A 72089-nucleotide genomic window follows, 5' to 3' on the forward strand; every position below is an offset into this window, starting at 1 on the left:
AATTGTTCCACACTAACACACCATGTCAGTGTCACTGCAGTGCTGAGAATGATCCACCAGCTAAATAATACCTGCTTTGTTTTTCAATGTGACCATTGACCAGGTGGACTGCAGTCAGTAATTGTAGAACTAAATAGACTACACTGATCATTGTCTCTGTTGGGTCCCTGAGCGAAGCCCTTAACCCCTAATTACTAGAACTGTGATGAGTGTAAGTAAACATTGGAGTAGTAAATTGGTTTCTTTGCCATGTACAGCTTCTGGACACATTTATTTCCTATGTATTGTGTCCACATTCCAGTTCCTAGTTTGTTCCCAAATCTCACAACTCAGATTCCCTCAAAATAAAGAGCAGCATGGAGAGCAATTGTAACTTTAATCTTCTATAAACCTTCCACTCTTATTCTGCCTCTGTCCCAACTTTTTATAGCAATCAGTGAAATAAAGACGAATAAAGACGCCAGAGAATGAGCCAATCAGAGTTTCTTCTTTTTATTACATTTTTACAGAACATTTTTACACATCTGGATCTGGTCCACAAAGTCATCCGGGCGTTGTCTTGATGTAAAGACGGCGTCTTAATGGCAGCACGTCTCTTTGCGATCCCGATACATGTTTCCACATTAGTGGTATCTTTACATGTCGCCCATGTCTTGGGTCCTGATGCACCTGTGAACTGTTAACACAGATTAACAACACGTCAGCCACCAGACCTGCATCCCTAACACTTAAATAAAGGTTCCAATCAAGGTTGGCCTTTAGATGTCATCTGTTTCCAGGCTTTCATGAAACCATCGGAGGCTCCGCAATAAAAGCGTCTCCAGTGCAGCAGCCAGGGCTTCAGGTTCTGCATACAAAGACTCGTCCAGAGTGAAGATTTCATCCAGGAAGCTCAGCATCTCAGTCTGAGAGAAGAGAAACAACATCAGGGGGCTGTTAATAAATAACAGATTACTAGTTCAAAATCATTTGTGGTGAAAAAAAACACACACCTGAAGATGGAATAAATAATGCTCTGTCTCCTGACGTTCAATCCATCTGGGTGTAACGCACGAATAGATGAGAGCAATCAGCCGGTCCAGAAAGAGCCATCGTCTCTGGTACTGCTTCAACTAAACAATGTATAGGTGTGTTTGACTACACTTGTAGTGCAGCACAGATTAAGTCTAGACTCCATAGAGCGTACCGTCCAATAAAACATCTGAGTGTCTCTGTGGCGCAATCGGTTAGAGCGTTCGGCTGTTAACCGAAAGGTTGGTGGTTCGAGCCCACCCAGGGACGAGTGACTTTTATTGCACAAACTGCCTGTTGATCAAACGAATATGAGACACAACAACAACGTGTAGTCCCACAGAATAGTGGAAATAAGTAACTGAAAACATCCAGTAAACAACAGTCCTACAAGCACAAATATCCACCTGATAAGTCACCGGAGACCGACTGTCCAAAGTGGAAAAACGTACTTTCGGTTTCAGTAGATGTTAAATGAAGATAGTCGCCCAACGTGGGGCTCGAACCCACGACCCTGAGATTAAGAGTCTCTACCGCTCTACCGACTGAGCTAGCCGGGCTTAAGCAGCACCTCAGAACAGACAGCTCATCGATCAGACCTTCAGCGAGATGTAGGTTTAATTCACTAACATCACGACCAGATTAAAAACTAATTCACAGTTTACAAACAAACACAATTCAGAATAAGCAACAGAAACAGACACAGACTTACTGTAGCTGTATTATATTGTATTATAGTGTTAAATTGTAGCCTATTTTAATGAGATTATGCTTTAATGCTGTATTTTCTTATTTAATTCAGCACAATGGTTAAACTGCACAACCCAACAAGTTAAAATAACCCATCACGTGTTCTGTCCAATATTTACACAGTCCTGGTTGCCAGATAACACATTTTCACCTACATTCCGCATTTTCTTTCCTGTATGCCAAAAACAGTCGCCATTGCAGGTCTACAACACGTTACAAAAACACTTGGGACACTTTATTTTTGCTTTATCTTGCCGGTGTCACGTTGTATTGAAACTAAAATAAATAAATAAAAACATAAAATTTAAAAGCAAGTGTTTAGGTTCATTCATCATCTTAACACATATTACAAACTAATCAAGCTCATCAAATTTCAGACATTGTTCACGTAAACAAAAATCTCAGTTGGAAGCACAAGATTCATTTATTTATAGACGGTGCTGTTTATGGTTTTACACTTAAAAACATGAACAGTTAAAAACGAACATCCGAACATCTGAGTCTCTTGCTGTCTTTAAAAAACGATTAAAAACCCACCTTTTTACTAAACACTTAGGCTGACTTGTACTTATTTACTAACATTTTGTTCCATTCTTTTCCATTTAAAAAAAAAAAAAAAGGCACTTTGGTTCTAACAGGTTTTAGCAGATTTGTGTTCTTTGACTGTTGTTTTCCTAAACTTGAGAAATGAAATGTTCACTATAGAAGCACTTCTGTAAGTCGCTCTGGATAAGAGCGTCTGCTAAATGCTGAAAATGTAAATGTAAAAAATAACAACAAACACAAAAACAACAATTTAATAATAATGTCACAAATCTGTACCCAAGCAACAAGCTGTAATTTATCTAGCACCACTAGATGGGAACGATCTCTGTACAACATTTCGAACTTCACTTTAAAAGTAAGTTCAGTGTGTTTTACTGTAGTAAGAATAGCTCCACATGTTTTGTATGTAGTGTTTATGGTATTTAAGCTGGATGGATAGATATAAGTTAACATGTAATCTAAGGTGACTTTTAAGTTTATTCGCTGCTGTTGGCTTATAAAGTTTTACTAAATAAACTGGCTCGTATTTTGGCACTGATACCAAGTATCAAAATCACAACAAAACGTTCCACTGTTGGAAAATGGCTCTAAATTCAGGACGCAGTTGGCCGGTAGTTGGCGCTGTAATCAATGACTTGTCACTTTGTGTTCTAATTCGGCATGGAGCAGTCACATGTGAAACACTATTGTCTTCTCAGCATTGATAACAGTGTTTTTACCTAAATAAAGCCAGGTTCCACCGAGACTTGAACTCGGATCACTGGATTCAGAGTCCAGAGTGCTAACCATTACACCATGGAACAACAAAAGAAGAACTGAGCACAAAGGTTAATAATTACACCATTAGCTCCACGTGTTTTTTTTATGTAGTGTTTATGGTATTTAAGCTGGATGAATAGATGGAAGTTAACATGTCAGACATCCCAAGTTGAAAAAAAAGCTAAAACCCTAGGGTGGCCAGATTCATAGTAACAAAAAGGAGGACATAACACCCCAAAAAGCCGGACATTACACCAAAAAGACGGACATCATATTAGGAACAGGGGGACATGCTACTGCAACATACAGAATGAATCCAGAACCCATATAACAGAGTTTTTGACCAATTTAAGCAAGAATTCTACATTCTACATTAAGCAAGTTCCTAATTTTACAAATGACTGTTTAATCACTAAATGTTGTGTCTACTTTTTATATTTAAGTCCGTTCCTCGCTGCCTCAAAAGTTTACTTTTTGGCATTTTCACTGCGTTCCTGATCATGAGAGCTGAGTGGCTGTCTCAGGTAGCGGTGTTTACAGGACAGAGCGGGCGGGACAAATTCAACCACCCAATCACAGACTAGCATTTAGAGGGCGGACCTTCTCCGATTGGCCAGTGGTAGCTCTATACGGAGTCAAATAAGGCTGTTAAACCAATGAAATACAAAGCATTTGTTTTGACATGTACCTGAGCCAATGGCAAATAATATTGATCAAAAATGAAACCAGTTCACTCCAAAAGGAGGATTTTTAAGTGTTCGTCCTAGCGTTGCGTGAATGGAGGACTGGCAGCTGAAAAGCCGGACTGTCCGGCCTAAAACCGGACATCTGGCCACCCTACCTCTCGCACACAGAGCTTTTAGGAGCTGCTAACTGAGCTACTAAACTAACTGTTTGCGTCTCAAACACATTAATGTGTACTACATAGTGCACCAGATAGTGTGCAAGATAATAGATTTATGTTCCCTACTTAGTGCACTAGATTGTATATTAAAAAAGAATGTATGTTTTTTACTTAGTGCACTAGATAATAGACTTATGTTTCTTACATAATGCTTTAGGTAGCGTATTAGTCAATGGATTTAGGTTCCCTATATAGTGCACTAAATTGTATATCAGATCACAGATTTATTTTTCCTACACAGTGCACTAGATAGTGTATTACATAATTAATTATGTTCCCTACATAGTGCAGTAGATAGTATTTTAGATATGAATTTATGTTCCCTACGTAGTGCACTAGATAGTGAATTAGACAATTGGTTTATTTTCCATACACAGTGTACTAGATAGTGTATTACATAATTAATTATGTTCCCTACATAGTGCACTAGACAGTATATTACACAATTGATTTATGTTCCTTATACAGTGCGCTAGATTGTATATCAGATAACGGATTTAATACGCGATCGTATTAAAAAAGTCTGTGTCACGTGTGTGTGTGTGTGTGTGTGTGCGCGCGCTCTTGGCCACTCGTTCTAGATTCCGGGAGATTTTATCTGACTTGTGGGAATCAGGAAGCCGCTATGTATATGCGGGAGACTCCTGGAACTTCCGGGAGACTTGGGATGTCTGTAGTGTAGTCCTCTCTAAAGCTACCTGAGATATACAGGATAGTGGTGGGCGGATCGATCCAAATATCGATAGTATCGATACCAACATTGTTATCGGAATCGGATCGATACTAGTGTGATAGGAATTTTAGTTTTTTCAAGTTTTAAAACGTGTTATTCAGTTTTAATGTTGTACTGTACTTTGTTTTAAGCCAGATAAGAAGTGCAGTGAAAGGAATTAATTTAGTTTTATTATATTGTTGTTTATGAACAAAAAACTTTCTATGAAAAAAAAAAAGATGTTCTTAATTATTTTTCTGTACTTTATGTAACCGGTAGGGACTTTTAATCTGAAGATGACTCCGTTAAGGTAGCCATTACAGGTGTGTGTATATAGTCTCGCGTTAGTTGCTGGAAGTATCGTTTGGTCTCGTTGGTAGTTGCCGGTCGTGTTTGGAGCTCAGCTCGTGAAGTGGCATTAATTTGCCAGTGGTTTGGTTTATGACTTTAGTCTGGAGTAGTCGTTTCGTCTGATTTGCATGCGTTTGGATGAAACATCAAGTAACACCTGTTGTTATCAAGAGCGTGCGGCGCTAGGTGGACATGCAGTGGTAATTTCGAGTGAGCTTCAGAGATCCGGCAGTGGTTTTCATGCGCAGCAGTTATAAGGCAAGTATGAGCGATTGAGTTTTATGTTAATGTTACTGCACCGGCGGTACTTAGTATATTTAAACATCTGAATGCATGTATTATGCAGTGTGAGCCGTATTTATAGTGAGGATTCGGTGGTTCCGGTGATTTTGGGATCCCGTTAACTAACGTACACAGGTATAGGATGTTTTAGTTTAATTTTCTTATGATGATATTACGGTACAGCCATGCAGGTCAAATAATTGCACGTTTGTATTTATTGCAGAGCCTGGAGACCTGTAGTAATAATAGCCACTGTTTTCTTGGTAGTTTTCTCTCATTAAAAGGGATGCTGGTTATACAAAGGTATCATATTTTATAGAATGGTGGAGCTGGGTGCCAAATCTGATTAGCGGTTTGATTAATAACACGTTCAACGAGTTTCAGTATACTGTGACCCTAGGTTATCTCAGGTCATACTAATACTGTGGATCATAGGCCTTGAATAGGCCCCCACTAATCTACATTAGTTTGTGTGGTCCATTTTTGTGGTGTTTTTTGGGTTGCGTGTAAGGTTTGTGTTGCTTTGGTCAGGGTGCTTGAGTGTACTTATTTCTTGGTTTCTTTGTATTTTTTGTGCATTCAATTTATGGTGGGTGGCAAGCTATTGATGCTTTCTAGCTTGTGTTCCATGGTATAGATTTTGTCCTATGAATCCCGGTTGAGCGGGAATAGTTGTCTCCGTGTCCATGACCCCAAGTGGTTTTGAGACACTCTGTTTAGCCATCTTATGAATAATCCTTTTAAGTGTTCTTGTGGACTAAATATCTGATACGTGTTTATTTATTAAAGAAGGAAACGTGTTGTACTCTTACCTTATTATTTTAAAGCAATTGATCATGTTGAATGTATAATGACTTTTTTAAAATCAGCAAAATTCTGTTCTAAAATAAACTTTGTTCTACTGTATCAGCCTTAATCAGTTTCTGTGTGCCTTATTAAGGAATACTTCACGTTCTGGTAAACAGAATTTGTGGTTGTTACATCAGATACTTGATGAGGGTCACATTAAGGTTTGTGTTGCTTTGGTCAGGGTGCTTGAGTGTACTTATTTCTTGGTTTCTTTGTATTTTTTGTGCATTCAATTTATGGTGGGTGGCAAGCTATTGATGCTTTCTAGCTTGTGTTCCATGGTATAGATTTTGTCCTATGAATCCCGGTTGAGCGGGAATAGTTGTCTCTGTGTCCATGACCCCGAGTGGTTTTGAGACACTCTGTTTAGCCATCTTATGAATAATCCTTTTAAGTGTTCTTGTGGACTTAATATCTGATACGTGTTTATTTATTAAAGAAGGAAACGTGTTGTACTCTTACCTTATTATTTTAAAGCAATTGATCATGTTGAATGTATAATGACTTTTTTAAAATCAGCAAAATTCTGTTCTAAAATAAACTTTGTTCTACTGTATCAGCCTTAATCAGTTTCTGTGTGCCTTATTAAGGAATACTTCACGTTCTGGTAAACAGAATTTGTGGTTGTTACATCAGATACTTGATGAGGGTCACATTAAGGTTTGTGTTGCTTTGGTCAGGGTGCTTGAGTGTACTTATTTCTTGGTTTCTTTGTATTTTTTGTGCATTCAATTTATGGTGGGTGGCAAGCTATTGATGCTTTCTAGCTTGTGTTCCATGGTATAGATTTTGTCCTATGAATCCCGGTTGAGCGGGAATAGTTGTCTCTGTGTCCATGACCCCGAGTGGTTTTGAGACACTCTGTTTAGCCATCTTATGAATAATCCTTTTAAGTGTTCTTGTGGACTTAATATCTGATACGTGTTTATTTATTAAAGAAGGAAACGTGTTGTACTCTTACCTTATTATTTTAAAGCAATTGATCATGTTGAATGTATAATGACTTTTTTAAAATCAGCAAAATTCTGTTCTAAAATAAACTTTGTTCTACTGTATCAGCCTTAATCAGTTTCTGTGTGCCTTATTAAGGAATACTTCACGTTCTGGTAAACAGAATTTGTGGTTGTTACATCAGATACTTGATGAGGGTCACATTTATGGCGTTGTCGGCAGGATTGAAGTGCTGATGCAGTGGAGCAGAAGGACCACTTACAGTTCGTTTAGACTGTTGTAGGATTTGGCACCCAGTAGTTAATTAGAAGGAAGGGGAAAAAAAGAAAACAGTGGCTATTGTTTGAAGACCGACTGGGACCAAGGATCGAGCTTTGAGGACGACTACTGTTGTTGGGGGGGGTGATTCAGTTTTGGGGTTAAATTTTGTCTGGTACTGGAATTTTGATTTTGTATTTTTTTTCTTTTGGCTATGTCTCTTGGAGCTCCTGATATGGAGGAACAGCTTAAGGTGTTGGCTGAGCAAGTACAACGGCTTCAGGCTGATAATGATAGACTAAGGGCTACTGCGGGGGCTAGCAGTAGTGCTGGTGTTACCGAAGGTGCTAGGGGTAGTAATGTTACTGAGGTACGTAGTGTATCTGAAAGGTATGTGTATGTACCTAGAGAGAGAAAATGTCCTAGGTTTGCGGGCAAGTCCTCCGATAATGTAACAGTGGAAGATTGGGTTGAGGAGGTCCGTAGGTCCTTGGAAGGCCGCCATATGTCCCCTGCGGAACAAGCCTTGTTTATATTTGATCACTTGGAGGGGGAGGCTAAGAATGAAATAAAGTTTCGCCCTCTAAGTGATAGAAATGACCCAGAGAAAATTTTAACCATTTTAGTGGATATGTATGGATGCTCTCAATCGTATATTGGTTTACAGAAACAGTTTTTCCAGCGTAGACAATTAGAAGGGGAGTCTTTGCGTGAGTATTCGCATTCCTTGTTATCCTTAATGGAGGTTATTAAGCGTAGAAGTCCTCAAGCCATCCCAAACGCAGACCATCTGGTGCGGGATCAATTTATTGAGCATGTCCGAGATAGTATGCTCCGTAGGGAGCTAAAACAATCAGTCAGGCTTAATGCTGAGGTTTCTTTTTTGACTATTCGCAGTGAAGCCATCCGGTGGCTGGAAGAGGGTGAGCATGTGGGTCACCCAAAGACTCGGGCCTATTCCTGTGATACCCAGGTTGAAGTGGTAAGCGAATGTAATATTGAGAGCCAAGCGGTGGTGACGAAATCTAATGAATTGTCAGAATTGAAAGAGTGTCTTCGAAAGCAACAAGCTCAGTTAGATCTCTTACTTAACCATTTTGCGTTGACTAATACCCAATTGCATTCTAGTGGGATAGCTACTACGAAATCAGCTAGGGCCTACCGTTATGATCCAACTGGTAAACCTATTTGTATGCGCTGTAATCAATCAGGGCATATAGCGAGGTTTTGCCGCGCTGGGAGGGGGTCAGGCACAGCTGCTAGGGAGTTCGGGCATCCTTCTAGCCTTGGAGTGAGTTCAGTGGCTAGTGCCCCTGAGCCACAGGGAAACTAGGACCCTCTGATGGGGAGAGCCATACATCAGAAAAGGGTAGTGAAGGCTCAATAGTAACTTCTATGCATGTATCTAAACTTATGAGGGAATGTCCTGTGGTGGAAGTGATAATGGGAGGTGTTCCAGTTCCATGTTTATTGGATACTGGTTCGATGGTAACTACACTTACTGAGGGTTTTTTCAGCAAGTATTTTCAGTCCTTGTCAGATCAGCTTCAGCAGTGTCATTGGGTGCAACTTAGAGCAGCTAATGGATTAGAGGTTCCTTACTTGGGGTATTTAGAGATAGATATCCAAGTTTTAGGTCGAAGGTTACCAGGCATGGGTGTGTTAGTGGTTCGTGACTCTAGTGACCCATACACTAATGCCCAAAAGATTAAGGTTCCGGGTTTATTAGGTATGAACGTAATTAGTCAATGCTATAATGAATTGTTCCAGCAACATGGGTCTGCTTTGTTTCAGGGCCCCCTGTTGCAGTCAGCTGGGGGAGCCTGGAAGCAGGTTTTTACAGAATGTCACCAGATTGACTGTTTGCCACCAACCGGCTGTTTGGGTCAGGTGAGAGTTGCTGGACGGAAAGCGGTACGTATTCCTGCAGGCTCAGTTAAACTGGTCGCAGCAATAGGCAATCAACATGTAGGGCCTTCCCTGCGTTCTGTACTATTAGAGCCAGTCGATAGTAGGCTTCCTCCAGGTGTCTTACTGTCTAGAGCTTTTCTTTCGTTTAATCAAGGACAGGTTTCTGTGCCCGTGGTCAACGTGGAGACTAGAGATGTGTGGATTCCCCCTCAGACTGTTTTGGGAACCTTATTCTGGGTAGAACAACAGACGAGCAGCCAGGGGGTGATATTTGAGGAGGAGACTGATGGTAGGGGGGATATCGCAGTGGTTCGGTCATTAAGCGTAGAGAATAGCCCCTTGGATTTCTCTGGTCTTTCTTGGCCCACTTTGTCTTCTGGACAGCAACAGCAGGGCAAAGCTCTTCTGCAACAATACAGTAAGGTATTTAGTCAGCACGAGGGGGATATTGGGTGTACTGACTTAGTACATCATGAAATTCCCCTAGTGGATGACGCCCCTGTTCGTCAGCGGTACCGCCGCCTCCCACCCTCACAGTATGAACAGATCAAGGCCCATATTCAGGAGTTGTTGGAGAGGGAGGTTGTTCGGGTTAGCTGTAGTCCCTACTCATCTCCGATTGTAGTGGTACAAAAAAAGGATGGTACTATACGGCTGTGTGTAGACTATCGGCAGCTAAATGCAAAAACCAGAAAGGATGCTTATCCATTACCACGGATAGAGGAATCGTTGGATGCATTGGCAGGGGCTAGATTGTTTTCCACCCTCGACCTGACTAGTGGGTATAATCAGGTTCCTATGATGGAGAAGGACAAACAAAAGACTGCCTTTTGTACTCCGTTTGGGTTATTTGAGTTCAATCGGATGCCTTTTGGACTTTGTAACTCTCCTAGCACCTTCCAACGGTTAATGGAGCGCATTTTTGGAGATGAGCGCTTCCACTCTCTGTTGCTGTATTTGGATGACATAGTCATTTTTTCTCCTTCATTTGATACACACTTACAGCGTCTTGAGATGGTGCTGAGGAGACTGCAGCAACATAATTTGAAGTTGAAGCTTGAGAAATGTCATTTTTTTCAGTCGGAAGTGCGCTATTTGGGTCATATTATTTCTCCTTTAGGGGTAGCAACTGACCCTGAGAAGATCCGAGCAGTCTCTGAGTGGAAACGTCCCGGTACAGTTAAAGAGCTTAGATCCTTCCTGGGCTTTGCATCTTATTACCGTCGTTTTGTTGATCAGTTTGCAAGGTACGCGGCACCATTACATAAGTTAGTAGCCACCCTTCAAGGTAATAAGAAAAAGCCAGGGGTAAATACATTGGAAGGGCGATGGGATGAAGCCTGTGAAAGAGCATTTAGTACATTAAAAGATAAGTTGGTGATTGCACCAGTGCTGGCTTATGCTGATTTCACAAAGCCCTTCATCTTAGAGATTGATGCGAGTTATGCCGGGTTGGGGGCTGTGCTCTCTCAGGAGGATGAAGGGAAGAGGAGACCAATTGCGTATGCAAGTAGAGGACTTCATCCAACGGAGAGAAACATGTCTAATTATAGTTCCATGAAGTTGGAGCTCCTCGGGCTGAAATGGGCAGTTACGGAGAAGTTTCGTGAGTACTTGTTGGGAACCAATTTTATTGTGTTTACTGACAACAATCCCCTGAGCTATCTTCAGACTGCGAGACTGGGAGCTGTGGAGCAGCGGTGGGCATCACAGTTAGCACTCTTCAATTTTGAAATTAAGTACCATCCAGGAAGCATGAATCGAAATGCGGATGCACTGTCTCGGCTGGTGGATTGTCCGGCTCCGGCTTCCATTGAGGAAGTAGCCCCTGGGGTTGGAATTCCATTTGCCCGGCATAGTGTATTACCGGCGGGGCAGGCTTCTGGTACGGTTTCTTCAATTGATGCTTTCCCGGTGCGCCAAAAAGCAGATTTGTTGGCGTTACAATCAGTTGATCCTGTTATTGGCGCATTTCTGGTGTACTGGAAGAGTGGGCAACCGCCTTCCGCAGAAGAGCGGGTAACAGAAGCAAAACCAGTTTTAGAATTGCTCAAACAGTGGAAAAGAATTAGAGATTGTGGAGGTGTGTTGTATCGAGTGACCCATATGTCAGGGGAGAGGAAAGAATTGTTACAACTGTTGCTTCCAGAAACATTAAAGTCTGAGGTATTAGTAGCCCTCCATGATGATCATGGACATCAAGGTTGTGAACGGACAACTCATCTGGTGCGGCAGAGATGCTATTGGCCCCAGATGAGAAGAGATATTGATCAGTGGTGCCAGCAGTGTCCCCGATGTGTGTCTGCAAAAGCGGTGCGTCCTAAAGTGAGGACCTTCCCGGGCTGCTTGTTGGCCTCTAAGCCATTAGAGATTGTGGCTATAGATTTTACGGTATTGGAGCGGGCGAGTGACGGCCGGCAGAATGTCCTAGTAGTTACCGATGTTTTTTCAAAATTCACACAGGCGTATCCTGCTCCCGATCAAAAGGCGAGCACAGTGGTGCGTATTTTGACAGAGAGGTGGTTTTACACTTATGGAGTCCCTCAAAGGATACATTCTGACCAAGGCCGAAATTTTGAGGGAGAGTTGCTAAAGGCGTTGTGTAAAATGTATGGGGTTGAGAAGAGTCGTACTACCCCATACCACCCTGAAGGGAACGGGCAGTGTGAAAGGTTTAATCGCACTATGCATGATCTGTTGCGGACCTTACCAGTAGATAAGAAACGAAAGTGGCCTCAGCACCTCCCCCAGTTACTTTTTGCTTATAATACTACAGTGCACCAGTCAACGGGCCATTCCCCTTATGAATTGATGTTTGGTCGTAAGCCACAGCTTCCAATTGACTCGCTCTTGGGACTGGGGGAGGATGGACCAGTGGAGGGGTCAGTGAGTGAATGGGTGAAGGAACAAACCGAGTTTCTTCAGTTTGCCTATGCCAGCGCAAAACGTCAAATGACTGCGGCAGCGGCTCAACGGGTCCAGCGGTGCCAGGTTGGGACAGTTTCAATACTTCCCACGGGTACTATTGTGTATAGACGCAACCATGTCCAAGGTCGAAACAGAATTCAGGATGCCTGGGACAGTACCAGGTACCAGGTGGTGAGGTGTTTGGACGATGGTGGCCGGGTGTACACCATTCGTCCATTGGAAGGCCTAGGGCCTGAAAGAAATCTCCATAGGACGGAACTGCGGGTAGTTCCGGGATGGACTGCCACCCCTCCGGTTGACGCTGCGAGTGATGAGGTGAGGTCCCCAGAAAGTGTGCAGTCATGGCAGTGTCCTAGCGAAGCAGAGGAAGAGGATGGATCTGGGATTTGGTTGCTAAGGGAAGATGTAGCCTCGGAACCTTTAGTGGGGCCGTCAGGTCAAGAGTTGGAATGTTCCGGTCCACCCCAATCGTTGCAAACTGCATCCAGACGAGCAACAGGGATGAGGGTGGAGGAACAGAGGGACGTGGTCCTAGAAGCGGAAGGGGATCTTCCAGGCCAAGAGTTAGGGCAGCCACATTGGTCCCTACAGACAGTGCCCAGACGTTCTATGCGGAAGACGGCAGGTAAACATTTGAATCCCTATAACCTTCCTCGTTCTGTAGTGCTGTCTAATGAGTCAGTGAGAGTGGGGGCTCACTCAGTGCTGCCCACAGTACAGCACCACTTTAGACCGTGGGAAAGCCCTAGTGGTATGTCACCGGGACGGTGACATTTTAAAATGGGGGTGGATGTAACCGGTAGGGACTTTTAATCTGAAGATGACTCCGTTAAGGTAGCCATTACAGGTGTGTGTATATAGTCTCGCGTTAGTTGCTGGAAGTATCGTTTGGTCTCGTTGGTAGTTGCCGGTCGTGTTTGGAGCTCAGCTCGTGAAGTGGCATTAATTTGCCAGTGGTTTGGTTTATGACTTTAGTCTGGAGTAGTCGTTTCGTCTGATTTGCATGCGTTTGGATGAAACATCAAGTAACACCTGTTGTTATCAAGAGCGTGCGGCGCTAGAGTGGACATGCAGTGGTAATTTCGAGTGAGCTTCAGAGATCCGGCAGTGGTTTTCATGCGCAGCAGTTATAAGGGAAGTATGAGCGATTGAGTTTTATGTTAATGTTACTGCACCGGCGGTACTTAGTATATTTAAACATCTGAATGCATGTATTTTGCAGTGTGAGCCGTATTTATAGTGAGGATTCGGTGGTTCCGGTGATTTTGGGATCCCGTTAACTAACGTACACAGGTATAGGATGTTTTAGTTTAATTTTCTTATGATGATATTACGGTACAGCCATGCAGGTCAAATAATTGCACGTTTGTATTTATTGCAGAGCCTGGAGACCTGTAGTAATAATAGCCACTGTTTTCTTGGTAGTTTTCTCTCATTAAAAGGGATGCTGGTTATACAAAGGTATCATATTTTATAGAATGGTGGAGCTGGGTGCCAAATCTGATTAGCGGTTTGATTAATAACACGTTCAACGAGTTTCAGTATACTGTGACCCTAGGTTATCTCAGGTCATACTAATACTGTGGATCATAGGCCTTGAATAGGCCCCCACTAATCTACATTAGTTTGTGTGGTCCATTTTTGTGGTGTTTTTTGGGTTGCGTGTAAGGTTTGTGTTGCTTTGGTCAGGGTGCTTGAGTGTACTTATTTCTTGGTTTCTTTGTATTTTTTGTGCATTCAATTTATGGTGGGTGGCAAGCTATTGATGCTTTCTAGCTTGTGTTCCATAGTATAGATTTTGTCCTATGAATCCCGGTTGAGCGGGAATAGTTGTCTCCGTGTCCATGACCCCGAGTGGTTTTGAGACTCTCTGTTTAGCCATCTTATGAATAATCCTTTTAAGTGTTCTTGTGGACTAAATATCTGATACGTGTTTATTTATTAAAGAAGGAAACGTGTTGTACTCTTACCTTATTATTTTAAAGCAATTGATCATGTTGAATGTATAATGACTTTTTTAAAATCAGCAAAATTCTGTTCTAAAATAAACTTTGTTCTACTGTATCAGCCTTAATCAGTTTCTGTGTGCCTTATTAAGGAATACTTCACGTTCTGGTAAACAGAATTTGTGGTTGTTACATCAGATACTTGATGAGGGTCACATTTATTTTACAAAAAGCCAGAGTGTACAATGAGAGGGGAATTATGTTTCTTATTATATAATTGTTTCTCAACAAAAACCATAGACTTCATTAAAGTTTATTACATTAATAAAATTACTTTTTATTCACCTACAAACCGTAGTGGGTTTTCACATGCACATGATGAACTAATTAACACAAAATCATTTATTAGTCAAAGCAAATTGATGATACATTCACCTCATAAATCATGATACACTGCTCTTCCCTACATGAAAGTAAATACAAAGTATCGGTATCTGATCGATATCGGCGATACTGGCCCTGTATTTACTTGGTATCGGATCGATATAAAATTTTGCAGTATCGCACACCACTAATACAGATGTGCTAATGGAGATGTTTTAATGCTATGCTGCTTTTCAACTCCAGTCCAGTTAGTGACGCTGGTGCGTCTTAAGTTGTTCTGCCAACCGCCATTAAACACCATAAGAAGAACAAGAAGCTGCTGTGTTTGTACTGTAGAGCCTCATCTGTAAGTAAAATATGTATTTTATTCTAACCCTTATATTTAATTATAACTACATTCTAATTAATAATAAAACTAGAGTTCATAATAAAACATCACTGTGAGGATTTGAGGAGCTTTAACTCCAGTTTTATTTAAACACACAAACTATTAGCTGCTCCGCTAACTGTTAGCATCACACATGATTCAGTACTGATGAACCGATTCATTTGAACCGATCCACCTAAATGAATCAATTGAGCGGAACTGGTTGAGTTTCTTCATGATTAAATCTCACATTTTTATATAAACACGTGATATTTTTAAACTTTGTTTATAGTTGAACTTTGTTTATAGTTGAACTTTGTTTACAGCTGAAATTTGTTTACAGCTGAAATTTGTTTATAGTTGAACTTTGTTTACAGTTGAACTTTGTTTATAGTTGAACTTTGTTTATAGTTGAATATTGTTTATAGTTGAACTTTGTTTACAGTTGAACTTTGTTTATTGTTGAACTTTGTTTATAGTTGAACTTTGTTTACAGGTGAACTTTGTTTTTAGTTGAACTTTTTTATATGTGAACTTTGTTTACAGTTGAACTTTGTTTATTGTTGATATTTGTTTATAGTTGAACTTTGTTTACAGGTGAACTTTGTTTATAGTTGAATAGTCTGTCTTTCTGTCTATTAGATCTTTAATAATGCAGTCAGCAGAAGAGGGAGACGTCACCCCCGTGGATCTACAACATGAAGAATTCCAGAAGAAAATAATACAAAAGGAGGATGATGATGATGATGATGATTTCTTCTGTAAGTAAATATACAGTAGAGGATGATGACACTTTTCCACCAGACAGTGAGGTACAGTACAGTGTCTGGATTTAAGTTTGAATCTAACTAGGATTTATTTATGATTAGGAACCAAACCCACAACCTTCAGTTTCCTCCAGTTGTTGAGATTCTTCTTCTCATATTGATGAATTTCAGGTGCAGTCACTTTAATCCCTGCAGAACTTGTGGCTTCTGTGGAACTGCTCTTCTCAGAGGACCAACAGTGTGGAGGTTTCCAGATGAAGCCTGTGAAGAAAGAAGAATCTGAAGATAAAGATGAACTCAGTAAGACTTGAGCAAAATCATTTCTCCTAATTTGGTCGTGTCTGAATATCTTGTAATATTTTAGTATTTTAGTGCATAAGTGAGCAGGTGAGTGAAATGAGGAGACAGAAGATAAAGAAGATTAAACAGATCATGCTGACTGTACCGTGTTTACACTAGTATATAATTACAGAGTAATGCCAGGTGAATACAAGTGGCTGAATGATTGGGTAATGAATGAGAAGAAATAAAGTCGAGTATATAAGCTGATATATTCAATATATACGTGACTGTTTGTGCTGATGGTCCTGGAGAGATGAGTCTGCACCTTCCATCCAGATCTTAACTCTCCTCATTTTTTTAGAAAGTGTTTCAGGCCTGAAATGCAGGAATGGATGTTTATTAATAAATGAAATGAAGTTGAGCAGATAAAAGATGAAACATCTCAGCTTCATCCTGCCTGACATCAAATAAAAGTCAAAGTCTGTGTTTATATTATTATTCACTTTTTCCATACTGTCCCAACTTTTTCTGATTTGTGGTTGTATTGTTATTATTATTATTATTAAATCTGCTGAAACCCTGTTTGAACAAAGGTTTATAGGTTGTGTTTTTGACAGATAGTATAGAAGTACGTGTCTGTTAGTTCTAACTGAAGTGCTTAATAAAGAAGTTGGTCGTTACTACCAACAATAACAAACTTATTTTTCTTCTTTCACAAAACAAAGAAATTTCAGGTGAAGGAACCTCGATCCCTGTGGAACACATCACCTCTGAGGATCACCTCACCCCAGAGTACCAACAGTGTGGAGGTTTCCAGATGAAGCCTGTGAAGAAGGAAGAACCTGAAGATAAAGATGAACTCAGTAAGATATTTTTTATCTTGAGTAAAATAAGATTTGGATTGAATAGAATCAGAGGAACCTGGGATGAAGCATCATACAGTGAAAGCTTGTATTGTGCTCATGCAGATCAGTGTGAGCAGGAAATGATGAATGCAGGATGAATCACATTACAGGACTTTAGCATCAGATCTCAGTTTAACAATTACTAACAGTATTTATTATTAATAATGTAAAAAATGTATTTGATTATTTATAATGTTATAAATGTATATTATTATTTATACTGTTATAAATGTATTTTATTATTTATAATGTTATAAATGTATTTGATTATTTATGTTATGAATGTATTTTATTATTTATAATGTTATAAATGTATTTGATTATTTATGTTATAAATGTATTTATTATTTATAATGTTATAAATGTATTTGATTAGTTATAATGTTATAAATGTATTTGATTATTTATAATGTTATTAATGTATTTGATTATTTATGTTTTAAATGTGTTTGATTATTTATAATGTTATAAATGTATTTGATTATTTATAATGTTATAAATGTGTTTGATTATCTATAATGTTATAAATGTATTTGATTATTTATAATGTTATAAATGTATTTATTATTTATAATGTTATAAATGTACAGGGGTTGGACAAAATAACTGAAACACCTGTCATTTTAGTGTGGGAGGTTTCATGGCTAAATTGGACCAGTCTGGTGGCCAATCTTCATTAATTGCACATTGCACCAGTAAGAGCAGAGTGTGAAAGTTCAATTAGCAGGGTAAGAGCACAGTTTTGCTCAAAATATTGCAATGCACACAACATTATGGGTGACATACCAGAGTTCAAAAGAGGACAAATTGTTGGTGCACGTCTTGCTGGCGCATCTGTGACCAAGACAGCAAGTCTTTGTGATGTATCAAGAGCCACGGTATCCAGGGTAATGTCAGCATACCACCAAGAAGGACAAACCACATCCAACAGGATTAACTGTGGACGCAAGAGGAAGCTGTCTGAAAGGGATGTTCGGGTGCTAACCCGGATTGTATCCAAAAAACATAAAACCACGGCTGCCCAAATCACGGCAGAATTAAATGTGCACCTCAACTCTCCTGTTTCCACCAGAACTGTCCGTCGGGAGCTCCACAGGGTCGATATACACGGCCGGGCTGCTATAGCCAAACCTTTGGTCACTCGTGCCAATGCCAAACGTCGGTTTCAATGGTGCAAGGAGCGCAAATCTTGGGCTGTGGACAATGTGAAACATGTATTGTTCTCTGATGAGTCCACCTTTACTGTTTTTCCCACATCCGGGAGAGTTACGGTGTGGAGAAGCCCCAAAGAAGCGTACCACCCAGACTGTTGCATGCCCAGAGTGAAGCATGGGGGTGGATCAGTGATGGTTTGGGCTGCCATATCATGGCATTCCCTTGGCCCAATACTTGTGCTAGATGGGCGCGTCACTGCCAAGGACTACCGAACCATTCTGGAGGACCATGTGCATCCAATGGCGGTGCCGTGTATCAGGATGACAATGCACCAATACACACAGCAAGACTGGTGAAAGATTGGTTTGATGAACATGAAAGTGAAGTTGAACATCTCCCATGGCCTGCACAGTCACCAGATCTAAATATTATTGAGCCACTTTGGGGTGTTTTGGAGAAGCGAGTCAGGAAACGTTTTCCTCCACCAGCATCACGTAGTGACCTGGCCACTATCCTGCAAGAAGAATGGCTTAAAATCCCTCTGACCACTGTGCAGGACTTGTATATGTCATTTCCAAGACGAATTGACGCTGTATTGGCCGCAAAAGGAGGCCCTACACCATACTAATAAATTATTGTGGTCTAAAACCAGGTGTTTCAGTTATTTTGTCCAACCCCTGTATATTATTATTTATAATGTTATAAATGTATTTGATTATTTATAATGTTATAAATGTATTTATTATTTATAATGTTATACATATATTTGATTATTTATAATGTTATAAATGTATTTGATTATTTATAATGTTATAAATGTATATTATTATTTATAATGTTATAAATGTATTTGATTATTTATAATGTTATAAATGTATTTATTATTTATAAAGATTTAAAAGTATATTTTTATTTATAATGTTATAAATGTATTTGATTATTTATAATGTTATAAATGTATTTGATTATTTATAATGTTATAAATGTATTTGATTATTTATAATGTTATAAATGTATTTATTATTTATAATGTTATAAATGTATTTGATTATTTATAATGTTATAAATGTATTTGATTATTTTTAGTGTTATAAATGTATTTGATTATTTATAGTGTTATAAATGTATTTGATTATGTATAATGTTATAAATGTAATTATTATTTATAATGTTATAAATGAATTTGATTATTTATAATGTTATAAATGTATTTGATTATTTATAATGGTATAAATGTATTTGATTATTTATAATGGTATAAATGTATTTGATTATTTATAATGGTATAAATGTATATGATTATGTATAATGTTATAAATGTATTTATTATTTATAATGTTATAAATTAATTTGATTATTTATAATGTTATAAATGTACAGCGCCATCTACCCAAAGGTTTAGAAACTTTAGCAGTATTAAGATGGTAGCGTTCAGCACATGTGCAAGTACAACAGAGCGCTTGTGGGGTGTAGACCACGATTACTTTTGCTACCAAGCAGATCACCATTCAGGAGGGTATATCAGTGCCAAAATACGAGCCAGTTTGTTCAGTAAAACTTTATAAGCCAACAGCAGCGAATAAACTTAAGAGTCACCTTAGATTACATGTTAACTTATATCTATCCATCCAGCTTAAATACCATAAACACTACGTACAAAACATGTGGAGCTATTCTTACTACAGTAAAACACACTGAACTGACTTTTAAAGTGAAGTTCGAAATGTTGTACAGAGATCGTTCCCATCTAGTGGTGCTAGATAAATTACAGCTTGTTGCTTGGGTACAGATTTGTGACATTATTATTAAATTGTTGATGTTGTGTTTGTTGTTATTTTTTAACTGTTCATGTTTTTAATTGTAAAACCATAAACAGCACCGTCTATAAATAAATGACTTAATAAATAAAATAAAATGAATAAATAAACCTTGTGCTTCCACTTGAGATTTTTGTTTAAGTGAACAATGTCTGAAATTTGATGAGCTTGATTAGTTTGTAATATGTGTTAAGATGATGAATTAACCTAAACACTTGCTTTTTAATTTTAAGTTTTTATTTATTTATTTTAGTTTCAATACATTGTGACACCGACAAGATTAAAAAAAAGTAAAAATAAAGTGTCCCAAGTGTTTTTGTAACGTGTTGTAGACCTGCAATGGTGACTATTTTGGGTATACAGGAAAGAAAACGCAGAATGCAGGTGATAATGTGTTATTTGGCAACCAGCACTGTAAATATTGGACAGAACACATGATGGGTTATTTTAACTTGTTGGGTTGTGCAGTTTAACCATTGTGCTGGATTAAATAAATGTAAGAAAATACAGCATTAAAGCATAATTTCAATAAAATAGGCTACAATTTAACACCATAATATAATACAATACAGTGACAGTAAGTCTGTGTCTGTTTCTGTTACTTATTCTGAATTGTGTTTGTTTGTAAACTGTGAATTAGTTCTTAATCTGGTCATGATGTTAGTGAATTAAACCTACATCGCTCTGATGGTCTGATCGATGAGCTGTCTGTTCTGATGTGTTGCTTAAGCCCGGCTAGCTCAGTCGGTAGAGCATGAGACTCTTAATCTCAGGGTCTTCATTTAACATCTACTGAAACCAAAAGAATGTTCTTCCACTTGTACAGTCAGTCCCCGGTGACTTATCAGGTGGCTGTTTGTGCTTGTAGGACTGTTGTTTACTGGATGTTATCAGTTACTTATTTCCACTATTCTGTGGGGCTACACATTGTTGTTGTGTCTCATATCCGTTTGATCAACAGGCAGGTTGTGCAATAAAAGTCACTCGTCCATGGGTGGGCTCGAACCACCAACCTTTCGGTTAATAGCCAAACGCGCTAACCGATTGCACCACAGATGTTTCATTGGATGGTACAGTTAAGCAGGGCAGTTAAGTTTGGCAAATTGAAATAACGGCATGTTTCTGACCTGAATGAGAGCAGCATTAAAAATAACTCACACTTGTCAGAGACAACGTTTGAAGCTCAGATCAATAGGACCTGCTTGTTAGAAAAGAATTACTTGTTTGTTAGTTTAAGTCCAAAAGTGGGTGTGGCCCGTACGGGGATCTAACCCGCGACCTTGGCATTATTAGCACCACGCTCTAACCAACTGAGCTAACCGGCCTATGTCCAAGGCCAGGGCATATACCCACATACCCGATTCTACACTGACAGCTCTTCAGTTATGGACCTGCCACATGGAAACGATGGAGAGCTTTACTGTTGGTCTCAAGTTCGTCTCGGCTGTAGGAGAGGAGACTTAATGAGTTAATTCAGTTTAAATATTAATAAAAAAAAACTTAATGATTTACCAGGTCGTTTGTTACAGTTTCCTTTCCAGTCGTACCTTCACACAAACCAAAACACTCAATCTGTAAAAGAAAGACACGTGCATGAAAGTGATGAGGTTCTAAAAATTTTCTAATGTTGCGCTCACTATTAAAAGTATGGGGGTGTACCTGTACCAAGGTGTGTCATGGTATGGGGGTGTGTCAGTACCAGTACCAAGGTGTGTCATGGTATGGGGGTGTGTCAGTACCAGTACCAGGGTGTGTCATGGTATGGGGGGGTGTCAGTACCAGGGTGTGTCATGGTATGGGGGTGTGGCAGTACCAGGGTGTGTCATGGTATGGGGGTGTGTCACTACCAGTATCAGGGTGTGTTATGGTATGGGGGTGTGTCAGTACCAGTACCAGGGTGTGTCATGGTATGGGGGTGTGTCAGTACCAGGGTGTGTCATGGTATGGGGGGGTGTCAGTACCAGGGTGTGTCATGGTATTGGGGTGTGTCAGTACCAGTACCAGGGTGTGTCATGGTATGGGGGTGTGTCAGTACCAGTACCAGGGTGTGTCATGGTATGAGGGTGTGTCAGTACCAGGGTGTGTCATGGTATGGGGGTGTGTCAGTACCAGGGTGTGTCATGGTATGGGGTGTGTCAGTACCAGTACCAGGGTGTGTCATGGTATGGGGGTGTGTCAGTACCAGTACCAGGGTGTGTCATGGTATGGGGTGTGTCAGTACCAGTACCAGGGTGTGTCATGGTATGGGGGTGTGTCAGTACTAGGGTGTGTCATGGTATGGGGGTGTGTCAGTACCAGGGTGTGTCACACACAAACTTATACCTAGGGTACCCTGTTACCCTCTGGACATGGAGAGAACATGCAAATTTCACCCGGTAATCAAACCCAGGATCCTCCAGAAGCCGTCCCACAGTGAAAATCAAGTCAGTATATGTGCAGTCACATGAATCCAGTCATGCCCATATATGGTAAAGGTAAATTCACTCTGCTCCCTCGGAACGCTGTGACATCACAATGTGGACCTGTGCTCTTCAGCAGCAGCATTTTGATTTTCTCCTCATTTACGATGGCTGCTTCTCTGAGACAGAGGTTTCTGCGTGTGCTGTGTTGCGGGGCGTCTCCCCGGGCGTCCTCCGGGGGCGACCCGGGTCACAAGGGTGGCACGAGGGCCCAGGAAGCGCTCCTGATGGAGGGGTTTCTGTTTAAGAGGACCAGGAGTGTGTTTAAAACCTGGAACAGGTCTGTACACTGATGCTTAGTGTATATATTAGGATTTATATATATACACTCAATATTATATATATACACTCAATATTACAGTGGGGCCAAAAAGTATTTAGTCAGCCACTGATTGTGCAGGTTCTCCTACTTAGAAAGATGAGAGAGGTCTGTAATTTTCATAGGTACACTTCAACTATGAGAGACAAAATGAGAAAAAAAAATCCAGGAAATCACATTGTAGGATTTTTAAAGAATTTATTTGTAAATTATGGTGGAAAAAAAGTATTTGGTCAATAACAAACAAGCAACGTTTTGGCTCTCACAGACCTGTAACTTCTTCTTTAAGAAGCTCTTCTGTCCTCCACTCGTTACCTGTATTAATGGCACCTGTTTGACATTGTTATCTGTATAAAAGACACCTGTCCACAGCCTCAAACAGTCAGACTCCAAACTCAACCATGGCCAAGACCAAAGAGCTGTCGAAGGACACCAGGAAGAAAATTGTAGACCTGCACCAGGCTGGGAAGAGTGAATCTACAATAGGCAAGCAGGTTGGTGTGAATAAATCAACTGTGGGAGCAATTGTAAGAAAATGGAAGACATACAAGACCATTGATAATCTTCGATCCCGTGGGGTCAAAATGATCATAAGAAAGGTGAGCAAAAATCCCAGAACTACACAGAGGGACCTGATGAATGACCTGCAGAGAGCTGGGACCAAAGTAACAAAGGGACCATCAGTATCACACTACGCTGAGAGGGACTCAAATTCTGCAGTGCCAGGCGTGTCCCCCTGCTTAAGCCAGTACATGTCCAGGCCCATCTGAAGTTTGCCAGAGAGCATATGGATGATCCAGAAGAGGATTGGGAGAATATCATGTGGTCAGATGAAACCAAAATGGAACTTTTTGGTAAAAACTCAACTTGTGTTTGGAGGAAGAAGAAGAACCCAAGAACACCATACCTACTGTGAAGCATGGGGGTGGAAACATCATGCTTTGGGGCTGTTTTTCTGCAAAGGGGACAGGACGACTGATCCATGTTAAGGGAAGAATGAACGGGGCCATGTATCGTGAGATTTTAAGCCAAAACCTCCTTCCATCAGTGAGAGCATTGAAGATGGAACGTGGCTGGGTCTTCCAGCATGACAATGATCCCAAACACACCGCTCGGGCAACGAAGGAGTGGCTCCGTAAAAAGCATTTCAAGGTCCTGGAGTGGCCTAGCCAGTCTCCAGACCTCAACCCCATAGAAAATTTGTGGAGTCTGTGTTGCCCAGCAACAGCCCCAAAACATCACTGCTCTAGAGGATATCTGCATGGAGGAATGGGCCAAAATACCAGCTACAGTGTGTGCAAACCTGGTGAAGACTAAAAATCCTACAATGTGATTTCCTGGATTTTTTTTCTCATTTTGTCTCTCATAGTTGAAGTGTACCTATGATGAAAATTACAGACCTCTCTCATCTTTCTAAGTAGGAGAACTTGCACAATCAGTGGCTGACTAAATACTTTTTGACCGTACTGTATATACAGTATATATACACTTAATATTATATATACACTCAATATTATATATATACACTTAATATTATATATATACACTCAATATTATATATATACACTTAATATTTTATATATTTATATTGATGCAGGCGGTGGTTCATCATACAAAACGATCAACTTCTCTACAAGAAGAGGTTTAAGGTAGGTCACATGACTTTACATGATCTGAATCAGCTCTGTGAAATACCCATAATGCACAGCGGCCGTACGTTCCTCATAATTTGGGCGCATCACAGCAGACTTCTGTGCTAGGCTGTGTCCCAAACCGCCCCCTGTCGTGTTTAAGTCTGGGACGATTTCACCGGTGTTTATATCATCGACTTTATAAATAAAAAGGTTTTATGTTCTATTCCCCCAGCATGACTTCACGGTGCTGGCTGAAGACCTGCAGCGCTGTTCGGTCCAGAGCTGCGAGGACGCCGGGCGACGCTTCTGCTTCCGGGTGGTCACGCCCACAAGGTAAGTCCAGATCTATAATCATCAGAGACAGACATACAGATAATCAATAAACAGACAGATAGATGATCAATAGACAGACAGACAGATGATCAATAGACAGACAAATGATTAATAAACAGACAGGCAATAAATAGATAGACAAGATAATTGATAGACAGACAGACAGACTAATAGAAAGACAGACAGATATATAGATGATCAATAGACAGACAGACAGATAGATGCTAGATAGACATGTAGCGGGTGGCCCTGTCGTTGGGGGCAGTGTTGAGTCCTGGTGAGAGTATAAAGCCAACGAGTAAAAAGTGATGGCGGATACCACGCTCTGCTGAGGGTAGTAGGTGAGACGCCGAGAGTACCAGGTACTTGGATGTGGTGGCCAGTTGTGGTGAACGTTTTCTACAGAGTGTGTGTGCGTGACGCAACTAGCAGTGGATATACTTCATATTGCCTCGTGTTAATTCGGAGTGAAGTGAATACGACTGGGACTCGTTTGTTTTAGTGCACCAATGAACTGTAACATTAAAGGCATTTAAACAGCGATTAAGAGGGCTGGAGTGAATGTAGAGCATCAGCCGCTGTTCTTTTCTGCCAGTTTTCTTTGTTTTATGTGTGTGTTTTCTTTTGTATTTTGTAATTTTTATACGTAGGTAACCACATTTTTAATGTGGTTCTTTTAAAATTGTACTAGTGTAAAGCCACTTCCAGAGGAGTAAGCGGCTCCAGTAATAGTCTTACCCCAGCCAGACTAGTTTTAAAGCGTGTGGGAATTGTTCACTATAATTACATTGAATGTCCAATTGTGTAGTGGTCTTGCAGTGTTGGACTTAAAGGTTGAAGTGTAATGTAATACTTTGTGATTGGAGTGTATTTTGGGTACTCGATATGGTTAGTAATAGTATAGTACACATTAATAGTTCTGGCTAGAGGTGGACTACTGGGGTTGCTTTTATACACTAAATTATTAATACTAATCCAAGTGGCGATCTTATTGTTTTTAGTACGCTTTGCTACTTAGTGTTATAATAAAGAACGTCATATTGATTTTTCTTTGTGACGGTGTATTTATTGGTTTGGACTGGAGTTCCCCTTATCTCCAGGTTTAAACTAAGGGGTGGCGTTGTCGGTTAATTTTATTTCTGGGATAGCCGTGCTACAATCTGGCGTTTGTCGGCAGGATTACGTGCGTGCTAATATTTTTTTTCCTTGTTTGATGTTAGTTATTTATTTTGTTGTTTTCTTTTTGGAAGTGGCTAAGTTTTATTTTTAAGGTTGTGTATATTTTGTTTGGCAGAAAAGAACAGTGGTTGACAAATAGGGGATCCAATGGAGGAAGAGATGGAACGACTACGGCAACAAGTGTTGCAGTTACAGACTGAAAATGCTCGTCTCGCTAGAGACCCTGTGCCAGGACCCTCACAGCGAGTTGAACGATCACCGAAGCGGTGGGACAGACTGTGTATATCACTAGAGAACGTAAATGTTCAGTGTTTTCTGGAAAGGGCCCTGTAGTGGTCGAAGATTGGGTTGGGGAAGTTAGACATTGTATTTCTGCACGTAATATGTCTAGTGGTGAAAGTGCTATTTTTATTTATGATCATTTGGAAGGTGAAGCTCGTACAGAAATTAAGTATAGGTCAGAAGAAGTTAGAAATAATGCAGAAAAAATTTTAGAGGTCCTTTTAGAGGTTTATGGATGTTCACAGTCTTATGTGGTTCTTCAACAGCAATTTTTTGATAGAAGACAGAAAGAGGGTGAGTCCTTGTATGAATTTTCCCATGCTCTCATGGCTTTGCTAGACAAGGTACAGAAAGCTAACTCTACGGCTGTGGCGGATTATCAGGTTGTCTTAAGAGATCAGTTCTGTGAAAATGTACGTGATCTTATGTTGCGTAGAGAGTTGAAACGCTTAATACGTGGTGATCCGTCTTTGTCCATGTTAAAAGTACGCCAAGAGGCCATTCGTTGGGTAGAGGAGGGACCGTTTAGGGCCCCAGTTGTGCGTGGTCCCCCACGTGTGTGTGAAGCTTCAGCCTCTGCTACATGTGAAGGTGTTTATACCACTCAAACCGAGCTTTCAGAGTTAAGAGACCTGGTTTTGAAACAGCAGGCTCAGTTAGATCTGATAGTCCGGTCTCTCAGGCCCTCCGGAGGACCTCCAAGTGAACCCAGAGCAGGGCGTGTGTTACTTCCCCGTACATCTAATGGAAGACCTATTTGTCTTAAGTGTAACCAGCCAGGTCATATAGCCAGACATTGTCGGCCTGCTAGAGTACCGCCACAGTCTTGTACTGACAGGGATGTTGTTGGTTCCAATGTGTCGGAAAACTGACACCCCCCACCGTGCAGAGTCACGCGGTGGGAGGGGTTGGTGGCGACTCTAGCATAGACATTTACCAGTGTCTAGTAGGTTTTTGTCCTACAATAGACATTCTAGTGGGGGGTGTTAAAGTTCCCTGCTTAGTTGACACTGGTTCTATGGTGACAACATTAACAAATACGTTTTTTCATGAACGTTTTGCTATGGCAGAGAAGGAGAAACTTCGTAAGTGTGAATGGCTTGGGTTAAAGGCTGCTAATGGGCTCGATATTCTGTATAGTGGTTACTTGGAACTTGATGTAGAAGTTATGGGAAAATATATTCCAAATCGGGGTATATTGATTGTTGATGATCCAGCCAGTCCTGATGTTCAGTGCAAAAAGAGCATGATCCCTGGGGTTTTGGGAATGAATGTCATTGGGGAGTGTTATAGAAAATTGTTTAAAGAACATGGTACAGCTTTGTTTCAGACTCCCCCAGTGCAGTCGGCGGCCCCGGCACTCCAGCGTGCACTGCGCCATTGCCAGCAGATGGAGGCTATAGTACAAGCTGATGGCCCGAATAAGGTGCGAGTGCAGAGCAAGAATCCGTTTCGCATTCCAGCAGGTACGATGGTTTTGACTCCTGTTACATGCCCCCAGCTTTACTGTGTTACTAGTATGCAGTTTTTGTTGGAGCCTTTGAATCCACAGGAAGGTAGTTTACCTGATGGTATTTTAGTTTCCCCATCTCTGGTGCACTTTGAGAGAGGTACAGCCTATGTTCCGGTTTTTAATGTGGGACGTAGTGATGTGTGGCTGGTTCCTCGTCGTGTTCTTGGTACTATGCAGTTAGTTGACCTTGTAAGGGACCATGCTCCTGTAGATGTCCCATTAGGAGCAGATGGTAGGTTCTGTGTAGCTTCAGTGCTTGCTCATAATGTGGTGCCTGCATGCGTAGATTTTAACTCGCTAAAGCTTTCATCATTTGAGTACTTGTCTCCAGGAGAAGCTGCACAAGCAGAGGCATTACTGAATAAGTACCACATGGTTTTTGCTAAAGACGAAGGTGACCTTGGCTGTACCAGTTTGATAAGTCATGAGATTCCGTTGCTGGATAACATTCCAGTTCGCCAACCTTATCGACGCATACCACCTTCACAGTATGAGGCTGTTAAAGCCCATATTAAGCAGCTCCTCGATAGTCAAGTCATAAGAGAAAGCAGTAGTCCTTATGCCTCTCCTATTGTGTTAGTTCAAAAGAAAGATGGAAGTATTCGGATGTGTGTTGATTACCGCCAGCTTAATGCTAAAACTCGTAAAGATGCTTATCCCTTACCCCGGATTGAAGAATCTTTGGATGCACTCACAGGGGCTAAGTGGTTTTCAACTTTAGATTTAGCTAGTGGGTATAACCAAGTGCCTGTGGCAGAGGGGGATCGGGCGAAGACTGCCTTTTGTACCCCATTTGGGTTGTTCGAATTTAATCGGATGCCCTTTGGGCTTTGTAATGCACCTGGCACATTCCAGCGGTTAATGGAGCGGATGTTTGGGGATGAACGATATCAATCTGTACTACTTTATTTAGATGACGTTATTGTCTTCTCCAGTAATGTTCAGCAACATCTTGAGAGGCTTGAGACTGTATTTTCTCGTTTTAAACAACAGGGCCTTAAAGTGAAGTTAGAAAAGTGCTGTTTCTTTCAGAGAGAAGTGAAATATCTGGGGCATGTGGTTTCTGGGCAGGGTGTATCAACAGACCCAGACAAAGTGGCAGCTGTGCGGGATTGGAGAAGACCTACTTGTTTGGCGGAATTGCGTTCATTGCTTGGGTTTGCCAGTTATTATCGTAGATTTGTGGATGGGTTTGCTAACATGGCAGCACCCCTGCACCGCCTTGTTAGCCAGTTGGTTGGGACCCGGAAAAAGGGTAAAACCCCTAATATTCCACTCGTAGATAGATGGGACTTGGAATGGGAAGAAGCCTTTGAGCGGTTGAAGACCGCTTTGATTTCAGCGCCGGTTTTGGCATATGCTGATTTTCAGAAGCCCTTTATCCTTGAGATTGATGCCAGTCATTGTGGGCTTGGAGCAGTGCTCTCACAGGAGCAGGAGGGGCAACGGAGGCCAGTTGCCTTTGCAAGCAGAAGTCTTAAGCCCACAGAACGGAATATGAATAATTATAGCTCCATGAAGTTGGAATTTGTAGCATTGAAATGGGCAGTTACTGAAAAGTTCCGTAAATATTTGCTTGGGAACTTTTGTGTGGTTTATACCGATAATAATCCACTCAGTTATTATCAGACAGCTAAGTTGGGAGCGGTCGAACAACGTTGGGCCTCTGAGTTGGCCTCTTTTAATTTGGATGTGCGGTACCGGCCTGGAAGAGTCAACACAAATGCTGACGCATTGTCGCGCCAGCAGGTGGATCATGTGCATTCAGAGACACCAGTACAGGCCCCAACGTTGGAAACGGCCTTTGCAGTAGGATCATGTCCAAATCAGGGGGCGACTCAAGTTGAAATTGTAGCGCTTCCAGGGCGCTCCCGGGCGGATCTGGCCATATTGCAAGCTCAAGACCTAGTTATCGGCCCTGTTTTGGAGTTGTGGAGAAGTGTCAAGTCAAGTCAAGTCAACTTTATTTATATAGCGCTTTTTACAATAGACATTGTCTCAAAGCAACTTTACAAAATCCAGGACCAACAGATACAAAAACCCCTGTTGAGCAAGCCGAGGGCGACTGTGGCAAGGAAAAACTCCCTGAAAATTACAGGAAGAAACCTTGAGAGGAACCAGACTCAGCAGGGCCCATCCTTCATGGGTGGCCTGGAGGATACTTTAAATAAATACACGATTTACACAAATCATACAAACACAGAATTAAATGATCTAAAAGTCATAACTGGTAATAAATAGATAAATAAACAATTAAATAATAATAGTTGTTATCCGCTCTAGTCTTCAATAAAGTCTGTAGTGATTTCTTGTCGTTGCAATTACTCCAGACCCGTCACATCTGACAGGAGAAGCATCGTTGTCCCGGCAGTCTCGACTTCAATCCTTAACCTCGGCGGGTGAACAGGTTTCCATCAGAATGCCCTCGGGGTAAAACAACAGAGAATGTAGTCAATAATGTACAATGCTGGTTGACAAACAGTTTTACAGAGAGTTTTAGACTCCGGCAGCCCTAATTATTACAGCATAACTAAAAGGGAGAGCGAGCAGGTAACTAGGTCATGAAGGCTTTCACAGGACATCAGCGCCCATCTCCCCACCGTCACCAAACCTGAGTGATCGGACAAGAGAGGCAGAACGACAGCAACCCAACATCCCTGATCACCACAAGTTTCTATGACCAAGAACCCCCAAGCTCTGCGCCTTTGTCTATACTAATCAAAAGCCTGAGAAAATAAATATGTTTTCAGTCTAGACTTAAACATTGAGACTGTGTCCGAATCCCGAATAGAGGCAGGAAGATTATTCCAGAGTTGTGGAGCTTTGTAGGAAAACGCTCTTCCACCAGCCGTGATCTTTTTAATTTTAGGAACTATAAGTAACCCTGCATCTTGTGAACGAAGTGGACGCGCTGGGTTGTAGTGATTAATAAGTTCACTCAGATACTGTGGAGCCAGACCATGTAGCGCTTTATAAGTTAGTAAAAGTATTTTGTAATCAATGCGAAATTTAACTGGCAGCCAGTGTAGAGATGATAGAACAGGAGTAATATGGTCAAATTTTTTAGTTCTAGTTAGCACTCGAGCTGCTGCATTTTGAACTAACTGGAGTTTGTTTAAGGATCTACCAGAGCATCCAGTTAGAAGAGCATTACAATAATCTAACCGAGAAGTTATAAACGCATGGATCAGTTTTTCGGCGTCATTAACAGATAGTATATTTCTTATTTTAGAAATGTTACGCAAATGATAGAAAGCAACTCTAGTAATATTATTAACGTGTGTATCAAATGAGAGATCTGAATCTATTGTGACACCTAAGTTTTTTACATCTGGGCTGGGAGTAACAGAGAACGTGTTTAAGTTTAGCACCAGGTTAGACAACTTGTCTCTTGCAGCTTTAGAGCCAACAAGTAAAACCTCTGTTTTATCTGAATTAAGTAAAAGAAAATTACACGACATCCAGTTTTTTATGTCGTTTACACAATCTTCTATCTTACTGATTGTGTCAGTATCATTTGGTTTGGCTGATATATACAGCTGTGTGTCATCTGCATAGCAGTGAAAGTTTATGCCATGTTTATGAATAATTTCACCTAGTGGAAGCATATAGAGTGTAAATAATAGCGGTCCCAGTACCGACCCCTGTGGAACACCATACTTTACTTTTGTAGTTTCCGAGCATTTATTATTTACATAAACGAATTGAGAGCGGTCAGTCAGATATGATTTAAACCAAGAGAGTGCGAGTCCTTTAACACCTACTGTATTTTCTAGCCTCTCCAGTAAAATGTTATGATCGACCGTATCAAACGCTGCGCTAAGATCTAATAGAACAAGAAAAGAGACACATCCATTATCAGAAGACATTAACAACTCGTTAACTACTCTAATTAATGCGGTTTCGGTACTATGATTGGGTCTAAATCCTGATTGAAATTTTTCATGAATACAATTTTCATTCAAATAAGAACATAACTGTTTGGAAACTACTTTTTCTAATATCTTAGAGACAAAAGGAAGGTTTGAAATTGGCCTATAATTAGCTAGTACATGTGGATCAAGATTAGGTTTTTTAATCAGTGGTTTAATAACAGCACTTTTAAACAATTTAGGTACATATCCAAGGCTAAGGGATGCATTGATTAATGTAAGCAGGGGCTCTACAACAGCTGGGAGTAAATCTTTAAGTAAACGAGTTGGAACAGGATCGAGTATACACGATGATGACTTCGATGATTTAATCAACACAGTTAGTTCATTTTGGGAGATTGGATTAAAGGAATTTAGTTGGATTAACTCGTTACTATTATCACCACTGTTATCACCAATGCTGCTCGGAGTGAGTCCATACTTAACATTGGCAGGTGACACACTCTGACTCTGAAGTCGTATTTTTTCTATCTTGTCATTAAAGAATTTTAAAAAATCATCGCTGGTACAGTCAGGCGATATATTAGATTCAGTTTCATTAACGTTTTTAGTTAATTTGGACACTGTCTCAAAAAGGAATCTGGGATTGTTTTTATTTTTCTCTATTAGGGATGAATAATATAAAGATTTAGCTTTTATAAGTGCATGTTTATACTCAGTTAGAGCATCTTTCCAAGCAATCTTATACACTTCTAGTGTAGTGTGACGCCACTTGCGTTCTAATTTTCGTGCTGCTTGTTTAAGTGCGCATGTGTGGTCATTGTACCAAGGAGCAAGTTTTTTCTCCTTAATCAGTTTAGTTTTGAGTGGGGCTACGTTATCTAAGGTTGTGCGCAATACAGTCTCTAGGTTTTGAGTTGCCTGATCTAGTTCTTTAGGTTCTGATGCTGGTATATTTGGTAATTCTGGTAGGCAGTTTATGAACGCTGCTGCAGTTGCAGATGTAATAGTGCGCTTACATTTAAAACGATGCGGTTGCTGTATATTATTGGACAGGGACACTTCATAAATTAGTAGAGAGTGATCAGAGATTAAGTCATTCTGTGGTACAATTTCCAGGTTGTCTATGTTTATACCATAAGTAAGTATTAAATCTAAGGTATGTTTACAGCGGTGAGTGGGTCCTGTTACATTTTGGGTGATGCCTAAAGATTCTAAAATAGAATCAAACGCAGTTTTGAGTGGATTACATTTATCCTCATAATGGATATTAAAGTCACCAACAATTAAAGCTTTCTTAGTTGATAAAACTAATTTAGAAAGAAAATCGGCAAATTCGTTAAGAAATTCTGAGTAAGGACCAGGGGGTCGATAAACAGTAACCAGCTTAAACATACTAGTTTTATCAGATGAACATTTATTGGTTATGTCAGAGATAAGAACTTCAAACGAGTTTGTTATGGGAGTTGATTTTACAGTGAGACCTATGTCCTTGTCATAAATTGCGGCTATTCCTCCACCACGACCACTAAGACGTGGCTTATGTTCATAACTGTAACCCGGAGGAGATGCTTCATTTAAACCTAGATACTCATCAGGTCTAGCCCAGGTCTCAGTTAAACAAAGTGCACTAAGACTATTATCTGTAATTATTTCATTTACAATTACTGTTTTGCATGCAAGTGACCTGATGTTTAGAAGTCCTAACTTTAGTTTAGCTTTACTATGGTTTTCATGATGCTCATTTAGATTAATTTTAATTAAGTTATTATGACATACTTTTTGATTTTGTTTTGGCTTACACCTGCCACGGTAAACAGACACAGTCTCAATGGTTTGTGACCTAAGGATTCCGGGTGACGTCCGATGGCGACTCGCAGACAGTCGGTTAGGCCTGTTAGTCTGCTGCCTGGTCTTGGCTCTGGATAGTCATTTAACACTATCTGCCGCTACACTAACGCGGTGGTAAAGCCTGTCACCTATGCTGCAAGAAATGCGAGCAGCACCCTCCCACGTGGGGTGGACACCATCCCGCTTCAAAAGACCAGGCCTTCCCTCAAAAGTGGACCAGTTATCTACAAAATCAATGCAATTTTCTGAGCACCATTTAGACATCCAGCGGTTCAGCGACAACAACCTGCTGTAGGTTTCGCCACTGGGTCGAATCGGTAAGGGGCCAGAGCACACTACTGCCTCAGACATCGACCTAGCTAACTCACACACCTCTTTAACATTACTCTTAGTAACCTCAGACTGCCGTAAACGAACATCATTAGTGCCAACGTGGATAACAATCTTCGAAAATCTACGATTAGCATTAGCCAGCACTTTCAGGTTTGCTCTGATGTCGGGCGCCCTGGCCCCCGGAATACAGGTGACTATGGTTGCTGGTGTCTCTATGGGGGTTGCAATACGCACGTGTCGGAGCTGAGAATCTCCTATAACCAGAGCACTTACATTAACAGGCTGCTCAGCGGGTGGCTCACTGAGTGGGGAAAACCTGTTGGACACGTGCAACTGAGATGGTCGGTGCTTTGCCCTACGACTATGTCGCCGAGACGTCACCCAGTCGCCCCGCTGTGAGGGCTCTAATGCCGGAGTCTGGGGTTCTATACCTGAAATGCTGGCATTCGGGGCTGCTACAGCTGAATCTAAGTCCTCACTAGTAGTAGTCTGTTCTAAAGCCCGAATGCGCCCTTCTAACACTGAGATCTTCTCCGTCAGACTAACAACTAATCTACACTTATCACATGTAAAGTTATCACTAAACACGGAGAAGGAATAACTGAACATATTACACTCGGAACATGGATATAATGCTCCTGCTGGGGCCATAGTAACAAAGAAATATACTTAGCTTTACAAGATGAGTTGGAGATGATGTTTATGTTGGATTCACCGGCGCTTCTGCTGGTTGTCACAGAAGAACGGCTTTAATTCCGGATGAAACAGGCGATGATAAGCTGGAATACAAAAACCACCAACCAAACCAACACAAACGCGCTTCGTTCGGACAAAAGCGGCTGTAATTCTAAAGGAGAACGGTGTTATGCGCTGGTGTACTAAACAAACAAACGCGCTTCCTACGAACAGAAACGGTTATAACTCCCCACAAAACAGAGGTGTTTTAAGAGCTGAAATACAGAACACAACCAAACACAAACGCGCTTCGTGCGGACCGAAAACGGTTTTAATTCTGGATAATTAAGATGTTTATGCGCTGAAGTACAAAAACAAACAAAACCGGCTTCGTTCGGATGCCGGTAGCAGAAGTTTCCTAGTTTCCAACACAGCACGAATTTACGTTTATTAAACACAAGCGCTTTTTTACGATAAACAAAATAAAACTAAATCAACAACACACGGAAGATAAACGTATAAATTATATGTTTAAAACATACGTATATAAAAAGTTATTTAGCTAAAGGCTACAAACAAACAACTAGGCTAGCGTCTCAGCGTGCGTACCACCGGAAGTGACGTCAAATCTGTCCTGGGGTGGGGTTCCGCCAGAGCACAGAGAGAGAAGTATGTTGTCTCGGGAAAGCCAGGAGCGATGTGTTTTCTAAATATACTCAAGCCATCCCTACTAAAGACCAGCGTGCTGCCACTGTAGCAGATGTTTTGGTGAAGCACTGGTTTTATTTGTTTGGTGTGCCACAAAGGATTCATTCTGATCAAGGCCGGAATTTTGAGAGCTTACTTATTCAACAGCTTTGTAAGATCTATGGAATAAAAAAGACCCGAACTACCCCATACCACCCCCAAGGAAATGGGCAGTGCGAACGGTTTAATAGAACATTGCATGATTTGCTCCGGACATTACCTATCGAGCAGAAGCGATATTGGCCTAGGTATTTGCCTCAAGTCCTTTTTGCTTATAATACCTCTGTCCATCAGTCTACCGGTAAGAGCCCTTATTATTTGATGTTTGGTAAAGAGCCACAGTTACCAGCCGACTTTTTGTTGGGACAGACGCAGGATCCTGTAATGGAAGGGGGAGTAGAAGAGTGGGTGGATGAGCACCAGCAGCGTTTGACACTTGCTTATCAGCAAGCACGTCAGCAATTGGAAGCACAGGCTGAGCGACGTAATCGGGCATATAATGCCCATGCTGTTGGTCCAGACCTACGAGAGGGACAGTTGGTGTATCTTAGAAAGCGTAATGTTCAAGGTCGGAACAAAATCCAAGATTATTGGGATTCAGTTGTGTATCGGATTGAAAAAGCACCACAAGGGAATGGGGCAGTATATTCAGTCACCCCTGCCCATCAACAAGGTCCCATTAGACATGTACATAGATCCGAAATTCGTCCTGTAGTCGGTGCTGCTCTGCAAAGTAACGTGGAACTGGAGGAGCTGGTTGATCATGGCGATCAAGAGGGTGAACCATGTTTGCACAATGAGTCTGAAGAAGAGGAGTGGGTTCTTCAGGCTGTTGGGGCACAGAGTGTAGCCCCTAGTGACCCAGTGAATATTGTGGGACTGGCAGGGCAGGGACCACAAGGAGGTGAATCAGAGACCGAGATGGTACCTACTGGAGGCGAAAGCCTGTTGTTAGAAGAGATTGAGCCAGGGCTCAGGCGGACAACTCGAGCAACAGCTGGTCAACATGCAAACCCGTATAGGCTTCCACGATCTATAGCCCAGCAAAGTGAAAATTGAAGGCCGGATATTGATTTGATGTCTTATTGTGCTCTCGTGTACCAGTTAATAACAGTTTTTTTATTGTCAGTTCATCGCCGGGTCGACGATGCATTTGGAGGGGGTGGAATGTAGCGGGTGGCCCTGTCGTTGGGGGCAGTGTTGAGTCCTGGTGAGAGTATAAAGCCAACGAGTAAAAAGTGATGGCGGATACCACGCTCTGCTGAGGGTAGTAGGTGAGACGCCGAGAGTACCAGGTACTTGGATGTGGTGGCCAGTTGTGGTGAACGTTTTCTACAGAGTGTGTGTGCGTGACGCAACTAGCAGTGGATATACTTCATATTGCCTCGTGTTAATTCGGAGTGAAGTGAATACGACTGGGACTCGTTTGTTTTAGTGCACCAATGAACTGTAACATTAAAGGCATTTAAACAGCGATTAAGAGGGCTGGAGTGAATGTAGAGCGTCAGCCGCTGTTCTTTTCTGCCAGTTTTCTTTGTTTTATGTGTGTGTTTTCTTTTGTATTTTGTAATTTTTATACGTAGGTAACCACATTTTTAATGTGGTTCTTTTAAAATTGTACTAGTGTAAAGCCACTTCCAGAGGAGTAAGCGGCTCCAGTAATAGTCTTACCCCAGCCAGACTAGTTTTAAAGCGTGTGGGAATTGTTCACTATAATTACATTGAATGTCCAATTGTGTAGTGGTCTTGCAGTGTTGGACTTAAAGGTTGAAGTGTAATGTAATACTTTGTGATTGGAGTGTATTTTGGGTACTCGATATGGTTAGTAATAGTATAGTACACATTAATAGTTCTGGCTAGAGGTGGACTACTGGGGTTGCTTTTATACACTAAATTATTAATACTAATCCAAGTGGCGATCTTATTGTTTTTAGTACGCTTTGCTACTTAGTGTTATAATAAAGAACGTCATATTGATTTTTCTTTGTGACGGTGTATTTATTGGTTTGGACTGGAGTTCCCCTTATCTCCAGGTTTAAACTAAGGGGTGGCGTTGTCGGTTAATTTTATTTCTGGGATAGCCGTGCTACTGACAGATAAAGAAGAAAATAGATTATAGATAAATAGATAATCGATAGACAAACAGATAGGTAGACAGACAGATAGATAAATGATCGACAGACAGATAGTCAGACAGACAGACATATATATGATTAATAAACAGACAATAGATAGATAGACAAGATGATTGATAGACAGACAAGCAATAGATACATAGACCAGATGATTGATAGATAGACAGACAGACTAATAGATAGGCAGACAGATAGATGATCAATAGACAGACAGACAGATGATCAACAGACAGACAGATAGATGTTAGATAGACAGATGGATAGACAGATAGACAAGAAGATAGATTATAGATAAATAATCAAAAGACAGACAGATATAGACACAGACAGATACGTAGATGATCAATAGACATACTATTTATCTGTCTATCTATCTGTCTGTCTGAATGTCTGTCTATCTATCTGTTTATCTATCTACTCAATCTATCTGTCTGTCTGCATCCTATATAATCTGTATCTATCACCGTGTGTGTACAGGAGCTGTACGTTCCAGGCCGACTGTGAGGCAGGTAGACGGGCGTGGATCAGCGCCATTCAGAACCTGACTGAGAGAGAAGAAGGAACAGTCAAGAGCGAGGTGAATTATCATCACCACTATACTCCGGGAGGGGAGGGGTTCGGTTCTCGGCTCTGTAACATCAGTTTAATGTGTCTGAATCAGAAGGGGTACAAGGACGATTCGAAATCAGACTCCAGTGAGACGTTGTCGGGCGGGGAGATTCAGTTGGAGGACTCACAGGACCGCAGGCGTCTTCTGAAGCTCCAGGTAACCTTAACACCACCACATTCGAGTCCCACACTATTGAACTCTAGTGACTATATATTTAACCCTTGGGCTTCGTAGGTGGGCTCCCGAGAACAAGGGTGAGTATGCCGGCCCTTTATATGGACCCTTATTTTTGGTCCACATGACACATGAAGCATCATTGGTGGTACTTGTGTTAAAGATGCTGAAGAAGAACCTGCTGAAGGAGAACCCACTGAAGGAGACCCCGGTAAAGGAGAAACTGATAAAGGAGAACCCGCTGAAGGAGAACCCACTGAAAGAGAACCCGGTGAAGGAGAAACCGCTAAAGGAGAAACCGCTGAAGGAGGACATGAAGAGGAGAAGACGACTGACACGAACCCGGACAGCTTTGAGAGCCGATACAACGTCGGAGAGCTGCTGGGTTAGGGAGGCTGTGGTTCAGTCTACGAAGGCGTCCGTAAGGTGGACGGGAACCAGGTGAGTATCAGTTTGTTGTGTTGATCCTCCCCTGGATCCTCCTATGACTCCAGATACCTGTGATGACCTTCCAGGACCTTATAGGGTCACGGGGACTTCCGAGTAACACCCTGGCCCCCTGAATTCCCTTTGTTCCCAATCTATGGATCCTCCCCAGGATCCTCCCTACAACCTACCGGGACATTATTGAGACAAACCCGGGATGCTCACTAAGAAGGTCTGAGTCCCTGGTGATACTGGATACCACAGGATGCATTCGGATGTCTCGTGGAGTCCACGTGTCGGCGGTCCGAGTTACTCCTGGACAAACGAGTCCGATCAATGGAGGCCATAATGGTGGTCAAAGGTGATCAAAGGTGGTCATAATGTTATGCCTGATCGGTGTATTTTCTTCAGATCTAAACACCATATAATTTAAATCTGCATTGTCGCACTCGCCAGCCTGCTGCCATCTGATCGAACAAGAAGCCCAGCAAGCGTCTCACCCTCGAGCAGATCCTCCTGCACAGGTGGTTCGATAAGTAACCCGAAGACTAGGTCCAGACGGTGTAGATCATTACACTTGTACTGACGGCTGCAAAATAGAGGGTAACATGATGGAAAAACACCTATGTACGGATGATTTAATAACGTCTTGAGCGTTTCTCTCCTAGGATCTGCGCGTATGGACCGAACGGCAGCACACAGAGCATTATTTATTCCATCTTCAGGTGTGTGTTCTTTACACCACAAATGATCTTGAACTAGTAATCTGTTATTTATTAACAGCCCCCTGATGTTGTTTCACTTCTCTCAGACTGAGATGCTGAGCTTCCTGGATAAAATCTTCACTCTGGACGAGTCTTTGTATGCAGAACCTGAATCCCTGGCTGCTGCACTGGAGACGCTTTTATGGTGGAGCCTCCGACGGTTTCATGAAAGACTGGAAACAGATGACATCTAAAAGCCAACCTTGATTAGAACCTTTATTTAACTGTCAGGGATGCAGGTCTGGTGGTTGATGTGTTTTTAATGTGTGTTCACAGTTTGTCAAGTCAAGTCAAGTCAACTTTATTTATATAGCGCTTTTTACAATAGACATTGTCTCAAAGCAACTTTACAAAATCCAGGACCAACAGATACAAAAACCCCTGTTGAGCAAGCCGAGGGCGACTGTGGCAAGGAAAAACTCCCTGAAAATTACAGGAAGAAACCTTGAGAGGAACCAGACTCAGCAGGGCCCATCCTTCATGGGTGGCCTGGAGGATACTTTAAATAAATACACGATTTACACAAATCATACAAACACAGAATTAAATGATCTAAAAGTCATAACTGGTAATAAATAGATAAATAAACAATTAAATAATAATAGAGTTGTTATCAGCTCTAGTCTTCAATAAAGTCTGTAGTGATTTCTTGTCGTCGCAATTACTCCAGACCCGTCACATCTGACAGGAGAAGCATCGTTGTCCCGGCAGTCTCGACTTCAATCCTTAACCTCGGCGGGTAAACAGGTTTCCATCAGAATGCCCTCGGGGTAAAACAACAGAGAATGTAGTCAATAATGTACAATGCTGGTTGACAAACAGTTTTACAGAGAGTTTTAGACTCCGGCAGCCCTAATTATTACAGCATAACTAAAAGGGAGAGCGAGCAGGTAACAAGGTCATGAAGGCTTTCACAGGACATCAGCGCCCATCTCCCCACCGTCACCAAACCTGAGTGATCGGACAAGAGAGGCAGAACGACAGCAACCCAACATCCCTGATCACCACAAGTTTCTATGACCAAGAACCCCCAAGCTCTGCGCCTTTGTCTATACTAATCAAAAGCCTGAGAAAATAAATATGTTTTCAGTCTAGACTTAAACATTGAGACTGTGTCCGAATCCCGAATAGAGGCAGGAAGATTATTCCAGAGTTGTGGAGCTTTGTAGGAAAACGCTCTTCCACCAGCCGTGATCTTTTTAATTTTAGGAACTATAAGTAACCCTGCATCTTGTGAACGAAGTGGACGCGCTGGGCTGTAGTGATTAATAAGTTCACTCAGATACTGTGGAGCCAGACCATGTAGCGCTTTATAAGTTAGTAAAAGTATTTTGTAATCAATGCGAAATTTAACTGGCAGCCAGTGTAGAGATGATAGAACAGGAGTAATATGGTCAAATTTTTTAGTTCTAGTTAGCACTCGAGCTGCTGCATTTTGAACTAACTGGAGTTTGTTTAAGGATCTACCAGAGCATCCAGTTAGAAGAGCATTACAATAATCTAACCGAGAAGTTATAAACGCATGGATCAGTTTTTCGGCGTCATTAACAGATAGTATATTTCTTATTTTAGAAATGTTACGCAAATGATAGAAAGCAACTCTAGTAATATTATTAACGTGTGTATCAAATGAGAGATCTGAATCTATTGTGACACCTAAGTTTTTTACATCTGGGCTGGGAGTAACAGAGAACGTGTTTAAGTTTAGCACCAGGTTAGACAACTTGTCTCTTGCAGCTTTAGAGCCAACAAGTAAAACCTCTGTTTTATCTGAATTAAGTAAAAGAAAATTACACGACATCCAGTTTTTTATGTCGTTTACACAATCTTCTATCTTACTGATTGTGTCAGTATCATTTGGTTTGGCTGATATATACAGCTGTGTGTCATCTGCATAGCAGTGAAAGTTTATGCCATGTTTATGAATAATTTCACCTAGTGGAAGCATATAGAGTGTAAATAATAGCGGTCCCAGTACCGACCCCTGTGGAACACCATACTTTACTTTTGTAGTTTCCGAGCATTTATTATTTACATAAACGAATTGAGAGCGGTCAGTCAGATATGATTTAAACCAAGAGAGTGCGAGTCCTTTAACACCTACTGTATTTTCTAGCCTCTCCAGTAAAATGTTATGATCGACCGTATCAAACGCTGCGCTAAGATCTAATAGAACAAGAAAAGAGACACATCCATTATCAGAAGACATTAACAACTTGTTAACTACTCTAATTAATGTGGTTTCGGTACTATGATTGGGTCTAAATCCTGATTGAAATTTTTCATGAATACAATTTTCATTCAAATAAGAACATAACTGTTTGGAAACTACTTTTTCTAATATCTTAGAGACAAAATGAAGGTTTGAAATTGGCCTATAATTAGCTAGTACATGTAGATCAAGATTAGGTTTTTTAATCAGGGGTTTAATAACAGCACTTTTAAACAATTTAGGTACATATCCAAGGCTAAGGGATGCATTGATTAATGTAAGCAGGGGCTCTACAATAGCTGGGAGTAAATCTTTAAGTAAACGAGTTGGAACAGGATCGAGTTTACACGATGATGACTTCGATGATTTAATCAACACAGTTAGTTCATTTTGGGAGATTGGATTAAAGGAATTTAGTTGGATTAACTCGTTACTATTATCACCAATGCTGCTCGGAGTGAGTCCATACTTAACATTGGCAAGTGACACACTCTGACTCTGAAGTCGTATTTTTTCTATCTTGTCATTAAAGAATTTTAAAAAATCATCGCTGGTACAGTCAGGCGGTATATTAGATTCAGTTTCATTAACGTTTTTAGTTAATTTGGACACTGTCTCAAAAAGGAATCTGGGATTGTTTTTATTTTTCTCTATTAGGGATGAATAATATAAAGATTTAGTTTTTATAAGTGCATGTTTATACTCAGTTAGAGCATCTTTCCAAGCAATCTTATACACTTCTAGTGTAGTGTGACGCCACTTGCGTTCTAATTTTCGTGCTGCTTGTTTAAGTGCGCATGTGTGGTCATTGTACCAAGGAGCAAGTTTTTTCTCCCTAATCAGTTTAGTTTTGAGTGGGGCTACGTTATCTAAGGTTGTGCGCAATACAGTCTCTAGGTTTTGAGTTGCCTGATCTAGTTCTTTAGGTTCTGATGCTGGTATATTTGGTAATTCTGGTAGGCAGTTTATGAACGCTGCTGCAGTTGCAGATGTAATAGTGCGCTTATATTTAAAACGATGCGGTTGCTGTATATTATTGGACAGGGACACTTCATAAATTAGTAGAGAGTGATCAGAGATTAAGTCATTCTGTGGTACAATTTCCAGGTTGTCTATGTTTATACCATAAGTAAGTATTAAATCTAAGGTATGTTTACAGCGGTGAGTGGGTCCTGTTACATTTTGGGTGATGCCTAAAGATTCTAAAATAGAATCAAACGCAGTTTTGAGTGGATTACATTTATCCTCATAATGGATATTAAAGTCACCAACAATTAAAGCTTTCTTAGTTGATAAAACTAATTTAGAAAGAAAATCGGCAAATTCGTTAAGAAATTCTGAGTAAGGACCAGGGGGTCGATAAACAGTAACCAGCTTAAACATACTAGTTTTATTAGATGAACATTTATTGGTTATGTCAGAGATAAGAACTTCAAACGAGTTTGTTATGGGAGTTGATTTTACAGTGAGACCTATGTCCTTGTCATAAATTGCGGCTATTCCTCCACCACGACCACTAAGACGTGGCTTATGTTCATAACTGTAACCCGGAGGAGATGCTTCATTTAAACCTAGATACTCATCAGGTCTAGCCCAGGTCTCAGTTAAACAAAGTGCACTAAGACTATTATCTGTAATTATTTCATTTACAATTACTGTTTTGCATGCAAGTGACCTGATGTTTAGAAGTCCTAACTTTAGTTTAGCTTTACTAGTGTTTTCATGATGCTCATTTAGATTAATTTTAATTAAGTTATTATGACATACTTTTTGATTTTGTTTTGGCTTACACCTGCCACGGTAAACAGACACAGTCTCAATGGTTTGTGACCTAAGGATTCCGGGTGACGTCCGATGGCGACTCGCAGACAGTCGGTTAGGCCTGTTAGTCTGCTGCCTGGTCTTGGCTCTGGATAGTCATTTAACACTATCTGCCGCTACACTAACGCGGTGGTAAAGCCTGTCACCTATGCTGCAAGAAATGCGAGCAGCACCCTCCCACGTGGGGTGGACACCATCCCGCTTCAAAAGACCAGGCCTTCCCTCAAAGGTGGACCAGTTATCTACAAAATCAATGCAGTTTTCTGAGCACCATTTAGACATCCAGCGGTTCAGCGACAACAACCTGCTGTAGGTTTCGCCACTGGGTCGAATCGGTAAGGGGCCAGAGCACACTACTGCCTCAGACATCGACCTAGCTAACTCACACACCTCTTTAACATTACTCTTAGTAACCTCAGACTGCCGTAAACGAACATCATTAGTGCCAACGTGGATAACAATCTTCGAAAATCTACGATTAGCATTAGCCAGCACTTTCAGGTTTGCTCTGATGTCGGGCGCCCTGGCCCCCGGAATACAGGTGACTATGGTTGCTGGTGTCTCTATGGGGGTTGCAATACGCACGTGTCGGAGCTGAGAATCTCCTATAACCAGAGCACTTACATTAACAGGCTGCTCAGCGGGTGGCTCACTGAGTGGGGAAAACCTGTTGGACACGTGCAACTGAGATGGTCGGTGCTTTGCCCTACGACTATGTCGCCGAGACGTCACCCAGTCGCCCCGCTGTGAGGGCTCTAATGCCGGAGTCTGGGGTTCTATACCTGAACTGCTGGCATTCGGGGCTGCTACAGCTGAATCTAAGTCCTCACTAGTAGTAGTCTGTTCTAAAGCCCGAATGCGCCCTTCTAACACTGAGATCTTCTCCGTCAGACTAACAACTAATCTACACTTATCACATATAAAGTTATCACTAAACACGGAGAAGGAATAACTGAACATATTACACTCGGAACATGGATATAATGCTCCTGCTGGGGCCATAATAACAAAGAAATGTACTTAGCTTTACAAGATGAGTTGGAGATGATGTTTATGTTGGATTCACCGGCGCTTCTGCTGGTTGTCACAGAAGAACGGCTTTAATTCCGGATGAAACAGGCGATGATAAGCTGGAATACAAAAACCACCAACCAAACCAACACAAACGCGCTTCGTTCGGACAAAAGCGGCTGTAATTCTAAAGGAGAACGGTGTTATGCGCTGGTGTACAAAACAAATAAACGCGCTTCCTACGAACAGAAACGGTTATAACTCCCCACAAAACAAAGGTGTTTTAAGAGCTGAAATACAGAACACAACCAAACACAAACGCGCTTCGTGCGGACCGAAAACGGTTTTAATTCTGGATAATTAAGATGTTTATGCGCTAAAGTACAAAAACAAACAAAACCGGCTTCGTTCGGATGCCGGTAGCAGAAGTTTCCTAGTTTCCAACACAGCACGAATTTACGTTAGTAAACACAAGCGCTTTTTTACGATAAACAAAATAAAACTAAATCAACAACACACGGAAGATAAACGTATAAATTATATGTTTAAAACATACGTATATAAAAAGTTATTTAGCTAAAGGCTACAAACAAACAACTAGGCTAGCGTCTCAGCGTGCGTACCACCGGAAGTGACGTGTCAGCAAACTCCACAGGTACACAGTTTGTGTACCTGTGGAGGTGCGTCAGGACCCAAGACATGTGAAAATACCACCGATGTGGAAGCATGTATTGGGATCTCAGAGAGACGTGCTGCCTTAAAGACGATGTCTTTACATTAAGACAATGCTGGACGACTTTGTGGACCAGATCCAGATGTGTAAAAAGCTGATATTCTGTAAAAATGTAATAAAAAAAGAAGAAACTGTGATTCGTCTTTATTCTCTAAAAGAAAAGATTTCCATAGATTTCACTAATTGCTATAAAAAGTTGGGACAGAGGCAGAATAAGAGTGCAAGGTTTATAGAAGATTAAAGTTACAGTTGCTCTCCATGCTGCTCTTTATTTTGAGGGAATCTGAGTTGTGAAATGTGGAAACAAACTGGGAACTGGAATGTGGACACAACACAGAGGAAGTAAAGGTGTCCAGACACTTGAGGAAAAGAAGCTCTACATGGCAAAGAAACCAATTTACTACTCCAATTTTTACTTACACTTATCACAGTTCTAGTAATTGAGGGTTAAGGGCCTCGCTCAGGGACCCAACAGTGACAACTCACCAATGGTGTGGCTTAAACCGGCAACCTTTTGATTGCTAGCCCAGTACCTTAACCACTAATACCAAGTTCACACTACACGATTGTGTTCAGATCTCTGTTCAGTTCACACTACACAGTGGACAGTGAGTGTAGAAACAAGAAGGTGGTTTTAATGTTATGGATGATCAGTGTAGTCCATTTTATCAGCTCTACTTAACATATAGGAGCACTTTGTAGTTCTACAATTACTGACTGTAACCAGTCTATTTCTCTACCTGCTTTTACTCTGTTTTTCAATGGTCAGGCCCCCCATAGGACCACCACAGAGCAGGTATTATTTAGGTGGTGGATCATTCTCAGAACTGCAGTGACACTGACATGGTGTGTTAGTGTGGAACAATTTACAATAGTGTAAAAGAATAAAGAAAATGAAGTAATTAAGTGAGTGATGTAAAACTGTAATCAGGTAGTATAGAGGAGTCTGTAGCGTTTACCTTAGCTGCTTCAGGACGCGTCTCAATGTGTTAATGCTTTGTGAAAGCCTTTATAAAATGCTGATGTGAGTTATTTCTCTTGCTAAATGATTTAAATTGAATTAAAGTTTAATTAAGGAGGTGAAGTCTTTATCCAACAATAAATCTGTATTTAAGGTGAGTGTTTTTACACTATTTAAGTAGTGCCCTAAGTAGGGAGTAGGCATAATTTGAAACGAGGCCGATAGTCTCTACTCAAACGACAGACTGAACGAACTGGCAAAGTTAGACAAGGAAAGAAATGCTCTGAAGAAACCTTTTTTTATATAACATGTATTCCTCACACGCTTTTTATCCCCTCATTTGTGTTTTTTTCAGCTTTCTCCATTTTGAACGTAATGCTAAACTAATGTTTTTATTTTATCGGTTGTTGTGATTAGCATTTATTTTAAGGTGAACTACAGGGCACTAGGACCCAGCAGCACTGTTATTAACAGAGCGAGTGTTTTTTATATTTTTGAGCGGTACCGCATGTAAACTCTAGATGTCGCTGTTGCACCACTTTCTAAAATACACCACCCGGACATACCTGTACTGTCTGGACGCTGTAGTGTCAGGACTCTCCCAGGTGTAGTAAATCAACGATTTAAACATAGCGCAACAGTTTAGGGAAGGCCCTTTCCTGTTTTACATGAAGAAAAGTTGATTGAAAGGAACTCCAGTGTCACAGAGCCCTGACCTCATCTTAACTTGGGATAAAACCTGGGCATTTTTGTCACATCCGGACATGCACACATTCCCACATATACACTCCAGAATCTTAATAGTTGTAGCGAAGTGGAGCTTAATGATCCAGTGACACTGACACACTGATATGCAGCCCCGGTTCTGGCTATGTTGCTTAGGCGGGCAGTGAGAAAATCCAGGGGGAGCAATGCCCACCACAGTTGCTTTAGTTTCGCCCTAAGCTGAACTCGAATCTAGGGCAGAAAAATACGAGCTCTGCCCACTGCGCTACTCAAACAGCGGAGTAATAAACAGGTTGTTTATTAATTAGGGCTGTCAAACGATTAAATTTTTTAATCGCGATTAATCTCAGAATTTCATATAGTTAATTGCGATTAATCGCATTTAAAAAAAATCTGTGTAAATGTTATAGAAAACAAGGATTTTTAAGTGAAATGTTACAATTAAAATGGTGAACACATTTTATGCTAAATGTACTTATGTTAAAAACTGCTGGGACAAGAGAAAACTGTAAGGGAGTTTTATTCACTCACATACTAGGCAGTAATACTATCCAATGGTTTGATGGACGTTTCTACACGAAGTGAGTGTGTTTTGACCCTTTGGGGCTTCCATAGTTCATGGACAACGTGCTTGACTCAGCTGTCCGGTATTCTTTACCGTAACAGAATAAGTTAATAAAGTGTTCTGCTCCCGACAACTTGTGAATATAGCGTGTATTTATTTCTTTATTATGCAAGTGCAGATGCTACGACGCTCTTTTACATTATGTTAACAAACCGCAAATGAAAAACGGTGGCAAGTCCGACATTAAAACGTTTGTTCTACCAGTCAAGTCTCAACATGAACTAGAATTTGCGTTAATGGCACTATTTATCTTAATCGCGTTAAATTGAGATTGCGTTAATGCGTTATTATCGCGTTAACTTCGACAGCCCTATTATTAATATATAAACCTGCGCACACACGGTGTCACCAAGATTAAAAGTGAACACTACTTAAAATAATAACCAAACACTTTCTAATTTCCACGGTAGCAGCAGTTTCCTTCTGTTTCATACACATAACCCTGTCTCAGTCTAATCTGCAGCATTTCTCTCCCACTGATAAAAATGCGGAACAAAACACGTCCCATAACAGTTCAATTGCGACTACAACTGCAACGGTACAAGTAGGTTTGATATTGATTTTTTTGTTTGTTTTTTTGTTTTTACTCAGTAACAACAGTTATTTAAGATGTAGCGAATTACAAATCTTAAGTAAAAGTAAAATTACAGGTTGTAAAATCTACTGTAAAAAGTACAAGTACACAAAAAACTACTCAATTACGGTAACACAAGTAAATGTAATTCGTTACTTTCCACCTCTGTATGAGCCAAACTACAGTACGTATGTGTAAAAAATAAGTATAAGTAACATCTGTGCCAACATATAATAATATTAATAATAAATTTTATTTATGTGCGCCTTTTAAAACTCTCAAGGACACTTTACAATACAAAACATCAGTACATAATTAATGACACAGATTAAGGGTAGGCGAGTTTAAAGAAATACATTTTAAGACATGTTTTGAAACTAGGGAATGAATCAATGGTGCAAATGTCAGGAGGGAGAGAGTTCCAGAGATGTGGGGCAGAGTAGCTAAAAGCTCTAGCTCCCATATGAGGTAGACCAAAAAGGAGAGAGTTACAATAATCAATTTGAGATGTGACCAGGGCATGAACAAGAACATCAGCACTTCTAGGAGAAAGGAATGGACGTAGACGATTTAAGTTACGTAAATGGAAATAAGCAGATCGCGTGATATTGTTAATATGTGCATGAAATGAAAGATTGTGAGTGGAAGGAGAGACGACTGAGTTCTTCATCATCACTGAGAATTTGTTAGATTTATTTTCTACCTATAAGAAGAATTTCAGTTTTATCAGCATTTAATGTGAGAAAATTGTAAGAGAACCATGTTCTTAATTCATGGTTAATTCTTAATTCTCATGGCAGTTTTCCAACAGGATAACGACCCCAAACACAACCTCCAAGATGACAACTGCCTTGCTGAGGAAGCTGAAGGTAAAGGTGATGGACTAAACCCAATTGAGCACCTGTGGCGCATCCTCAAGTGGAAGGTGGAGGAGTTCAAGGTGTCTAACATCCACCAGCTCCGTGATGTCATCATGGAGGAGTGGAAGAGGATTCCAGTAGCAACCTGTGCAGCTCTGGTGAATTCCATGCCAAGGAGGGTTAAGGCAGTGCTGGATAATAATGGTGGTCACACAAAATATTGACACTTTGGGCACAATTTGGACATGTTCACTGTGGGGTGTACTCACTTATGTTGCCAGCCATTTAGACATTAATGGCTGTGTGTTGAGTTATTTTCAGAAGACAGTAAATCTACACTGTTATACACACTGTACACTGACTACTCTAAGTTATATCCAAGTTTTATTTCTATAGTGTTGTCCCATGAAAAGATATAATAAAATATTTGCAGAAATGTGAGGGGTGTACTCACTTTTGTGATACACTGTATATATATATATATATATATATATATATATATATATATATATATATATATATATATATAAAGATAACACTGTATATATTGGAACCTCGGTATACGTCTGCTTTGGAATAAGTCCAACTTGGTATATGTCCTGTTTGGACGTGAAAAATTTACCATTTAGTGAACAACCCGCGCTATAATCTATAGCTATAACGCGCTATAACTCTCTGTGAATTTTCAGGTACTGTGCTACAGGTACTGTAGTCCCGTTAACGGTGTGCAGTGTTGCTAGGCAACATTAGGGCGAACATAACATTCGCAAACTATTACACTATTTTTTTGGAACACCCGCTTAATGATTAGGATTACTGTTTATATTAATCTGGACATTTCCATGTATAGTACATTACTTAAAATAGTGTTCAACCAAGTTTGTACTTGTTCTTTTCAGTGGTGTATTAATATGGAATGATGTAAGGTGGTTACAGGTGCGCTTTTATCAGGGAGTTAACAGCGGCTTTCGCTCAGCCAATCAGATTTTAGGACCGGAACTATCCGTTTTTATTTTATACAACCCCATCAACGTATAATATGTAAATAACAATAGGATTTTCGTTTGGTATACGTCCTGTTTGGTATAAATCCAAGGATCTGGAACGGATTAAGGACGTATACCGAGGTACCACTGTATAGTGTGTTGCTTATGAAATCCATGAAGTGCTATAGTGAAAATTAAATTTTATTTTATTTGAACTCTTTAAAAAAATAATAATAAAAAACACGCCGAGTTGAAGGTCTCTTTCAAATGAATTAAAAAGCTGAACTTTAAATATCCATGTAGCAAACAAAAAATGCCGTGAGCCGTCATCCTTACATCGCCTTTGGGCTTTCGGAGCGTGTAGTGGAGCCTTGACCTGAACCTCTGCGCACAGCGTCTGCAAATCGGGGATGTACGAAGTCACTTTCATCTTTACGCAGGACTGTAAGCTGCCGTCTGTAAGGCGTGAGCGGCGTTTGTTTTTAACATTGTTCATGGTGGAGAATAGCTGCTCACATACATATGTGGATCCGAAGATCGACAGTACTTATAATTAATTTTCCCAAGACACGCGGAGCCGCAGTATAAGGATGAATGAGCCGCATGCGGCTCCGGAGCCGCGGGTTGCCGACCCCTGTGCTAGCCGATCCAATACATTTTTTTTTTCAATTCACTTCCACTATTAACTGATAGCATTCACTTACAGTGGGGCCAAAAAGTATTTAGTCAGCCACTGATTGTGCAGGTTCTCCTACTTAGAAAGATGAGAGAGGTCTGTAATTTTCATCATAGGTACACTTCAACTATGAGAGACAAAATGAGAAAAAAAATCCAGGAAATCACACTGTAGGATTTTTAAAGAATCTATTTGTAAATGATGGTGGAAAATAAGTACACTCACAGAAATGATTCATGGCAGAGTTAGTTTTTATGCATTTACATCTATTTGATTTTATTTAAAAACTCATATTTTTTATATGTATGCATTAAAATTAATTATTATCTACATAATTTAATCAATGCTAAAATATATTGAATGTAATTAGTTAATACATACTAACATGGTTTAAATAATCAAAGCTGTAAAACAAACAAGATTCTGTTATTTAAAATGTATGTGTTTGGTTTTCATAAAATTTATGGGAAGTGAACGGAACGATGTTTTGCGCCAGTAGGTGGCGGTAATGCCCCTTTAAGTTGGTCGCCAACTGCTGTAAAACTCGAAGAAGAAAAATATTATTAACAGACCCGGTCCTGTTCTTGGCCCAAAGTCTTTGTTGTTCCTCGCTTCTCATACTGTGCTAAGATGATACTTCACTCCGGAAATAATGAGTTCAATGCCCATGGAACCTTGTTGTCTCCTACCCCAAAAACACGTTCTGATATTCTTGAGGGCCTAGCTGAAGAAATCATGAAGTATACAGCATATCCAAAGGATGAGCAGTTAGAAGAAGTGGCCAAGGCTCTGATACAGTCCCACCCATGTCTGTTGGAGAAAGGCACTCGCGGTGGCTACTGTGGTTGGAAGCACTACTTGAAAATAAAGATGATGAACTTCAGATCAAAGCTCAGGTATGTGTTTTATTTAATTGGCTCTATTTTGTTTATCCGAAGCACCAAGTCTTTTGCTAAAACACATTTGTGCCAGCACAATATGGTGCAAGATATTAAATGTCAGCCCAACAGATTTATAGACTTGCATTTAATTTAAAAATAAAACTCTTTCTTCTCAGCCGAGCTGGACATCCTGAGGTTGCAGTCAACTCTCTGAAGAATAAACGGAAAGGCCAGGAGAAGCCAGCGGCCAACATCAAGAAGCCCAGGAAGGCAGAAGTTAATTTCTGTCCAAACATACCCAGAGGTGAAACAAGAGAGAGTATGGAGGCGGAAAGGGTGGCTCTACTGACAGAGTTAAAAAAGAAGAAACAGAATGAGGCTGAGATCAAGAAGATGATGCAGCATACCTTCTCGATCAGAAGGCAGGAGGTTCTCCAGGAGCCAGCGATTCCAGAGTTCCGAGACAGATGGCCAGCACTCTTTGATGTCAGTGAGGTAAGTGTGAATCTGAAGTGTAGTAACTTGGTCTATTAATGATCGTCTTTAACTGTGAATATCTGTATCCTGTCTGTGTTGCCTTTTACAGATTAACTTGGAGTTCATGCGACTGACAACTGTACCTCTGACCTCCAAATTCCTCGGAGAACTGGACCGTCAGACAGACAACCTGATCAAGGTTTTTAATGCCAAAGGCGGAGTTGCAGGAAGAAAGATCACCGCCATAATGGCCCAGATGGATAATGTACGTTTTTTTCCCTAATCTGAAAAGCATATGGTTTGTGTGACTCAGCTATATGGAAAAGCTCTTATGTTAAATGTTTAAAAAGTTTTTCTGGCCCTTTCAAAATGACTGTTTACTAAATGGACTTAGACATGTGTGAGTCTTACCTGAGTGGGGTAAAGCAAGGTGATGAGGTGGTCAAGTAGGGAAATGTCAGTGACTTTGTTAGCCTCAGCACCTGTTTTAGTGTGACTGATACTGACAAGCATACATTTTTCTTTTTTTTCTTTTTTTTTCTTTTGTAGAATGAAGACATCAACGTCAGGCGTGATTGTGTGCTGAGCTGTCTGAGCATCTACCTCAATGAAGACCTGGACACACTGGTTAAAGAATATGTGGTATGTCAGCCTACTGTCCTTTGTGCCAGATGTAATTCCCATCCAGATGTGCCTGATATGTTGCGTTCATAAGAATGAGATGAGGACACATGACCACCAATAGTTCATCATTGAGTCCAATGGGTTGTTTTAGAATGAGAAATTCCCACAAGGCAAATGTTGGTAGTGCTGTCACTTTATAGGAAGTAAATCCACTTGGTCCAGAGGAGCCTGAGGATAAAGTGGACCAGATCCTGGCACCTAAATGCCCTCGCTATAACGGGGACGACAATTCTCGCCAAAATAACAAGGTAAGGACAAAGGCACTTCAAGTTCTTATGACCCAGCAGCATGTTTTGTAAGTGTGTATTAAGAAATGCCTTTCAAAGGTCAAGTCATTTTGATTCCTTGTTCTGATCAGTTGGATTCTACTGTTTGTTTGTGGGGGGTAGGATGCTTACGAACTGTCTGCTTCAGCGCCTTGAGAACATCATAGAGAAGGAAGCCTTTTTGTCTTCTTTGAATATATGGCAAGTATGTGGACATGTTAATTGAAACTATAACCGACACAAGACTGATTAGCTGTTGTCTATTTCACTTTCTCTACCTCTCACACTGTGTCTTCACCTACTCTCCTCTTGGTCTCTCTTTGTCTCTCCCTCCTGCTCTTTTTACTGTTGTGGGATAATTGTTTTTTTCTGTCAAAAGGCAGCTGAGGATCTGAGGCAGTCAGTAAAACCAAAGCCGGATGTCAAGAGGTAAGTCATAATGCAGTGCAGTTGGAAACATGAATTGTTTTTGCTGTTGGGGCTGAATATTGACTTGAAGAGGGCCGTTTCCAACAGGAGAGGGGTAAAGGGAGAGAGAGAAGGTTCCCTCCAGCCCTCCTCTTACTCCTACTGTCCTCTCTTAGGCCAATGAAAGACAGCTCACTTTTTTATGCTGCCCAGCACCTCCCCTGTCGATTACTTCACAAGGTCAAGTTTTGTCACTAGGTAGCCAAAACTGGGCAAAACACAATGTGAGTCAGCTTTAGACTTAACAGGCTTGATATACACACTCCACCACTTTCTGACTGGAAGACTGCCTCTTTATTTTCTGTACTATCTTATTGTTTAAAGTGATTCATTAGGTGCCCAAGCTCAGCTCAAACATGTGAGAACAAGACTAAGTAGTCTTTAAAGGATGTCAGATTTTTAATTGTCACCTTGGCAGAAAAGTGCACAATATTCAAGAGTAGTACTGCACACCTGATTAATTAATTAAACTTATAGTATATGCAGGAAATAAAGATCTTCCTGTCAAAGTAGTGGAGCTTGTGCATCAAGTCTATTATGCCAGTAAGGAGGGTAAGATGAGAGAGAGTGAGAAGGTTTGGAGAGGGTTGGATAGGAGAGGAGTAAACCTTACCTCTACAAGAGCTTAGGAGGGAGAGGTGGTTGGAGAGGTTTGCCTCCTTTCCTTCAATTCATTTTCCCTGCATCATGTATGTATATGTATATATATATATATATATATATATATATATATATATGTATTTTTAGTTGGTGTTTTGTTAATTGTATTTTTTTTTTCTGGCAGGTCAAAGGCTTCATTGGGAGAAGAGCAGTCTCTGCAGTCTCCCCAGAAATCCCTTCGTATTAAAGAGGCACAAAAACTTACCCTCAATGGTGGAGAACAAGACTATTGTGAAAGATAATTGTCAGTTTGAATTGTTGTTGTCACCTTGATAGAGAAAAGTGCACATTTTGAGAGTAGGCTGTGTATAATCTCATGTTAACAAAAACACAAAATGCATCCTCAAGACTTACTTTCGTTCCAGACATTTAGGAGGTGATCAAAGGTCTCATTCTCATGAACGCATATATGCAGTGCTTTAAAGAAATATCTTTAAATGAACACTTATTTGGCCTAAGGATGAGCTGCTTAGATTTTGGTGGTCAAGGTTAGGGTTACACAGCCCATTCTGTTCTTTATATTCCAGGACATTGAATCCAGAGAGGCTGAGGCAGACATTGCAGAGAAGACCATGGGCATCTACACTGTCCGAGCAGAAGGTCACGCTTTGCTGATGTTGTTGTTGTGCTGGAAGGCGTGGAAGTTCTCCATAACCTGCAGAGTGTCAGCCATGCATGCGTGATGCTTTATGGGCTGATTTATGCACTTAACTTAAGCTATCCAAAAAGCCTGACGCGTACATTCGAGGTGTACCAGAAAATCCTAATGGATCTGGACTCAACCAAGCTTTCACCAAAGGTACAGGCACTAAAACTCAAATTGCTCCATTGATTTGGTTGTCAATAATGCACTTACACAGCCCCTGCTTTATTTTTCTTCAACCCCGACAGGATTTTGTGTTTAAATTATTCCTTAGTTCTTGAAGTTTACCTGTTTTATAAATTTGTATCTGTAAAGGATATTTTTGTTTCTCTGGTGTTGAATCATTTAACAGGGGTGTGAGTGTGGCTGTGTTGGTGGGTTCAGATGGGTAGTTTCTAAAGTGTTAGCTGGCAGTGTTGTAGTGGCTCAGCTCAAGCCAGATTTTTATTGAATTGTTTCCAGGTTCAATGGGAGCTAGTTAAGTGTTTTAAAAGGTACTAAAAAAGTTCTTCATTTCCTACCAAAGCCTTTGGTCACTCAAGTAGTCCTTTTTTTTTCTCTAAAACTGAAGGAAAATTTTGCCAAACTGGAACTCGTGTTATGAATGTACACAAGTCTTTAATTTAAATACATTATTATGACTGAAATTAAATTTAAATTTCATGCTTTCAATATTTTTATTGTGAGGTTTTAATGTTAATAAAGCTGTTGAATCAACAAGGTGGTCTGATTGTTTTGCATCATTAAGATTGTACTAAATGGAAAGGAATTGCATGAATGTAATGCATTTGTATTAATTTGGTTTATTACATAAGCATAAATGACATGTAATTCAAATAAATATATGGTATTTATTTTGTAGAGGGAACCTGATTATTATGCAATTTAAACAATATTCTTTATGTATTTTAAATAAATACACTCGTTATTATTAATTTAGAGTAATTATACTTTATTAATACTGAATACATAAACCTGGGGATTATGCATTAAAAATAAATAGGCTTTATTACACAAATGAATATGCATCATGTAAGGTTTATTTGATAGGTTTGTGTTAAAATTATCTAAAAAAAGTAAATGGGAATTTGTCATGTAATAAAATTACATAAATCTTAAAAGTTGGGGTTAAATATTTCTGTGAGTGTATTTGGTCAATAACAAAAGTTCAACTCAATACTTTGTAACATAACCTTTGTTGGCAATGACAGAGGTCAAACGTTTCCTGTAAGTCTTCACCAGGTTTGCACACACTGTAGCTGGTATTTTGGCCCATTCCTCCATGCAGATCTCCTCTAGAGCAGTGATGTTTTGGGGCTGTCGCTGGGCAATGCAGACTCCACAAATTTTCTATGGGGTTGAGGTCTGGAGACTGGCTAGGCCACTCCAGGACCTTGAAATGCTTTTTATGGAGCCACTCCTTCGTTGCCCGAGCGGTGTGTTTGGGATCATTGTCATGCTGGAAGACCCAGCCACGTTCCATCTTCAATGCTCTCACTGATGGAAGGAGGTTTTGGCTTAAAATCTCACGATACATGGCCCCGTTCATTCTTCCCTTAACACGGATCAGTCGTCATGTCCCCTTTGCAGAAAAACAGCCCCAAAGCATGATGTTTCCACCCCCATGCTTCACAGTAGGTATGGTGTTCTTGGGTTCTTCTTCTTCCTCCAAACACGACGAGTTGAGTTTTTACCAAAAAGTTAAATTTTGGTTTCATCTGACCACATGATATTCTCTCAGTCCTCTTCTGGATCATCCATATGCTCTCTGGAAAACTTCAGACGGGCCTGGACATGTACTGGCTTAAGCAGGAGGACACGCCTGGCACTGCAAGATTTGAGTCCCTCTCGGCGTAGTGTGTTACTGATGGTAGCCTTGTTACTTTGGTCCCAGCTCTCTGCAGGTCATTCATCAGGTCCCTCTGTGTAGTTCTGGGATTTTTGCTCACCGTTTTCATGATCATTTTGACCCCACGGGATGAGATCTTGACCCCAAGGGAGATTATCAGTGGTCTTGTATGTCTTCCATTTTCTTACAATTGCTCCCACAGTTGATTTATTCACACCAACCTGCTTGCCTATTGTAGATTCACTCTTCCCAGCCTGGTGCAGGTCTACAATTTTCTTCCTGGTGTCCATCGACAGCTCTTTGGTCTTGGCCATGGTTGAGTTTGGAGTCTGACTGTTTGAGGCTGTGGACAGGTGTCTTTTATACAGATAACGAGGTCAAACAGGTGCCATTAATACAGGTAAGGAGTGGAGGACAGAAGAGCTTCTTAAAGAAGAAGTTACAGGTCTGTGAGAGCCAGAAATCTTGCTTGTTTGTGGGTGACCAAATACTTATTTTCCACCATAATTTACAAATAAATTCTTTAAAAATCCTACAATGTGATTGCCTGGATTTTTTTTTTCATTTTATCTCTCATAGTTAAAGTGTACCTATGATGAAAATTACAGACCTCTCTCATCTTTCTAAGTAGGAGAACCTGCACAATCAGTGGCTGACTAAATACTTTTTGACCCCACTGTACATCAGGCTCTAAACCTCCTGGTTCTACCCACCATTCACTCCACTATAGATAATCACATTACTTCCCAGTAATAGTTTAACCTAAAGATTTATACTTTTATTATTATTATTGACTTATTATTGTTTACTGTGTAATTAATGACCTATTAATTACACAGTATAATTCATTAATTGCTAACCATTTCTCCCCAACACTCACTCACTCACGATATTTTATATTTTAGCTTGTTTGTTACAATCTGATGAGTCACACTTGTGTCTAAGTGCTGATAAATGAGCAAAGCAGCTCCAACACTGTGAGCATCATTTCTGTAAAATGTGAATGTGATGGTGTTTTTTGAGATTACTCAGTTGATTAAAACTCTTTCCACACTGTGAGCACTGATACGGTTTCTCTCCAGTGTGAATGCGCTTGTGTGTTTTGAGAGCACTCTGTTGATTAAAACCCTTTCCACACTGTGAGCACTGATACGGTTTCTCTCCAGTGTGAATGCGCTGGTGTATTTTCAGATCACTCTGTCCATTAAAACTCTTTCCACACTGTGAGCACTGATATGGTTTCTCTCCAGTGTGAATGCGCTGGTGTATTTTGAGATGACCCTGTTGATTAAAACTCTTCTCACACTGTGAGCACTGATATGGTTTCTCTCCAGTGTGAATGCGCTGGTGTATTTTAAGATTACCCTGTTGATTAAAACTCTTTCCACACTGTGAGCACTGATATGGTTTCTCTCCAGTGTGAATGTGCTGGTGTTTTTTTAGATCAATCTGTTGATTAAAACTCTTTCCACACTGTAAGCACTGATACAGTTTCACTCCAGTGTGAATGCGCTGGTGTATTTTCAGATCACTTTGTCCATTAAAACTCTGTCCACACTGTGAGCACTGACATGGTTTCTCTCCAGTGTGAATGTGCTGGTGTCTTTTAAAAGCACTTTGTTGATTAAAACTCTTTACACACTGTGAGCACTGATACGGTTTCTCTCCAGTGTGAATGCGCTGGTGTATTTTGAGATGACACTGGAACCTGAAGCTCTTCCCACACTGTGAGCACTGACACGGTTTCTCTCCAGTGTGAATGCGCTGGTGTATTTTGAGACGACACTGGTACTTAAAGCTCTTCCCACACTGTGAGCAGACGTTTCCTTCTTCCTGTGTGGGACTGAGAGAGGTGTTAATGCTAACAGTACCAGAGGACGTTTGCTGATTACTGGAGCTTCTGGTGGGCGTCAGATCCTCATGTTCAGTCTTAATCTTCACCAGAGTCTCATATTTATCATGGCTGCAGCTCTTGATGTGATTGTGGAGCTGATTTTGGGTTGTAGAGGAACGTGGACACGAGGAGCAGCAGAAATCCTTGTTCAGTTCTGAAGCAGAAAATAATCAAATACATTTATAACATTATAAATAATCAAATACATTCATAACATTATAAATAATCAAATACATTTATAACATTATAAATAATCTAATATATTTATAACATTATAAATAATCAAATAAATTTAAAACATTATAAATAATCAAATACATTTATAACGTTATAAATAATCAAATACATTTATAACATTATAAATAATCAAAAACATTTATAACATTATAAATAATCAGATACATTTATAACACTATAAACAATTATATACATTAATAACATTAAAATAATAAAATACATTTATAACATTATAAATAATAATATACATTTATAACATTATAAATAATAAAATACATTTACAATATTATAAATAATCAAATACATTTATAACATTATAAATAATCAAATACATTTATAACATTATAATTAATCAAATACATTCATAACAGTATAAATAATCAAATACATTTATAACATTATAAATAATAATATACATTTATAACATTATAAACAATAAAATAGATTTATAACTTTATAAAAAATGAAATACATTTATAACATTATAAATAATCAAATACATTTATAACATTATAAATAATCAAATACATTTATAACATTATAAATAATGATATACATTTATAACATTATAAATAATCAAATACATTTATAACATTATAAATAATCAAATACATTTACAACATAAATAATCAAATACATTTACAACATAAATAATCAAATACATTTATAACATCATAAATAATCAAATACATTTATAACATTACAAATAATCAAATACATTTATACCATTATAAATAATAAAATACATTTATAACATTATAAATAATCAAATACATTTATAACATTATAAATAATAATATACATTTATAACATTATAAATAATCAAATACATTTATAACATTATAAATAATATTATACATTTATAACATTATAAATAATAACATACATTTATAACATTATAAATAATAATATACATTTAAAACATTATAAATAATCAAATACATTTATAACATTATAAAAAAAATTCATAACATTATAAATAATAAAATACATTTATAACATTATAAACAATAAAATACATTTATAACATTATAAATAATCAAATACATTTATAACATTATAAATAATCAAATACATTTATATTATAAATAATTAAATACATTTATAACATTATAAAAAACATTCAGAACATTATAAATAATAAAATACATTTATAACATTATAAATAATCAAAAATATTTATAACATTATAAATAATCAAATACATTTATAACATTATAAATAATCAAATACATTTATAACATTATAAATAATAATATACATTTATAACATTATAAATAATCAAATACATTTATAACATTATAAATAATCAAATACATTTATAACATTATAAATAATCAAAAACATTTATAACATTATAAATAATCAGATACATTTATAACACTATAAACAATTATATACATTAATAACATTAAAATAATAAAATACATTTATAACATTATAAATAATAATATACATTTATAACATTATAAATAATAAAATACATTTACAATATTATAAATAATCAAATACATTTATAACATTATAAATAATCAAATACATTTATAACATTATAATTAATCAAATACATTCATAACAGTATAAATAATCAAATACATTTATAACATTATAAATAATAATATACATTTATAACATTATAAACAATAAAATAGATTTATAACTTTATAAAAAATGAAATACATTTATAACATTATAAATAATCAAATACATTTATAACATTATAAATAATCAAATACATTTATAACATTATAAATAATGATATACATTTATAACATTATAAATAATCAAATACATTTATAACATTATAAATAATCAAATACATTTATAACATAAATAATCAAATACATTTACAACATAAATAATCAAATACATTTATAACATCATAAATAATCAAATACATTTATAACATTACAAATAATCAAATACATTTATACCATTATAAATAATAAAATACATTTATAACATTATAAATAATCAAATACATTTATAACATTATAAATAATAATATACATTTATAACATTATAAATAATCAAATACATTTATAACATTATAAATAATATTATACATTTATAACATTATAAATAATAACATACATTTATAACATTATAAATAATAATATACATTTAAAACATTATAAATAATCAAATACATTTATAACATTATAAAAAACATTCATAACATTATAAATAATAAAATACATTTATAACATTATAAACAATAAAATACATTTATAACATTATAAATAATCAAATACATTTATAACATTATAAATAATCAAATACATTTATATTATAAATAATCAAATACATTTATAACATTATAAAAAACATTCAGAACATTATAAATAATAAAATACATTTATAACATTATAAATAATCAAAAATATTTATAACATTATAAATAATCAAATACATTTATAACATTATAAATAATCAAATACATTTATAACATTATAAATAATAATATACATTTATAACATTATAAATAATCAAATACATTTATAACATTATAAATAATCAAATACATTTATAAGATTATAAATAATCAAATACATTTATAAGATTATAAATAATAATATACATTTATAACATTATAAATAATAAAATACATTTATAACATTATAAATAATCAAATACATTTATAACATTATAAATAATCAAATACATTTATAACATTATAAATAATCAAATACATTTATAACATTATAAATAATCAAATACATTTATAACATAAATAATCAAATACATTTATAACATTATAAATAATCAAATACATTTATAACATTATAAATAATCAAATACATTTATAACATTATAAATAATATTATACATTTATAACATTATAAATAATCAAATACATTTATGACATTATAAATAATCAAATACATTTATAACATTATAAATAATCAAATACATTTATAACATTATAAATAATCAAATACATTTATAATATTATAAATAATCAAATACATTTATAACTATGAAAAACATTCATAACATTATAAATAATCAAATACATTTATAACATTATAAATATTCAAAAATATTTATAACATTATAAATAATCAAATACATTTATAACATTATAAATAATCAAATACATTCATAACATTATAAATAATTAAATACATTTATAACATTATAAATAATCAAATACATTTATAAGATTATAAATAATCAAATACATTTATAAGATTATAAATAATAAAATACATTTATAACATTATAAATAATAAAATACATTTATAACATTATAAATAATTAAATACATTGATAACATTATTAATACTTAAATACATTTAAAAGATTATAAATAATAAAATACATTTATGAAACTATAAATAATCAAATACATTTATAACATTATAAATAATCAAATACATTTACAACATTATAATTAATCAAATACATTTATGACATTATAAATAATAAAATACATTTATAACATTATAAATAATCATATACATTTATAACATTATAAATAATCATATACATTTATAACATTATAAATAATAATATACATTTATAACATTATAAATAATCAAATACATTTATAACATTATAAATAATCAAATACAATAACATAATAAATAATCAAATACATTTATAACATTATAAATAATCAAATACATTTATATCATTATAAATAATCGAATACATTTATAACATTATAAATAATCAAATACATTTATAACATTACAAATAATCAAATACATTTATAACATTATAAATAATCAAATACATTTATAACATTATAAATAATCAAATACATTTATAACATTATAAATAATCAAACACATTTATAACATTATAAATAATCAAATACATTTATAACATTATAAAAAACATTCATAACATTATAAATAATAAAATACATTTATAACATTATAAATAATCAAAAATATTTATAACATTATAAATAATCAAATACATTTATACCATTATAAATAATCAAAAACATTCATAACATTATAAATAATCAAATACATTTATAACATTATAAATAATCAAATACATTTATAACATTATAAATAATCAAATACATTTATAAGATTATAAATAATAAAATACATTTATAAGATTATAAATAATCCAATACATTTATAACATTATAAATAATCAAATACATTCATAACATTATAAATAATCAAATACATTTATAACATTATAAATAATCAAATACATTTATAACATTATAAATAATTAAATACATTTATAACATTATAATTAATTACATTTATAACATTATAAATAATCAAATACATTTATAACATTATAATTAATTACATTTATAACATTAAAATTAATTACATTTATAACATTGTAAATAATCAAATACATTTATAACATTATAAATAATTAAATACATTTATAACAATACAAATAATCAAATACATTTATAACATTATAAATAATCAAATACATTTATAACATTACAAATAATCAAATACATTTAAAAGATTATAAACAATAAAATACATTTATAACATTATAAATAATCAAATACATTTATAACATTATAAATAATGATATACATTTATAACATTATAAATAATCAAATACATTTATAACATTATAAATAATCAAATACATTTACAACATAAATAATCAAATACATTTACAACATAAATAATCAAATACATTTATAACATCATAAATAATCAAATACATTTATAACATTACAAATAATCAAATACATTTATACCATTATAAATATTAAAATACATTTATAACATTATAAATAATCAAATACATTTATAACATTATAAATAATAATATACATTTATAACATTATAAATAATCAAATACATTTATAACATTATAAATAATATTATACATTTATAACATTATAAATAATAACATACATTTATAACATTATAAATAATAATATACATTTAAAACATTATAAATAATCAAATACATTTATAACATTATAAAAAACATTCATAACATTATAAATAATAAAATACATTTATAACATTATAAACAATAAAATACATTTATAACATTATAAATAATCAAATACATTTATAACATTATAAATAATCAAATACATTTATATTATAAATAATCAAATACATTTATAACATTATAAAAAACATTCAGAACATTATAAATAATAAAATACATTTATAACATTATAAATAATCAAAAATATTTATAACATTATAAATAATCAAATACATTTATAACATTATAAATAATCAAATACATTTATAACATTATAAATAATAATATACATTTATAACATTATAAATAATCAAATACATTTATAACATTATAAATAATCAAATACATTTATAAGATTATAAATAATCAAATACATTTATAAGATTATAAATAATAATATACATTTATAACATTATAAATAATAAAATACATTTATAACATTATAAATAATCAAATACATTTATAACATTATAAATAATCAAATACATTTATAACATTATAAATAATCAAATACATTTATAACATTATAAATAATCAAATACATTTATAACATTATAAATAATCAAATACATTTATAACATAAATAATCAAATACATTTATAACATTATAAATAATCAAATACATTTATAACATTATAAATAATCAAATACATTTATAACATTATAAATAATATTATACATTTATAACATTATAAATAATCAAATACATTTATGACATTATAAATAATCAAATACATTTATAACATTATAAATAATCAAATACATTTATAACATTATAAATAATCAAATACATTTATAATATTATAAATAATCAAATACATTTATAACTATGAAAAACATTCATAACATTATAAATAATCAAATACATTTATAACATTATAAATATTCAAAAATATTTATAACATTATAAATAATCAAATACATTTATAACATTATAAATAATCAAATACATTCATAACATTATAAATAATTAAATACATTTATAACATTATAAATAATCAAATACATTTATAAGATTATAAATAATCAAATACATTTATAAGATTATAAATAATAAAATACATTTATAACATTATAAATAATAAAATACATTTATAACATTATAAATAATTAAATACATTGATAACATTATTAATACTTAAATACATTTAAAAGATTATAAATAATAAAATACATTTATAACATTATAAATAATCATATACATTTATAACATTATAAATAATCATATACATTTATAACATTATAAATAATAATATACATTTATAACATTATAAATAATCAAATACATTTATAACATTATAAATAATCAAATACAATAACATAATAAATAATCAAATACATTTATAACATTATAAATAATCAAATACATTTATATCATTATAAATAATCGAATACATTTATAACATTATAAATAATCAAATACATTTATAACATTACAAATAATCAAATACATTTATAACATTATAAATAATCAAATACATTTATAACATTATAAATAATCAAATACATTTATAACATTATAAATAATCAAACACATTTATAACATTATAAATAATCAAATACATTTATAACATTATAAAAAACATTCATAACATTATAAATAATAAAATACATTTATAACATTATAAATAATCAAAAATATTTATAACATTATAAATAATCAAATACATTTATACCATTATAAATAATCAAAAACATTCATAACATTATAAATAATCAAATACATTTATAACATTATAAATAATCAAATACATTTATAACATTATAAATAATCAAATACATTTATAAGATTATAAATAATAAAATACATTTATAAGATTATAAATAATCCAATACATTTATAACATTATAAATAATCAAATACATTCATAACATTATAAATAATCAAATACATTTATAACATTATAAATAATCAAATACATTTATAACATTATAAATAATTAAATACATTTATAACATTATAATTAATTACATTTATAACATTATAAATAATCAAATACATTTATAACATTATAATTAATTACATTTATAACATTATAATTAATTACATTTATAACATTATAAATAATCAAATACATTTATAACATTATAAATAATTAAATACATTTATAACAATACAAATAATCAAATACATTTATAACATTATAAATAATCAAATACATTTATAACATTACAAATAATCAAATACATTTAAAAGATTATAAACAATAAAATACATTTATAACATTATAAATAATCAAATACATTTATAACAGTATAAATATTGATATACATTTAAAACATTATAAAAAATCAAATACATTTATAACATTATAAATAATCAAATACATTTATAACATTATAAATAATCAAATACATTTATAACATTATAAATAATCAAATACATTTATAACATTATAAATAATCAAATACATTTATAACATTATAAATAATAATATACATTTATAACATTATAAATAATCAAATACATTTATAACATTATAAATAATAATATGCATTTATAACATTATAAATAATCAAATACATTTATAACATTATAAATAATCAAATACATTTATAACATTATAAATAATCAAATACATTTATAACATTATAAATAATCAAATACATTTATAACATTATAAATAATCAAATACATTTATACACATTATAAATAATAATATACATTTATAACATTATAAATAATCAAATACATTTATAACATTATAAATAATCAAATACATTTATAACATTATAAATAATCAAATACATTTATAACATTATAAATAATTAATATACATTTATAACATTATAAATAATCAAATACATTTATAACATTATAAATAATCAAATACATTTATAACATTATAAATAATCAAATACATTTATAACATTATAAATAATCAAATACATTTATAACATTATAAATAATCAAATACATTTATAATATTATAAATAATCAAATACATTTATAACTATAAAAAACATTCATAACATTATAAATAATCAAAAACATTTATAACATTATAAATAATCAAAAATATTTATAACATTATAAATAATCAAATACATTTATAACATTATAAATAATCAAATACATTTATAACATTATAAATAATCAAATACATTTATAACATTATAAATAATCAAATACATTTATAAGATTATAAATAATCAAATACACTTATAACATTATAAATAATCAAAAATATTTATAACATTATAAATAATCAAATACATTTATAACATTATAAATAATCAAATACATTCATAACATTATAAATAATCAAATACATTTATAACATTATAAATAATCAAATACATTTATAAGATTATAAATAATCAAATCCATTTATAAGATTATAAATAATCAAATACATTTATAAGATTATAAATAATTAAATACATTTATAACATTATAAATAATTAAATACATTTATAACATTATTAATACTTAAATACATTTAAAAGATTATAAATAATCAAATACATTTATAAAACTATAAATAATCAAATACATTTATAAGATTATAAATAATCAAATACATGTACAATATTATAATTAATCAAATACATTTATGACATTATAAATAATCAAATACATTTATAACATTATAAATAATCATACATTTATAACATTATAAATAATCATATACATTTATAACATTATAAATAATAATATACATTTATAACATTATAAATAATCAAATACATTTATAACATTATAAATAATCAAATACAATAACATAATAAATAATCAAATACATTTATAACATTATAAATAATATTATACATTTATATCATTATAAATAATCGAATACATTTATAACATTATAAATAATCAAATACATTTATAACATTACAAATAATAAAATACATTTATAACCTTATAAATAATCATATACATTTATAACATTATAAATAATAATAAACATTTATAACATTATAAATAATAAATACATTTATAACATTATAAATAATCAAATACATTCATAACATTATGAATAATCAAATACATTTATAACATTATAAATAATCAAATACATTTATAACATTATAAATAATTAAATACATTTATAACATTGTAAATAACCAAATACATTTATAACATTTTAAATAATCAAAAACATTTATAACATTATAAATAATAAAATACATTTATAACATTATAAACAATAAAATACATTTATAACATTATAAATAATAAAGATTGTTAGTAAATGTTAAACTGAGATCTGATGATAAAGTCCTGTACCATGATGCATCATGAATGATTAATTTTTTTAGGTTTTCCACTATGGGAGGCACTCTAGAACTCTCTGCTCGACTCTTTGCTGGATCTCTTCTCTCTGTGAATTTCTCTATACACAATACTTTTTTTGTGTATTTATTTGTGTAATTTATTTTTACTTACTGAGTTCATCTTTATCTTCGGGTTCTTCCTTCTTCACAGGCTTCATCTGGAAACCTCCACACTGTTGGTCCTCTGGGGTGAGGTGTTCCTCAGAGGTGACGTGTTCCACAGGGATTAAAGATCCTTCACCTGAAATTCAGCAATATGTGAAGAAGAAACTCAACAACTGGAGGAAACTGAAGGTTGTGGGTTTAGTTACCACAAATAAATACTACTTAGATTTAATCCAGACTGGAAGTATCAGCACTTCTACATAGGACAGTACGGTACAGTACAGGTTCTAATCGCACTATCCACATTCTCTTATTATTTCTACTATACTAACCAAACTGTACTGTACTAACAAATTGCTCCACATTTACTTACAGAAGTAACTTCCATCTTCTTCCTCCTCCTTTTTTATCAGTTTCTCTTGGAATCCTTCATTTTGTAGATCTATGGGGGTGACGTGTCCCTCTTCTGCTGACTGCATTATTAAAAGATCTGACAGGCAGACGGACAGATAGACAAATGTACTTTATTCCCTATTAAAGAGAAATCCAGGAATACTCTTTCAGACTCTTTAACTGTTTATTTTTAATGCTGTGAGGCTGTAAACAAAGTGAAAATGTTGAAACTATTGTGGGACTGAGCAGCATCAGACAGAAAAGACTTCTAATAGAACTTTTTGGGTTGGTTTCACAGACAGGGATTAAGCCTAGTCCTAGACTACACAGCATATTGAATGGAGATTCTCTATTTAAAGCTAAATGTAGTCCTGGACTATAAGCCTTAATCCCTGTCTGGGAAACAACCCTTTGAGTTTGGTGGAAGTGGTTTTGTGGCCCAAAGTGAAATGATTAAGTCTGATGTTCTTTACATCTGGTTTCTCATCCACTCCCAATAACAGTGCTGTACTAATACTTTTAACTTTTACTATAAACCTGTAAAACAACCTGTAAACAAAGCTACAAGAACTCGCTGTTTGTATAAAACATTAAAAACTGTAAACAAAGCTGAAAATGTGACGCGTTTATATCAAAATGTTAGATTTAATAATGAATGAACTCTGAATCGTTACAATCGACTGATTCATCAATGAATCGGTTCATCAGTACTGAATCATGTGTGATGCTAACAGTTAGCGAAGCAGCTAAAAGTTTGTTTGTTTAAATAAAACTGGAGTTAAAGCTCCTCAAATCCTCACAGTGATGTTTTATTATAAACTCTAGTTTTATTATTAATTAGAATGTGATTATAATTAAATATAAGGGTTATAATTAAATACATATTTTACTTACAGATGAGGCTCTACAGTACAAACACAGCAGCTTCTTGTTCTTCTTATGATGTTTAATGGCGGTTAGCAGAACAACTTAAGACGCACCAGCGTCACCAACTGGACTGGAGTTGAACAGCAGCTTAGCAGTAAAACATCTCCATTAGCCCTGTATCTCTCAGCTACAGTGTTGGGGGGAACGAACCGATTCTATTGAACAACTCTTTGAAATGAACTAAAGGAACCTAGTCGCTCCTCTAGTATAAGTACAAATAATTAAGGAATAAACTTGTTTAATGATGTTAAATCTGATTGGTTCATGGCATGTATGTTATAAAGCAGAAACAAACACAGGCACATCTCTGCACAAGAGAGGATTTTTCTGAAACTAAATAAATAAAGTAAATAAATGGAATTTGTTTGTAGATGTGATTCCAGTATACAGTATTTGTTTGGGTTTAGAATGTAACGTGAAAGTAAAGTAATGAGGAACGATATTACATTTTCCAGGATGTAATGAGTAAAGTGATCCCATTACAATTTTAGTTAAGTAATAAGTAATGAGTAATCCCAGGAAACAATGTACTGTGAAAGTTCATAGTAAAACTGTGAAATATTTTACAGTTCTACTGTGAATTTTTGATGGTAATTTGGCCACTTCATGGTTCTACTGTGAACTTTCATAGTAATCTAGTTGACAGTTCCACTATGAAGTTTTACAGTAAAACCATGAATTATTTCACAGTTTTACTATAAAAAAGTTCATAGTAAAACTGTGAATTATTTTACAGTTCTACTATGAATTGATGGTAATTTGGCCACTTCATGGTTCTACTGTGAACTTTCATAGTAATCTAGTTGACAGTTCCACTATGAACTTTCACAGTAAAACACTGAATTATTTCACAGTACTACTATAAACAATTTCATAGTAAAACTGAATTATTTTACAGTTCTACTATAAATTGATGGTAATTTGGCCACTTCATGGTTCTACTGTGAAATTTCATAGCAATCTAGTTGACAGTTCCACTACGAACTTTCAGTTTGACCATGAATTATTTCACAGTTCTACTATAACAATTTCATAGTAAAACTGTAAACCTGATTGATTATTTTACTGTGAAGTTTAACAGTTCCACTGTAAACTTGGTAAACAGTTTTACTCTGAACTTCACAGTTTACTTTGACTGTAATTGCTGCACTTTGACATTATACAATACAATACAATGTATAGATCTCACAACTCCATTTATTAAGCAACGGTATAATTTCAAACACAGGCACAAAAACAACTGGTAAGGATTCCTTCTAAATGGTAAACTGATAACACATTTACCAACTTGGCATTCTATATTGTAATGTTAAATGTAATATAACAATAGTAATATAGAAAATAATAGTAATAGATTGTATTTGTTATATAATAAAATAATTATATTACACTTAATAATTCATTTTACGATGGTAATTATACAATAATATATTTTTATTATACAGCAATATATACAATTATATAACTGAATAATGTATTGTGGTATAAATCTATATATAAACTCTATACATATATAATGAAAAAATCTAATTTATAATCATTCACTATGCATTTAATTATGGCAGTATTGGGTGCTTGGATGTGTCCTATGTCTGAGTGTGTGTGGGGGTGTGAATTGTGACATGAATTACACCTCTTGTTTTCCTAGCTTGTCCACATCATTTAATTTGCTGGTGAAGCACACTTTCTGGACCTCCTTCATGGGAAAAATCTGTTCGGCCACCTTTAAAAATGCAAAAATAAATAAATAAATAAAATAAATAATCAAACATTTGCCGCCATCACCTCTAAGCTACAGGGGCCCTAAAATATTTGATCAGCAATGCATTACATCTGATGTATCATAAGGCATATACTTGGTGAGCATATCAATATATAAATGCAGACATATGTTTATACATGTTCAAAAGATTGATTGATCTTAAGCAGAAATTAAAGTGACAGACAAAGTACCGTGTATTTCATTTTTTCAATATAATCTGTTGTTTGAGTACTCAATATATGACGAGATATAAGAACTTTGTGATCTTACAATTAATGCTTATGGTGCAAAAAATATTTATTGCTGAAAAACATGACCTTCATCTGCACTAATGCACTGATGCAGACAGATCTTCTATCTTTTTAATTTCATTATTTTAGTAGCCCAGACTACCTTAAGATGGATCGGCATGGCCCATCTGATTCACTAGTTACTAGAAAAAGAATCAAACAATTAATCAGCAGCTATGCAATCAGTACACAGTTTAGCATTTACCCTGTAGTAACACACCCAACAGAAGTTGAAAACAGTCAGGGCTTTAAGCATATATATACAAAAGTGAGTACACCCCTCACATTTCTGCAAATATTTCATTATATCTTTTCATGGGACAACACTATAGACATGAAACTTGGATATAACTTAGAGTAGTCAGTGTACAACTTGTATAGCAGTGTAGATTTACTGTCTTCTGAAAATAACTCAACACACAGCCATTAATGTCTAAATAGCTGGCAACATAAGTGAGTACACCCCACAGTGAACATGTCCAAATTGTGCCCAAATGTGTCGTTGTCCCTCCCTTGTCCCTAAATTTGGTGTTTTGGGTACAATTCTCTCATACTGGCCACTGGATATTCAACATGGCACCTCATGGCAAAGAACTCTCTGAGAATGTGAGAAATAGAATTGTTGCTCTCCACAAAGATTGCCTGGGCTATAAGAAGATTGCTAACACCCTGAAACTGAGCTACAGCATGGTGGCCAAGGTCATACAGCGGTTTTCCAGGACAGGTTCCACTCGGAACAGGCTTCGCCAGGGTCAACCAAAGAAGTTGAGTCCACGTGTTCGGCGTCATATCCAGAGGTTGACTTTAAAAAATAGACACATGAGTGCTGCCAGCATTGCTGCAGAGGTTGAAGACGTGGGAGGTCAGCCTGTCAGTGCTCAGACCATACGCCGCACACTGCATCAACTCGGTCTGCATGGTCGTCATCCCAGAAGGAAGCTGACGCACAAGAAAGCCAGCAAACAGTTTGCTGAAAACAAGCAGTCCAAGAACATG

The 72089-nt window shown here is 36.4% G+C and overlaps 2 protein-coding genes, 1 non-coding gene and 1 pseudogene across 4 annotated transcripts; 2 read left to right on the forward strand and 2 right to left on the reverse strand.

Annotated features, from left to right (window-relative positions):
* Positions 1-3038: 3038 nt before the first annotated feature.
* trnaq-cug (transfer RNA glutamine (anticodon CUG)) lies at positions 3039-3110 on the reverse strand. Its single transcript has one exon. It is a non-coding gene; the product is annotated as a tRNA-Gln (tRNA).
* A 4477-nt stretch (positions 3111-7587) lies between these two features.
* On the forward strand, positions 7588-38742 carry LOC134326144 (uncharacterized). The gene is made up of 10 exons (XM_063008348.1): positions 7588-7743; positions 8119-8355; positions 9168-12837; positions 26381-26696; positions 27480-27507; positions 28626-29211; positions 35109-35956; positions 37829-37933; positions 38115-38392; positions 38550-38742. Exons 1-10 carry the CDS (start codon positions 7588-7590, stop codon positions 38740-38742), a joined length of 6417 nt encoding a protein of 2138 aa, XP_062864418.1.
* Positions 38743-50983: 12241 nt separating this feature from the next.
* Positions 50984-54353, forward strand: LOC134326744 (sterile alpha motif domain-containing protein 3-like). 2 transcript variants are annotated; one of them, XR_010014569.1, is made up of 5 exons: positions 50984-51222; positions 51384-51702; positions 51794-51949; positions 52254-52326; positions 54290-54353. XR_010014569.1 is itself a non-coding variant. In XM_063008913.1 (4 exons), exons 1-4 carry the CDS (start codon positions 51062-51064, stop codon positions 52257-52259), a joined length of 642 nt encoding a protein of 213 aa, XP_062864983.1. In that variant the 5' UTR covers positions 50984-51061; the 3' UTR covers positions 52260-52486. The 2 variants fall into 2 exon arrangements, 1 of the variants encoding a protein (XP_062864983.1); XM_063008913.1 differs by lacking the exon at positions 54290-54353 and having other exon boundaries at positions 52254-52486.
* A 16315-nt stretch (positions 54354-70668) lies between these two features.
* LOC134326145 (zinc finger protein 239-like) overlaps positions 70669-72089 on the reverse strand; it is a 14464-nt pseudogene continuing 13043 nt past the window's right edge.

This window comes from Trichomycterus rosablanca, chromosome 14, assembly GCF_030014385.1.
Source record: "Trichomycterus rosablanca isolate fTriRos1 chromosome 14, fTriRos1.hap1, whole genome shotgun sequence".
NCBI lineage: Eukaryota > Metazoa > Chordata > Actinopteri > Siluriformes > Trichomycteridae > Trichomycterus > Trichomycterus rosablanca.

Coding starts and splice junctions, on each gene's coding strand:
- LOC134326144 (XM_063008348.1), top strand. CDS start 7,588: ATGTCTCTTGGAGCTCCTGATATGGAGGAACAGCTTAAGGTGTTGGCT. Junction 29,212..35,108: donor GTTGGGAGCGGTCGAACAAC/GTTGGGCCTCTG, acceptor ATTCTGATCAAG/GCCGGAATTTTGAGAGCTTA. Junction 38,393..38,549: donor GTAAGGTGGACGGGAACCAG/GTGAGTATCAGT, acceptor GATCCTCCCCAG/GATCCTCCCTACAACCTACC.
- LOC134326744 (XM_063008913.1), top strand. CDS start 51,062: ATGAAGTATACAGCATATCCAAAGGATGAGCAGTTAGAAGAAGTGGCC. Junction 51,223..51,383: donor AACTTCAGATCAAAGCTCAG/GTATGTGTTTTA, acceptor CTTTCTTCTCAG/CCGAGCTGGACATCCTGAGG. Junction 51,703..51,793: donor CACTCTTTGATGTCAGTGAG/GTAAGTGTGAAT, acceptor TGCCTTTTACAG/ATTAACTTGGAGTTCATGCG.